The sequence below is a fragment of the Hevea brasiliensis genome, chromosome 12 (genome assembly GCF_030052815.1).
Source record: "Hevea brasiliensis isolate MT/VB/25A 57/8 chromosome 12, ASM3005281v1, whole genome shotgun sequence".
Lineage (NCBI taxonomy): Eukaryota > Viridiplantae > Streptophyta > Magnoliopsida > Malpighiales > Euphorbiaceae > Hevea > Hevea brasiliensis.
The window spans coordinates 80,391,341-80,463,429 of NC_079504.1; positions in this window are offsets into that span (position 1 = coordinate 80,391,341).

Consider the following 72,089-nt stretch of genomic DNA (forward strand, 5'->3'; position numbering starts at 1 on the left):
TGGCATATGAGGTGAAACAGCTGAGAAATAAGCAGATACCTCTGGTCAAAGTGCTATGAAACCATCATTCAAGCCAAGAGTCTGCATGGGAATGCGAAAAGGACATAAGGAGACAGGACCCACAGCTATTCAGAGACTAACACTAGGTAAAAATTTTGGAATGGAATTTTCTTTGAGGGAAGGGAGAATTGAAACACCCTCATACTAAGTAGTTCCATACATCCTACTGTTTCGATGACTAATATCTGTTCGGATAGCTAGAATGTCTGAAACTACATTTAAATCACATAGAGACGTCATAAACAGAAGTAATAAAGATCAAATGAGGTTGAATGAAAATAAGAGTAATGAAGCACAAATAGGTTAAATGAGCTTTGGTCCTGGCGATGAGTGACCTACATGGGAAGTGACCATAAGTTCAGTTACTACCTTAAATTCGTGTGGGACCTTACGGAGTCCTTAATGAAGGATTAAATTAGAAATTATTGGGAAATTGAAAATCAAAGAAATGAAAAAGGAAGAAGTAAAATTAAGGGAATCAAAACCTAAGGACTCATCGGATATTATGGAAAAAGATGGATTATAACCCGATGACGGGCATTTTGGTCAATTCACTTCAAGAGTTGACTTTTGATCTAAATATCAATAAATTTGAGGAAGATTAAAAAATTGAAAAAGAATTAAAAATATGAGTAAGTGTATAGAAAGGAAGAAAAGAAAAATAAAGGGATTAGCATATTAGAATTTTGTAATTATGACATCACCATGACCTCATCATGACACAAATAAAATTATTGTAACACCTCGAACCTCCGAGTTATGAATAGTATCATTTTTTATCCGTGATTAGTACTATTTAAAGACACCTTGAGGGCTAAAAATAAATAGAAAATTAATTGAGATAGACACAATAAAAATTCAAGTGACCCAAAAATATAAGGATTCACTGGGTATATTTAAAAAGAGGGATTATGACCCGATAAGGGGCATTTTGGTCAATTCACCTCAAGAGTTGACTTTTGACCAAAATGTCAATTAAATTAAATGGAGTTAATGAATTGAATTATGAGGTAAAAATTGAAGAAAAATTCAAGTAAAAATATGTAAGGGAAAATTTAAGAAATGAAAACTTAAACTTTCATTTCCATTATGACAAAATTAAAATGAAGGACTTATGGGCTTTTGATAATTAAATTTAATTATTTAATTAAAAGGAAAAATTAAGTGTAAACGTAAAAAAAAAAAGGAGGGAATAAAAATTTAAGTTTAATTTTCTTTATGACACAATTAAAATTTATAATTTTAATAAATTAATTTTGGGGTCAAATATAAATATATATATATATATATATATATATATATATATATATATATAAGAAGACAAATTTCTTCTTCATTTTTATTTTTTCATAAGGTGCCACCACCCACTCCTCTCTCTTCCTCTCTCTCTCTTTTTCTCTTCTTCTTCCACTTCTTCCCCTCATTGATTTCCCCTCCCATGTTTTAATTTCCTTAAATTCCCTTCATAAATTTCATAGCCCACTAAAAGAAAACATCAAAGAGATCTTTGATTGAGAGATTGAAATAACAAGAACAAGATTTGGAAGAGATTGGAAGTGGAAAAAATCATCAAGTGAGGTAAGCTCTCTTTCAGCTTGGTTAACCAAATATGCTTTGAATCAAGTTTGGGTGTGATGAATTTACATGAGAAAGCATGAAATTTCATAAGAAAATGAAAAAAAAAACATGTATGGAATCTAAACTAGGGTTTAGACCAAATTGGAGAAAAATTAGGGTTTGATGTATTTTAGTGAAAACGATGATAAAATCAAGCTTAGTTGAAGTAGTATGCATGATTAGAGTAAAGAAATTGCATGAAATGTGTATAAATTTAATTATCAGAGATAAGAGTTCATGGGAAAATTGGAGCTTTGGTGCTAGAGAGTGAATTTGGAGTGTGTAGTGTTAAATTATTATCATTTGAGGTTTATTTAGTTTGAATTGACATTGGGTTGATGAATGGAGGTAATGAAATGGTAGAATTAGGAAAAATTGCAAACTTTGGTGTTTAAAAGGTTTGGGGTTTGTGTTAGGAAGTGCCATTGATGTGTCAATGCTAAATTATAGTCATTTTGGGTGAATTAAATGTGAATTGAGGTTGGTTAATGGGAATAATTAAAGAAATGAAAATTTAAACCTGGGGCAGAGTTTGTACACTGAGTTCAGTGTGTTTGACAGCCCATAAATTGAGCTACACAGCTCCAATTGGTGTGAAACCAATTGGAAATGAAACTTAAGACATAGGGATAGAATTTTCATGAAGAGACCCAACCTAGACACTGCCCAAAAATTGCCTAAATCTTGGCTTGAACTTGGAGACAGAAATCTGGAACCTGCAGAATTTGACCATATGAACAGTAAAATTTGCATGGCCATAACTCTCTCTAGAAAACTCCGATTTAGGCAATTCTTGAACCGATGGAAACCGAAGACATAGTAGAACATTTCATATGAAGAACATTAGACCAAATTATGGACTTAACTTGATCAAATTGCTAAACGAATTTGGATCGATAAATCTGCCAGAACTGAAACTGCAAGATGAACAGTGATGTAAATAGTAATAGTATTTTGGTCATAACTTGAGCTACACAGCTCCAAATTAGGTGATTCAAAAAGGAAAATAAATTTAAGACCCAGATGAAGAATTTTCATTAGAACACCTCACCAAATTTTGATCAAAACTAGGTAAAAATTAGGTTCAAAGATTGGGGCACCAAGCTGCCCAAAATCAAAATTTTCTAAAATTTGCAAAACTAACTTGGGATGTATTAGACATGCATGTAATGAGTTTTTGGTAGCAAATGAGATTGGTATTGAGGTATTCTATTTGTGTATTTTCAGTAGAAAAAGAAGCTTAAACGGACAAGGAATAGTGAGTAAAGAGAAAGGAGAGCATTGAAGGTTTGTGCAGAACTAACCTTTTTCTTTATTTTAACTTTGTAAATTGATTTGAATGAGTTTGATTTGAAATGAGTTTATTTTGAATGAGATATGGTTTTCCTCTTGCATTTGAGAAATTTGTGTGTTGCCACCCCATTTATGGGTTTTATCATGATTTGAATATGTCATTATTTTGCAAACGTGATTATTGATTTAGAAAATCTTTAAAGTTGTTTTGAAACCACAGTAAGCATGACAGTCCTTTGGAACTCCCCAGTAGTAATGGCTACTTGGGGTTTGATATTTGATATGATTATATCTCCATTAATAATAGTTAATGGGGTAAGACTACATGAGTACTCATTAGCTAGCTAGCCCTTCCCTCATTAATAATGGTTAGTGAGGTTGAGATAGCTTTGTCGTGGTGTACAACACGGCACTGATTGTAAAATTTTGTATTATGGCCTGAACTGTGTGTTGATATTGGCAACACTAATGCTTTGTGAATTGTGATTTATGAAATGTGATTTCTCATTTGAAATGTTATTCCAATAAAAGGCTCTTATGAACTTAGAACTATTGTGATGTTTTCATGCTTAAGAAGGATGTGATTTATTATGCCTTGACAAGTTTTACTTTATTTTAAATTTTAAAGTTATTAGTTGGGCACCACTGAGTGATATACTCAGCGATAGCTTATTTATGCTATCGCAGAAAAGGAAAAGGAGAAGGCTGCTGAGTGAGAGACTTGGAAGTAGCATTTTGGTTTTGATTGTGGGTATATATCATAGGTATACCCATATAATTTCCTTTTGATGTATTTTGTACCTATATGTATGGATGTATGGACATTGAGCAGTTTGTATTTAAAAGCATTGCATTACTATCACATTTTGAGTTTGTAACTATTTTGTATTTTACTTTGAGACTTATAAAAATGTAACTTTTGCAATATTTAGTCTATCATTATTTCCAATGAATGTTTACATAGAATTTTAACTATTCTCATGCAGTTTTCCACAAAAGAATTGATAAGATGAAAAGCTATGATTTGTTTTAAAATCCTTTGTAGCATAACTAATGGGTTATTGGTAGGTGGAGTTTGATAATTCATTAGGTATGCTACGGGAACATGTCATACTTTACTAAGGATAAGGTGTGACATATTTTATTGGTATCAGAGCTTTGGTTTTTATACAAGTTTTGAAATTGCATGTTTGAAAATTTTTGATAAGTACAACTGCTCAACTGCCATTAATTGATACATATAGTGCATTACATCATAAATATGGACCAATGGAGGGAAATCTCCTTGTGTTGGTTGTCCAAGGAATAGAATTCTTTGTGATTCAGTATGGAAGAGGGGGATCACATAGTAGAGTAATCAGTAGCAGCTGATGTATAGGGGGAGGCCCCAGCTCCTCAGAATGCCAATAGGTCAGCTGCACTCGTCCCACCCATGCAGTTTCCTGCTCAGTTCGCTCAGCAGATGGCTGGCAATATACTAGTCCAAGCTTCTGTACAAGCACCTCCAGTGCAACCACCATCCTCAGCTAGACAATATGACAAGTTAATGAAGTATGGGGCAACAGAGTTCAAGGGTACAGTGGACCCATTAGAAGCTGAGCAATGGTTAGAACAGATGGAGATAGTATTCAAGAAACTGCACTGCACTGATGATTTGAAGTTTGAATACTCGGTTTCTCTACTGCATGGAGATACATATGAGTGGTGGAAGACCATTCCTCACAGTTTGGTGGAGCCCCCTGTGTTGACATGGGATGACTTTCTCAGAGAATTTAGACAGAAGTATATTCCTGACACATATGTAGATATGAAGCTACAGGAGTTTCTTAGTTTGAAGCAAGGGAACAGGACTGGAGCTGAGTATGAGAGAGACTTTTCCTGCCTCAGCCACTATGCTAGAAGCCTACTCACTACTAGTAGAGACAAATGCAACTGGTTTGAGGCCGGTTTGAGGTCTAGTTTAAGATTGCAAGTGGTTGGGTTTCGACATGACAACTTCTCTAGGTTGATATCACAGGCCCTTAAATTGGAAAGGATAGAACTGGAAGGGGCATCTAAGAAGGTAACCACTAAAAAAGAGAAGAGCAGTAAGCCTACAGGTCAGAGTCTAAGTAACAATTCGGGTAAGACAAAGAGCTTTGGGGGACCAAGTAACAGAGGATCTAGTAGGGGAAGATTCTCAGGGTAGAGGCCACCTAGATCCGGACAACAGACATCTAAGGGTTCCTTTCCTGCTCCTACCTAAAACCTGTGGCAGGAATCATGAAGGAGTATGTTATAAGGCCATAGGAGCCTATTACAACTGTGGTGAAAGTAGGCATTTTGCTAGAGATTGCACTAGTGCTCGCAGGTCTGGGCTGCCTACCACCACTGAGGGATCTGTTCAAGGTTCTACTTCCAGAGGACAATAGACAGCTAGTAGAGGCTGAGACAGGGGTAGAGGTAACACTTCTAGCAGCTAGGGCACAGCAAGCCAAACAGAGTAGAGTGGTGCATCAGTTAGGGTGTACACCATGCGCCAAATGGAGGAAGCTGAGACATCAGATGTTGTGGCTGGTACTTTCTCCATCTTTGATAGAGATGTATATGTGCTGTTTGACCCTGGTTCTACACATTCTTATGCTAGTGCCAGTATTGCATGTTCTGTTGTCATTCCTTGCTTGAAAATGGACTATGATGTGCTACTGACTAGTCCCTTAGGACAAGAGGTTAGGGTGAACAAATTTTATAAGGATTGTCCTCTGGTGATCCAAGGACATACATTTCTGCCAGACTTAATTGAAATGCCCTTCCGAGAATATGATATCATCTTGGGCATGAATTCGTTAGCCAGGCATCACGCCATGATCAACTGTAGACTGAAGACAGTAAATTTTGGTCTTTTCGAGTATGCAGACATATTGATACACAGGGAGAGGCAGTTATTGCCATCCAACATCATTTCAGCTACACTTGCTAGAAAGATGATTAGAAAGGGATGTGAAGCTTATCTAGCTCATGTGATAGACACCCAGGTGGAGAGTCCAGATCTTAAAGATATTCCTACAGTATGGGATTTTCTGGATGTCTTTTTAGAAGAATTAACGAGATTGCCTCCAAAAAGAGAGGTGCAGTTTGAAATTGAGACTATGCCTGGGGTGGAGCCAATCTCCATCACTCCTTATAGGATGGCACCTATTGAGTTGAAAGAGTTGAAGGTGCAATTATAGGAATTATTAGATAAGGGTTTCATCTGCCCTAGTGTGTCGCCTTGGAGAGCACCAGTATTATTTGTGAAGAAAAAGGATGGTACTCTCCGCCTATGCATAGACTATAGACAGTTGAATAAGGTAAACATAAAGAGTAGATATCCTCTGCCACGGATCAATTATTTATTTGATCAGTTGAAGGATGCAACTGTATTCTCCAAATTAACTTGAGATCGGGCTACTACCAGTTGAGGGTGCAGGAGCAAAGTATTCCTAAAACTGCCTTTAAGACTCGGTATGGCCACTATGAGTTCTTGGTAATGCCATTCGGGTTGACTAATGCTCCAGCTGCTTTTATGGGCCTAATGAACACTATATTCAGGCCATATTTGGACCAGTTTGTTATGGTGTTCATTGATGATATTTTGGTGTACTCAAAGAATGCAGAGGAACACGACAAGAACTTGAAGATAGTATTGCAGACTTTGAGGGAGAAGCTATTGTATGCCAAACTGTCGAAATGTGAGTTTTGGCTAAAGGAGATTATATTTTTGGGGCATATAGTATTTGCAGAGGGTATCCAGGTGGATCCTAGCAAAGTAGAAGTCATTCTTAATTGGAAGCCACCTAGAAATGTCATGGAAGTTCAGAGTTTCCTTGGTTTAGTTGGGTATTACCAAAGGTTTGTGAAGGGATTCTCCATGCTAGCATCTCCACTGACCAAGCTACTTAGGAAGGATGTAAAATTTGGTGGTGATCGATGCCAGGAAAGTTTTGATGAGTTAAAAAGGCGTTAAACTGAAGCTCCAGTCTTAACCTTGCCCACTTTGGGTATGGAGTATACCATATAAAGTGATGCTTCTCATAACAGATTAGGCTGTGTGTTGATGCAAGATAGGAATGTCATTGCCTATGCTTCACGCCAGCTTAAACCGCATGAGAGGAATTATCTTACGCATGACTTGGAGCTGGCAGCCATTGTCTTTGCCTTGAAGAACTGGAAATATTACTTGTATAGGGAGAGATGTTATATATACACAGATCATAAAAGTTTGAAGTACTTGGGCACACAAAAGGAGTTAAATATGAGGCAGAGGCGATGGTTAGAGCTGATAAAAGATTATGACTATTTGATAGACTATCAACCTGGAAAAGCTAATGTTGTAGCTGATGCTTTAAGTTGCAAGACTATGGCTGGTTTGAGGGTTTCTCCATTGTCCATTGTGCATGAGTTAAGGGCATTGCATGCTAATTTGGAGATTAATGAAGATGGGCAGATGGTAGCTACTTGGTAAGTGAAGCCAATGCTGGCAGAACAAATTAAAGTAGTTGCACAGAAGGATGATAAGTACGTGAAGTTGATGGAAGAGGCTCAGGATGACAAAAAACTACAATTATCAGTAAATGATGAGGGCTTGTCGTTATATAAGGGCAGAATGTGCATTCCTGACAATGTTGAACTGAGGCAGACCATTTTAAAGGAAGCACATGATTCACCTTTTGCAATGCACCCTAGTGGAACCAAAATGTACAGAAGTGTGAAAGAGCACTATTGGTGGAGAGGAATGAAGAAAGACATTGCTGAATATGTTACCAAATGCCTAACTTATCATCAAGTAAAGGCAGAACACCAAGTGCCTGCAGGGTTGCTATAGCCATTACCAATTCCTGAGTGGAAATGGGAAAGAATCACTATGGATTTCATGACAGGACTTCCATGTACACAAAAGAATCATGATGCAGTTTGGGTTATTATTGATAGATTGACCAAGTCTGCATACTTTTTGCTAGTGAGGATGGATTACAGCCTGGAAAGATTGGCCAAAATGTACATTGCTGATGTGGTGAGGTTACATGGAGTGCCAGTGTCTATTGTGTCGGACAGAGACGCAAGGTTCACTTCTAGATTCTAGGGTAGTCTCCAAAAAGCCCTAGGAACTAGATTGAACTTCAGTACAACATTCCATCCATAGACAGATGGCCAATCTGAAGGGATCATTCAAATTTTAGAGGATATGCTTCGAGCTTGTGTGATTGAGTTTGAAGGGAGTTGGGACACACACTTGCCTTTAATTGAATTTGCCTACAACAATAGTTATCAGTCAAGCATCAGGATGCCTCCATACAAAGCACTTTATGGCAGAAAGTGTAAAACTCCCTTGTGTTGGGATGAAGTGGGCGAGAGAAAGTTGATTGGCCCAGAATTAGTGCAGCAGACGGAAGAGAAGGTTAAGCTCATTAGAGACAGGCTCAAAGTTGCAACGGATAGACAGAGGTCCTACATTGACCTAGAGAGAAGAGATATTCAGTACAGTGTGGGTGACAAGGTGTTCCTGAAAGTTTCCCTAAGGAAGAGGATCATGAGGTTTGGTAGAAAGGGAAAACTAAGTCCTCACTTCATTGGGCAGTATGAGGTTCTGGAAAGAGTAGGTCCATTGGCAAATAGAATTGCATTGCCTCCAGAGTTGGAAAAGATTCATAATGTCTTCCATGTCTCCATGTTGAGGAGGTAAAGATCAGACCCCTCTCACATTTTGCCCGTAGAGGAGATCGAAGTGAATCCAGACCTGACATATGATGAAGAGCCCATAAAGATCTTCGCATATGAGGTAAAATAGCTGAGGAACAAGCAAATCCCTCTGGTAAAAGTGCTGTGGAACCATCATTCAGGCTAGGAGGCTACATGGGAGCATGAGGAGGACATGAGAACGCAGCACCCACAGTTATTCAGAAAATGAAACCAGGTAAATTTCGAGGATGAAATTTATTTTTGAGGGGAGAATTGTAACACCCCGAACCTCTGAGTTATGAATAGTACCATTTTTGGTCCGTGACTAGTATTATTTAAAAACGCCTTGAAGATAAAAAATAAATAGAAAATTAATTGAGATAGACAAAAAAAAAAAAAATTCAACTGACCTAAAAGTATAAGGATTCACCGGGTATATTTAAAAAGAGGGATTATGACCCGATAAGGGGCATTTTGGTTAATTCACCTCAAGAGTTAACTTTTGACCAAAATGTCAATTAAATTAAATGGAATTAATGAATTGAATTATGAGGTAAAAATTGAAGAAAAATTCAAGTAAAAATATGTAAGGGAAAATTTAAGAAATGAAAACTTAAACTTTTATTTCCATTATGACAAAATTAAAATGAAGGACTTATGGGCTTTTGATAATTAAATTTAATTATTTAATTAAAAGTAAAAACTAAGTGTAAATGTAAAAAAAAAAAAAAAAAAAATTTAAGTTTAATTATCCTTATGACACAATTAAAATTTATAATTTTAATAAACTAATTTTGGGGTCAAATATATATATATATATATATATATATATATATATATATATATATATATATATATATAAGAAGACAAATTTCTTCTTCATTTTTATTTTTTCATAAGGTGCCACCATCCACTCCTCTCTCCTCCTCTCTCTCTCTCTTTTTCTCTTCTTCTTCCACTTCTTCCCCTCGTTGATTTCCCCTCCCAACTTTTAATTCCCTTAAATTTCCTTCATAAATTTCATAGGCCACTAAAAGAAAACATCAAAGAGATCTTTGATTAAGAGATTGAAACAAGAAGAACAAGATTTGGAAGAGATTGAAAGTGGGAAAAATCAGCAAGTGAGGTAAGCTCTCTCTTTCATGCTTGATTAACCAAATATGCTTTGAATCAAGTTTGGGTGTGATGAATTTACATGAGAAAGCATGAAATTTCATAAGAAAATGAAAGCAAACATGTATGGAATCTAAATTAGGGTTTTGGCCAAATTGGAGAAAAATTAGGGTTTGATGTATTTTAGTGAAAATGATGATGAAATCAAGCTTAGTTGAAGTAGTATGCATGATTAGAGTAAAGAAATTGCATGAAATGTGTATAAATTTAATTATCGGAGATTAGAGTTCATAGGAAAATTGGAGCTTTGGTACTAAAGAGTGAATTTGGAGTGTGTAGTGTTAAATTATTATCATTTGAGGTTTATTTAGTTTGAATTGACATTGGGTTGATGAATGGAGGTAATGAAATGGTAGGATTAGGGAAAATTGCAAACTTTGGTGTTTAAAAATTTTAGGGTTTGTTTTAGGAAGTGCCATTGATGTGTCAATGCTAAATTATAGTCATTTTGGGTGAATTAAATGTGAATTGAGGTTGGTTAGTGGGAATAATTAAAGAAATGAAAATTTAAACCTAGGGCAGAATTTGCACACTAAGTTCAGTGTGTTTGGCAGCCCATAAATTGAGCTACACAGCTCTAATTAGTGTGAAACCAATTGGAAATGAAAACATAGGAATAGAATTTTCATGCAGAGACCCAACCTAGAAACTACCCAGAAATTGCCTAAAACTTGGCTTGAACTTGGAGACAGAAATCTGAAACCAGCAGAATTTGACCATATAAACAGTAAACTTTGCATGGCCATAACTCTCTATAGAAAAATCTGATTTAGGTGATTCTTGAACCGATGGAAACCTAAGACATAGTAGAACATTTAATATGCAGAACATTAGAACAAATTATGGACTTAACTTGATCAAATTGCTAAACGAAGTAGGATCGATAAATCTGCCAGAACTGAAACTACAGGATGAATAGTGACGTAAACAGTAACCGTGTTTTGGCCATAACTTGAGCTACACAACTCCGAATTAGGTGATTCGAAAAGGAAAATAAAGTTAAGACCCAGATGAACAATTTTCATGAAGAACACCTCATCAAATTTTGATCAAAACTAGGTAAAAATTAGGTTCAAATATTGGGGCACCAAGCTGCCCAAAACCAAAATTTTCTAAAATTTTCAAAACTAACTTAGGATGCATTAGACATGAATGTAATGAGTTTTTGGTAGCAATTGAGATTGGTATTAAGGTATTCTATTTGTTTATTTTTAGTAGAAAAAGAAGTTGGAACGGACAAGGAATAGTGAGAAAAGAGAAAGGAGAGCATTGAAGGTTTGTGCACAACTAACCTTTTTCTTTGTTTTAACTTTGTAAATTGATTTGAATGAGTGTGATTTGAAATGAGTTTATTTTGAATGAGATATGGTTTTTCTCTTACATTTGAGAAATTTGTGTGTTGCCACCCCTTTTATGGGTTTTATGATGATTTAATTATGTTATTATTTTGCAAACTTGATTATTGATTTAGAAACTCTTGAAAGTTGTTTTGAAACCACAGTTAGCATGATAGTCCCTTCGAAACTCCCCAGTAGTAATGGCTACTTTGGGTTTGATATTTTATAGGATTATATCTCCCATTAATAATGGTTAATGGGGTAAGACTATATGAGTACTCATTAGCTAGCTAGCCCTTCCCTCATTAATAGTGGTTAGTGAGGTTGAGATTGCTTTGTCGTAGTGTACAACACGGCACTGATCGTAAAATTTTATGTCATAGCCTGAACTGTGTGTTGATATTGGCAACACTAATGCTTTGTGAATTGTGATTTATGAAGAGTGATTTGTCATTTGAAATGTTATTCCAATAAAAGGCTCTTATGAACTTAGAACTATTGTGATGTTTTAATGCTTAAGAAGGATGTGATTTATTTTGCCTTGACAAGTTTTACTTTATTTTAAAATTTAAAGTTATTAGTTGTGCACCACTGAGTGATACACTGTAACACCCCTATGTTCGGTAGTGCGTTCTACTGTTCCAATGACCAGTGTTGTCCGGACAGCTAGAATGCCTAGAACTACACTTCGATATGAGTGAGGAGACATAAAATAATGAAATACAAGAAAAGAAACTACAAGAAAAACAAAGGAAAAATAATAGCAAAGAAGTGTAACCAAGTTAAGCGAGTCAAGAACCCTAGCGATGGGTGATCGCATCGGGAAGTCACGGCGTGGACCATTGACTAGCCCTGGACTGCAAGGAACCTTGAAAAAATATTTTTAGGACTTAAAGAGACATCAATTGAAGTATAAATATCATTATAAATATCAAAGAAAAATTAATTAATTAGTACAAAGAAAAGTGAGAAATCGAAAAACGGACAAAACCCGGTGTTACCGAAAAATCGAGAATGCAACCCAAACAGGGGCATTGTGGTCATTTGACACCCCGAGTTGTCTTTTCACCTAAATTTCCATTAAAAATAAATAATGTTACACTTGGAAAATATAATGAAAAATTAATTTAGTGGTACCTAATGTAAATAGCAAAAATAGAGTTTAAATGGAGTAATTATCACTTAAAACTTATTAAATTATTATCCTTGCATGAGTGGAGCACTATGGGATTGAATAACCATTAATTGGGCAGGTGTATCTCCACTAACATCTTCATCTTCTACAATTCACTCACCATGCCGAAATCAAAAGCTTGAGAACCCTCCCATGGCCGCCCAAATGCATGGCTCATTATACCCATTTTCAAGCTAAACTTTGTTTACTTGTCTTCATTAATTTTGATCCCCACCTCACAAGGAAGAAGTAGATACCAAAATCAAGGGAGTTTAGTGAAGATTTAACAAGTCCTAACAATAGGTAAGTGTTTAAATTGATTTAGTTCTTCTGTAAAGTTTGTGGGAAGCTTGAGTTGAATGAATTGATGAAGAAATTTTGAGGTTTTAGTGAATTGTTATTATGTACTAGTTTAGGCAGCCATGGTAATTAAAGAATTTGAATTATTTTCATATGAAATTTATGGGTATTGATGTTGATTAAAGTGAGTAGAAGTTTATTAGGTTAATTGTTAGTGTATGTTAAAGTTGTGCACTTGAATTGGAAATTATATTAAGTTTGAATTCTATGCGTAAATGATTAAATGGACGGCCATGACATTGTACACTAAATGAAATATTATTACATGTATTGTGAAGAATTAATGATGGACTAATGTGAGTTAAAGTTTTGGTAAGTTAACTTCATGTATATGTGATGTTGAACCAAATGGAGAATTGAGCTTGAAAACAATTATGGAGGCTTTACAATGCAGCAGCTTGTTAACTCCTTGAAGGTTGCTGGAATTCATGAAGATGTTTGATGAATTATGGTCCTAAAATTTGCCAAATGTGTATGTAAGTTAGTGGTGAAGTTGTATGTTAGGATGGTGGAGAAGTTATGTGTTATGGTTAGGTGATTAAGTTATTGTAAATGAGTTTGAAAAATTCTGTACTAAATGGTGCACATTGAATGTAATTGTAAGCTGCCAAAATGACCTATAATATGTTGTGAATTATGTTTAGGTTATGGTACAACCAGAATTAGCTTGAATGTTGAGTTTGGTAAGTGTTAAAAGTGATCCTTAATGTGTATGAAGGAAATGCAATAAGGCAGTTTGTGTTTTGGGCCTATAACTTTAAGTGTGTGGCTCCAATTGGTATGAGACCAGTTGGAGGTGAAACTAGGCACAAAATGTGCCAACTTTCATGAAGAAAGCTTGCCAAAATTCTGCTTGCAAGGTAGCTTGAAAAATGACCAAATCCGGATTAAGTGCAAATAAGGCCTGAAAATTGACCATTTGGGCAGCAATTAGTGTTTAGGCCATAGCTCACTCAAAACAGGTCCAATTGACCTGAAGTTTTGACCATGAATAGTTAAGCCATATCTACAAGTCTTATGAAGACACCAAAATCCAGCAATGACCATAAGCAAGTCAAACAGCTTGCACAAGTTCGGGTCCAAAAACTGGCCGAACCAAAATTGACCTAAAATGACATAAAGTGACCAATTTTGATGCATTTTGACTAGCAATAGTAAAATGACCATAACTTGGTCTACAAAACTCAGAATGACCTGAAATTTTGCCCCGCGTGCAATAAGACATAGATCTACAAGTTTGTAGTTTTGACCGAAACCCGAAAACTGAGGAAACTAGGTCGTCCGGGTAGGTCAATCTAGTATGCCGGAATCCAGCAAATTGCAAGAAAATGCAATATACAAGGAAATGAATTTGGTAACATGTACCAACTCTAAAAGACTATTGAATGTGACAAATTAGTAACATTAAAACCTAATTTACCTAGAACGCATTTAGGGTCAACATATTAGGTTGACTAAGCAAATAATAGAATTCAGTGAATTAATTATCGAGCATTATCATTAGAGACAGTTTAAATGAATACTGAAACACTTCAAATTGTGTTTCTGACACACCCTACCCCTCTGTAAGGCATAACATGATTCCGTAGTATACCTAATGAATTACCAACTCCGTCTACTGATAACCCATTAAATACACTACAAGGGATTTTAAAAACTTTTCTTACTTCTTTTACAGTGGTGAGCACTATTTGCAGATATTAAAAACCTTTTTGAATTGTAGTGATAGAACAAACATATTTGAATTATTTGGAATTTCTGTAAAAATTTTGGCAGAGTGCCATCTGTATTTTGGATAAAACAGTTCTTCAGAAAACCTATAAAAAGCACTTCAATATTTTTCTAAATCTCAACTTCAACATATTTCTCAACACAACATATTTATCAACTCAAATCCACAGTGATTTTCAAGGACTAAGATAAAAGTAATATAATACAATTTTTACAAGTCAAAATAACTCATAATTTACTTTACAACTTCAATGTACAATTTTAATTTACAACTGCTCAAAACCAAAAACAATATGTACATATAGCGGTCATACATTACAGTACAAAATGCAAAATGTTGGTATACTCATTATACCCGGTAATCTCTCGCTGGAGGTACTAGCAGCCTAGTCTGCTGCCCTGTCTGTCTGTCTACCTGCGACAGCAATAAAAAGCTATCGCTGAGACAATGTCTCAGTGGTGCACAACATTAACCAAATACAATTTAAATCACAATTCATAAATCATATAAATAGTGGATACTTAAAACCATAGTTAATTTCAAGACAGTAATTGTCAACAAGAATTTAAACTCCATTTCTCAATATCACAATAAATTTTAATAAGTCAGATCATAGTTGAATTCAAAAGACAGTATATATCAATAAGAGTTTAAATTCATTTCACAATCTCACAGTACATATCAATAAATCACACACAGCTTAATCATGTTCCAAAGTTCAATTCGTCCCAAAAGCCGATGGCTAATGAGGTATTCAATTCGTCCCAAAAGTGGATGACTAATGAGGAATAACATAGCTAGCTAGCAAAAATATGAGTACTCATCCAATTCGTCCTCAACAGGCACACACCTCAACACTTCAGCCAGAGAAGGAATTCAATTCGTCCCACTAGACAAGCTAGCAAGGAATACAATCAATATACATGATAGCTGTGATTTCAAACCATTTCTAATACTTTTCAATCAATAAGTATCCATCAATATCATTCAAATAATTTCTCACAGTTTTCAAATCATTTACAATGCTTTTCAAGCAATAAATATCCATTCAAACACATTTCCACAATTTAAAATAATAATGTACAAATAGTCATAATTCATTTCAATTGAAAAATTCAAATGAAATAGTTGTTGTGCACAAACCTCTGATAACTGTCTCCTGGTCTGGACTCAGTGTTTCCTTCCCTTTCCCTGAGTCTTTACTAACTGAGAAACACAATTTGAAGTGTTTCAGTACTAAATTATATTGTCTCTATCGATAATGCTTGATAAGTAATTCACTGAAAGCTATTATTTGTATAATCACCTAATATACCGACCCTTGATGCGTTCTAGGTAAATTAGGTTTTAGTGTCACTAATATGTCACATTCGATAGTGTTTTAGGGTTGGTACACGTTACCAATTTCATTTCCTTGTTTAGTGCATTTTATTGCAACTTGCTGGATTCCGGTATACTAGTTTGACCTAGCCGGACGACCTAGTTCCCTCGGTTTTCAGGTTTTGGTCAAAACTACAAACTTGTAGATCTATGTCTTATGGAACCCGGGGCAAACTTTTAGGTCATTCTGAGTTATGTAGACCAAGTTATGGTCATTTTACTATTGCTGGTCAAATGGCATCAAATTAGGTCATTTTAGGTCAACTTTGGTCAACTTTGGTTCGGCCAGTTTTTGGACCCGAAATTGTGCAAGTTGTTTGACTTGCTTATGTTCATTTCTGGCTTTTGTGTCTTCATAAGACTTGTAGGTATGGGTCTTAACTATTCATGGTTAAAATTTCAGGTCAATTGGACCTGTTTTGAGTGAGTTATGGCCTAAACACTAACTGCTGCCAAATTGGTCAATTTTCAGGTCTCAATTGTACTTAATCCGAATTGGTCATTTTTCATGCTACCTTGCAAGCAGAATTTTGGTATGCTTTCTCAATGAAAGTTGGCACATTTTGTGCCTAGTTTCACCTCCAATTGATCTCATACCAATTGGAGTTACACATTTAAAGTTATGGGCTAAAATGTAGGCTGTCCTTAATTACATTGCTTAAACATCTATTCATTACACATTTACCTTGCTACAAATCCATCTCTCAACCCCATTCTGTTTTGGTACATTACCAAAACCATTTACCGCTTCACAATAATATCATTTTGGGCAAAATACAAACATCCTCAATACACCAAATAAAACTCTAATTCATAAAGTCTAAATACAACCACAAATACACATAAACACTACTCATTATTTCATACAATTTCCACAACTAATTTATATACATATCCATCAATCCTCAATGTCATAATTCTGACAATATCTTCATGAATTCATACATTCATCATGGAGTCTCAAGGCTGCCAAAATGCTCCACCTTGCCAAGGTTTCACATAATTTCCTCAACTTCAATTTCAAATGCACCATTACCATTACATATGGAAATAACTTACTAGGACATTAAATCACCCTACTCAACATGAATCCACATCAAATATATGTAAGAATACTTCATCAAATATAGAACTCCATGGCTGTCCAAAATTGGACATATCAAGAACTCCTCAAACTTGAAAATTTTCTTCACATATCAAACACCCATAACATGTATACAAAGTTTAACAAAGCAATATTCAAAAATACAAACTTACCTATAGTTGGGACTTGTTAAAACTTCACTAAACTTCTTGATTTTGGTATCAAACTCTTCCTTATGATGTGGAGATAAAACTTAATGAAGATAGGTGTGAGAAAAGAAGGCTTGATCATAGGATTGTGAAGGTTTGAAGGTGGGCGGCCATGGGAGTTTTTTGGAGAAATTCATTCGGCCATGGGTGAAGGGTTTGGAGAAAATGAATTTGCAGATTGTTTGATGAACTTACACCTGCCCATTTTGTTCTTACTTTATTCTATAGTGGCCCACTCACTCAATTTAATCATATTATATGTTTAACACCCATTTATTCCACATTAAACCCTTAATTTTTGTTATTTACTTTAGGTACCACCAATTTAATTTTTCATTATATTTTCCAAGTGTAATTGTGACACTCCTTACCCGACTACAGTGTAGCCGAGCAACTTATGCCACTCAGTGTGCCGAGCACTCTATTTTATCTTAATTCATTTTTTATTCTTCCTTTTGAATATAACTTGTGAAATATAATTTTTTTAAGCCATTTATCGAAATTATAATTTATTTGAGGTTTCGAGAATTTTAAAGAAAATCCGGCGGAGTACCAGCTAAAAATGGAGAAAACAGTTCTTCGGAACCTATGAAAAACACTTCCAATATTCATATATTTGTATTCAATTACTCTCAAACTCCAATAATCATCATCTCAACATTTGTCAACCATTCATTTCTCAATTTCAATTCTCAATCATTCATCTCATTTGATAGTCATGTAACAATCACAGATCAATATTCACTTTTCCATTTACAAACACAAATTTGCATTATTTACATGAAAATCAAAATACCTTACATAAGTTTCATTACATATGAGAAAATCAAAATTTATTACAGAATGCCAAAATGACACCTAGTGTCCTACCAATGCACTGTAGAAGTTGAGGTGACACGGACACTATGCAGAACTGTGAACTGCCTTACCGAATCTGTGGTCTACTGGGCCCTCTGTCCAAATCTTCAGTACCTACGCGTTGCAAAAGCGACGCGCTAAGCATAAAGCTTAGTGGTGCAAATAATAAAATAGAAAGAAATAATATGCAAATAAAAATCTTAATTTCTTAGCCATTGTGTTCATAAGAACTGAATTTTTATGATATTAACTTCCTCATGCATTTTATTAATTATTTTCTTCATGATCTTGAGTTTCTTTGTATTCTATCATAATCATTCCTGATATTTAATTTTTGTATTTTCTTTAACAATCAGTTCAATTACAGTTATACTTTTCCATGCCCAAGTAACCTATACTGAACGACTGGACTGGATAACGGGTCGTTGGCACTGGACACCGCGGTGCCTCGGGCCGTCATACCATGGGACGCAGAACGTCAACCATGTATGCAGTCAGTATGGCTAAAAAGCCATGATATCACATAATCGGGCATAAAAGCCATGCATACGGGCATAAAAGCCAGGAATACGGGCATAAAGCCATGAATATAGGCATATAGCCTTTAGCAGTACTGCTAAAACAATACCCTATTGGCATGCCAAACTATCCAAACCAATCACATTAGGCCTACTAGGGCATTTTGCACTTTTAAGTTTCAAAATTTTTGAATTTCTAGTTTTCATGTCACTATTCATTTCATTAGTCAACTAAAATGTTGACTTTTGCATAAACAATAGGTACATTGGTTTTAGTACTCCCAACATACCACATTTTGTATTCAAAACTTGTTGGTTTTGGTCACTTTCTCAAAGCTTAGGTCATTTTGGCAAAATTGCCAATTTTTGGTTTTGGTGTCACTATTCACCTCATTGGTCAACAAAAATATTGACTTTTGGATAGAAAATAGGTGTATTGGTTTTAACACCCCAAACATACCACATTTTGTATTTAAAACTTGTTGATATTGGTTGCCAATACCATTTCTAAGCTTAATGCTAATTGAACAAAATTTTCAGATTTGGTGCTTCATCTTTACTGTTACATTTGTTATTTTTACAGTGGGAATTTGAGGAAATGGTAAACATGAAAGTTGTTCCTTATTTTGTCTAGCTGAATTTCCTTTTTTGAATCACTCCATTTGAAGTTTTGTAGCTCAAGTTATGGCCAAAATAAGTTTCATCGCTCACGTGCAATCGCTCATGCTGCACTTTTGGGTTTTGGCAGATTTTGGTCCAACTTTGGTTAGTAATTTGATCAAGTTAAGTTCATAATTTGGTCTAATTTTCTTCATATGAAATGTTCTACCATACCTTAGGTTTCCATCGGTTCAAGAATCACCTAAATCCAAGTTTTCTAGAGAGAGTTATAGTCCTCCAAACATTACTGCTCAAATGAAAATCTGCAGAGTTGCAGGTTTGATAACTCAACTTTGCCCAATAATTTGAATGGTTTAATGGCATAATTTGGGGTGATGTTCTTCATGAAAGTTGTTTTTCTATATCCTATCTTGTTTCTGTAAAAATTTCAGGTCAATTGACCATATCTACAGTGAGTTATGGCCAAATGAACAGTTACTGTTCATTTAGTCAATTCTGCAGGGGCTGTTGCAGGGTGTCCGGATTGGGGCCAAGTTTTGGTCCTCTTGATTTGGTCTTTTGGGCATGGTTTCTTCAGAAAAAATGTGCCATTATAAGCCTAGTTTCATGTCCAATTGGCCAAACACCAATTGGACTAACACAGCCAAAGTTATGGCTGTGTAATTGGACTGAAATCTCAATCCATTTGCTGCTGTCCTAGGGCAGCTTACACCTTGACTTTGCTATACCATTTTTCAGTCCAAATTGGGGTCAACATACCTCAAATGGTCACTTATTGACCATTAGAGTGTTCTTTAACAGTTTGATAAGCCAAGTCAATTTTTACTTCTCAAAACCCTAATGTCCAATTCAATTTACCCATGAACCTCAATTAGCACACTAGTTCAACATCCATGCATATTCATACCTTAAACACCATTTCTAGCCACTCTAAGTTCATTAAAACAATCAAACTCATCCTTCCTTAGGGCTGCCAAAAATTGAAGATACCCTAACATATATGATTTACTTCAAATTCTTACAATTTCTTGTCTTAAAATGATGCTCTAACAAGGATTAAAGGAGTGAGAGTGAAAGTATAGCACTAACCTCTTTAATGGCAAAATTTTCCAAGATTAAACTTCACTTTCCTTCCCTTTCTAGGCTGCCAAACACTTCCCAAGAGGTAGAGACAAGTTTTTAGTGAAGGGACTTAGGGTTTTATAGTGCAAATTCATGGGAAAATGGAAGTAATTAAAGAAAACTTCCATGGAGGGTTATGGAGGAGAGGATCACGTTTTGAAGAAGAAGATGGCTGCTTGTTTTTGGTCTTCCTTAGTCTTTATTTATCTCTTTTATTAATTAGTCAAATGGTTACTTAATTGTGATTGGTTATGGCTTTTAAATGACATCATCAAGATGTCATAAATTGCTTTTTATTTCATTTTCCTTTTCTTTTATCCACTACTCATTTCCAATTTCATTTTTAGTAATGTTTATTCATATTTTATGTCATATTAATTATTTACTTAACTGGACAAGTCGGCCAAAAATCACCTCTGAAGGCGAAATGACCAAAATGCCCTCCGTTTGGCTTAACGGGTCAAAATTGTCTTTACCGATTGAAAAATTTTTCTAAATATTTTGTTGGCATTCTAATGCCATAGAAACCTCAATGACCCTTCTCTGGAGTCCCAAAAATCCCCGGGTCTAGGGCTCCTCGTTGCGAGAACCGCAACTTCCCTCTGGTTACCCATCGCTTGGGCACCGGCTCATTTGACTTGGTTGTATTTTATTTCTAAAATTTTTACTAAATTTTTCTTATTAATATTTGAGTTAATTATGGTTCCTGACTTTAGTTTAAATATTTTTCCGGACGTTCTAGCTGTCCGGACCGACACCGGTCACCGGAACAGTAGAATGTACGGAGTTGCCACGGGGAGGGTGTTACAGTAATAATATTTATTTTTAATGGACATTTAGGTCAAAAGACACTTCGGGATGTCAAATGACCATAATGCCCCTGTTCGAGTTACATTCCCGATTTTTCGGTAACACCGAGTTTTGTCCGTTTTTCGATTTCTCACTTTTCTTTGTACTAATTATTTAATTTTTCTTTGATATTTCTAATGATATTTATACTTCAATTGATGTCATTTTAAGTCCTAAAAATATTTTCCAGGGTTCCCCGCAGTCCAAGGCCAGTCAACGGTCCATGCCGTAACTTCCTGGTGCGGTCACCCATCGCTAGGGTTCTCGGCTCGCTTAACTTGGTTACATTTCTTTGCTATTATTTTTCCTTTGTTTTTCTTGTGTTTTCTTTTCTTGTATTTCATTATTTTATGTCTCCTCACTCATAATGAAGTGTAGTTCTAGGCATCCTAGCTGTCTGGACAACACTGGTCACCGGAACAGTAGAACGCACTACCGAACTTAGGGGTGTTACAGTTTCTCAGTTAGCAAAGACTCAGGGAAAGGGAAGGAAACACTGAGTCAAGGCCAGGAGATAGTTATCAGAGGTTTGTGCACAACAGCTATTTCTTTTGAATTTTTCAATTGAAATGAATTATGACTATTTGTACATTATTGTTTTAAATTGTGGAAATGTGTTTGAATGGATACTTATTGCTTGAAAAACATTGTAAATGGTTTGAAACTGTGAAAAATTGTTTGAATGATATTGATGGATACTTATTGATTGAAAAGCATTGGAAATGGTTTGAAACCACAGCTATCATGTATATTGATTGTATTCCTCACTAGCTTGTCTAGTGGGATGAATTGAATTCCCTCTCTGGCTGAAGTGTTGAGGTGTGTGCCTGTTGAGGACGAATCGAATGAGTACTCATATTTTTGCTAGCTAGCTATGTTATTCCTCATTAGTCATTGACTTTTGGGACGAATTGAATACCTCTTTAGCCATCAGCTTTTGGGACGAATTGAACTTTGGAACATGATTAAGCTGTAAGTGATTTATTGATATGTAATATGAGATTGTGAAATGGAGTTAAATTCTCATTGACATTCATTATCTTTTGAATTTAATCATGATTTGATTTATTGAAATTATTGTGATATTGAGAAATGGAGTTTAAATTCTTGTTGACATTTACTGTCTTGAATTTAACTATGGTTTTAAGTATCCACTATTTATATAACTTGTGATTTGTGATTTAAAGTTGTATTTGGATAATGTTGTGCACCACTGAGACATTTTCTTAGCGATAGCTTTTCATTGCTATCGCAGGTAGACAGATGGACAGGGCAGCAGACTAGGCTGCTAGAGCATTCAGCGAGAGATCATCGGGTATATTGAGTATACCTCATTTTGCGTTTTGTACTGTAATGTATGTTCACTGTATATATATTTTGTTCTTGGTTTGAGCAGTTGTAAAATAAAATTGTACCTTAAAGTTATAAAATAAATTATGAGTTATTTTGACTTTTAAAATTTGTACTGTATCTCTTTAATCTCAGTCTTTGAAAAATTATTGTGGAATTGAGTTGAGGAAAATATTGTGTTGTTTAACTGTTGGAGTTGAGATTGAGAAATATATTGAAGTGCTTTTTACAGGTTTCCTGAAGAACTGTTTTATACAAAATACAGACGGCACTCTGCAAAAATTTTTACAGAAATTCCTAATAATTCAAATGTGTTAGTTCTATCACTTCAGTTCAAAAACTTTTTAACACCTGTAAATCGTGCTCACCACTGTAAAAAAAAAAGGAAGTAAGAAAAGTTTTAAAATCCCTTGTAGTGTATTTAATGGGTTATCAGTAGACGAAGTTGGTGATTCATTAGGTATACTACGGGATGATGTTATGCTTTACAGAGGGGTAGGGTGCGACATGTTTTAGTGGTATCAGAGCTAGTTTTTAAATTCTGTTTTCACCTGTACTTGAATATTCTTTCTTCATAGTATAACTGCTCAATATCATTGTTTGATACATACAGTATATTACATTATAAATATGCACTAACGGGAGGAAATCTCCTTGTGTTATTTGTTCAGGAGGTCTAAGATCCTCGCATTGACTATGGAAGAGGGTGATCGTTCGGTCGATCAATCTATAGAGGCTGAGGTGCAAGGGGATGCCCCAGCCCTACATTATGTCGATGGTTCAAAGACACGCAGCATCAGCCTCGATCTGTGATTCAACAGATGGCTACAATATTCCAACAAATGGCTGGTAATGTGCCTCCTCAAGTCCCAATACAGACACTAGTGGTAGAACTATAGTCTCCTGCTAGGCAGTATGACAAATTGATGAAATGTGGGGCTACAGAGTTCAAGGGGACAGTAGATCCTCTAGAGGCTAAACAGTGGTTAGAGAGGATGAATCGGGTATTCAAGAAACTACACTGCACAGAGGAGCTCAGATTTGAATACTCAGTATCTTTGCTACAGGGGGATGCTTATCACTAGTGGAAAACCATTCCTCATAGTCTTTTAGAACCTGCAGTGCTAACATGGAATGACTTTCTCAGGGAATTCAGACAAAAATATGTCCCTGATGCTTATGCAGACCAGAAGCTGCAAGAGTTCCTAAGTCTGAAATAGGGGAACAGATCAGTGGCTGAATATGAAATTGAATTTTTTCGCCTATGCCATTATGCAGTAAATCTACTTTCTACCAGCAGGGAGAGATGCAAGAGGTTTGAAACCGGCTTGAAGCCCAGTATTAGATTACAAGTAGTCAGATTCAAACACACTAACTTCTCTGAACTTGTTTCTCAAGCCCTAGAGTTGGAAAGAATTGAGTCTGAAGCTGCTCTTGAGAAAAAGAAATCAGAGAAGACAGAGAAAAAGGGAAAATCAGTAGAACAGAGTTCCAGTGGTCCTACTGGAAAGAGGAAGAGGTGGCAAGAAGTCTGGTAGGGGAAGATATTCAGGACAGAAGCCTCTTCTATCTGGTCAGCAGAGTACCAGAGGTTCCTACCCTCCCCGCCAATGTGAAACTTGTGGAAGAAATCATGGTGGGATATGCTACAAGGCTATTGGAGCCTGTTATAACTGTGGAGGCACAAGACACTTTGCCAAGGACTGCACCAGTAGTCGCAGAGTTGGACCACCTCCTACTACTGCAGAAGGGTCAGTTCAGAGCCCTGTCACCAGAAGTTCACAACCACCTAGCAGAGGTAGAGGCAGGAGTAGAGGTAGCCCAGCAGGCAGCCAAGGCATAGTGAAACATTCAGAGCAAGACAGTGCTCTGGTCAGAGTCTATGCAATGAGACAAAGAGAAGAGGCCGAGACATCTGATGCTGTGGCTGGTACCTTCTCAACTTTTAATCAAGATGTGTTAGTGTTATTTGATCCGGGTTCTACCCATTCTTATGTGAGTGCTAGCATCATTGATTGCATTGTTGTTCCATGTACAAAAATGGACTTTGAGGTGCTAGTAACAAGTCCGCTAGGACAGGAGGTCAGGGTTAATAGAATGTATAGAGATTGTCCTTTGGTGATCCAAGGACACACTTTTCTGTCTGATTTCATTGAAATGCCCTTCAGAGATTATGATATCATCTTGGGCATGGATTGGTTAGCTAGGCATCATGCTGTGATTGACTGTAGGCTGAAGACAGTCACTTTTGGTCTCCCTCAGTATAGTGATGTGGTAATACATGGGGAGAGGTAGTTATTGCCATCAAACATCATCTTGGCTGCACTATCCAGAAAAATGATCAGAAAGGGGTGTAAAGCATACTTGGCACATGTGGTAGACACCCAAGTGGAGAGTCCAGCATTGAAAGACATCCCTACAGTATGTAACTTTCTAGATGTGTTTCCTGATGAATTGCCAGGATTACCTCAGGAAAGAGAAGTGCAGTTTGAAATTAATGTTATGCCTGATGTGGACCCAATCTCCATAACGCCATACAGAATGGCACCAGCAGAGTTGAAGGAGTTGAAGATACAATTATAGGAACTACTTGAAAAGGGCTTCATCTGCCCTAGTGTGTCACCTTGGGAAGCACCAGTATTCTTTGTTAAGAAGAAAGATGGCACTCTTCGCTTGTGTATTGACTACCGGCAGTTGAATAAGGTGACAATAAAGAACAGATACCCATTGCCACGCATTGATGATTTGTTAGACCAATTGAAGGGTGCAGCTGTATTCTCCAAAATTGATCTACGATATGGTTATTATCAGTTGAAGGTGCAAGAGCAGAGTATTCCAAAAACTGCTTTCAGAACTCGGTATGACACTATGAGTTTCTAGTAATGCCATTCGGGTTAACAAATGCTCCAGCTACTTTTATGGATCTGATGAACACTATCTTCAGACCATATCTCAACCAATTTGTGGTGGTGTTTATTGATGACATTTTGATATATTCAAGGAATGCAGAGGAGCATGATAGACATCTGCGGATTGTACTGCAGACTTTAAGGGAGAAACAGCTATATGCCAAATTGTCGAAGTGTGAATTTTGGCTGAAAGAAATCTCCTTTTTGGGACATGTTGTGTCAGCTAAAGGGATCAAGGTAGATTCCAGCAAGGTAGAAGCTATCCTTAATTGGAAACCGCCCAGGAATATCACAGAAATTCGCAGTTTTCTAGGTTTAGCTGGATATTACCGTCGGTTCGTGAAAGGGTTTTCTATGTTATCTTCTCCATTGACTAAGCTGCTTCGGAAAGATGTAAAATTTCAGTGGACTGATAAATGCTAGTAGAGTTTTGATGAGTTGAAGAGGTGTTTGACTGAAGCTCCAGTTCTCACTTTACCTACTCCGGGTAAAGAATACACAGTTTATAGTGATGCTTCTCACAATGGGTTAGGCTGTGTACTGATGTAAGATCGGAATGTTATTACCTATGCAACACGCCAGCTGAAACCGCATGAGAGGAACTACCCAACACATGATCTGGAGCTAGCAGCTATTGTTTTTGCTCTGAAGATCTGGAGACACTATTTGTATGGGGAGAAATGTTACATTTACACAGATCACAAGAGCTTGAAGTACTTGGGTACCCAGAAGGAATTGAATTTGAGGCAGAGGAGATGGTTATAACTGATTAAAGACTATGATTGTTTAATAGACTATGAGCCAGGGAAAGCAAATGTGGTGGCTTGTAACACCCCTAAGTTTGGTAGTGCGTTCTACTGTTCCGGTGACCAGTGTTGTCCGGACAGCTAGGATGCCTAGAACTACACTTCAATATGAGTGAGGAGACATAAAATAATGAAATACAAGAAAAAAAAATACAAGAAAAACAAAGGAAAAATAATAGCAAAGAAATGTAACCAAGTTAAGCGGCGAGAACCCTAGCGATGGGTGACTGCAGGAAGTCAAGGCGTGGACTTGACTATTACGGATGCGGAACCTGAAAAATATTTTTAGGACTTAAATAGACCCTTATTGAAGTATAAATATCATTAGAAATATCAAAGAAAAATTAAATTATTAGTACAAAGAAAAGTGAGAAATCGAAAAATGGACAAAACCCGGTGTTACCGAAAAATCGGGAATGCAATCCGAACAGGGGCATTATGGTCATTTGACATCCCGAATTGTCTTTTGACGTAAATGTCCATTAAAAATAAATAATATTACACTTAGAAAATAAAATGAAGAATTAATTTGGTGGTACCTAATACAAATAGCCAAAAGTGGAGTGAAAAAGGTGTAAATAACACATTTAACTTATTATATGATTTAATAAGTGTGAGTGGGCCACTAAAGGAATAAACTAAGTTAAATGGGGCATGTGTACACCTAATATGTAATATGCAAATTCATTTCTTCAAATTTCCTCAACCATGCTGATTTGAGAAGAAAGAAGAACTCCATTGCCGTTTCACTTTCACTTGGAGCTTGATCCATCCCCCCATTTCATCTCCAATCACTTAGATTGCTTCATTAAAGATTGTCTACACATCATAAGGAAGAACTTGATACCAAAATCAAGAAGTTTAATCAAGGTTTAGCAAGTTCCAACCATAGGTAAGTTTACATTTTTGAATATTGCTTTGTTAAACTTTGTGTACATGTTATGGGTGTTGGATTTGTGAAGAAAATTTTCAAGTTTGAGGAGTTATTGATATGTCCATTTTGGATAGCCATGGAGTTATATATTTAATGATTTATTATTACATATATTTGATGTAAATTCATGTTGAGTAGAGGGATTTAATATCCTAGTAAGTTATTTCCATGAAAATGTGGTGATTGTGCACTTAAATTGGAGATTGACGAATTGTGGGACACTTTGGCATTGTAGAACATTTCGGCAGCCTTGGGACACTTTGATAAATGTATGAGTTCATGAAGGTATTGGCAGAATATTGACATTGAGGATTGATGGATATGTATATAGGTTGGTTGTGTAAAGTGTATGTAAGAATGAGTAATGTTTAGGTGTATATGTGATTGTACTTAGACTTTGTAAATTTGAGTTTATTTGGTGTATTGAGGATGTGTGTAATCTGCCCAAAGTGACTTTAAAGTGAAGTGGTATATGGTTTTGGTAATGTACCAAAACAGAATTGGTAAGGGAAGTGGACATATAGTAAGGTGAATGTGTCATTGATGTATGTTTAAGCAAGGTAATTAAGGGCAGCATGCATTTTAACCTATAACTTTAAATGTGTAACTTCAATTGGTATGAGACCAATTGGAGGTGAAACTAGGCACAAAATGTGCCAACTTTCATTGAGAAAGCATACCAAAATTCTGCTTGCAAGGTGACATGAAAAATGACCAATTCGGAATAAGTGCAATTGAAACCTGAAAACTGACCAATTTGGCAGCAGTTAGTGTTTAGGCCATAACTCACTCAAAACAGGTCCAATTGACCTGAAATTTTAACCATGAATAGTTAAGACCCATACCTACAAGTCTTATGAAGACACAAAAGCGCAGAAATGACCATAAGCAAGTCAAACAGCTTGCACAAATTCGGGTCCAAAAACTAGCCGAACCAAAGTTGACCAAATTGACCTAAAATGACCTAATTTGATGCCATTTGACCAGCAATAGTAAAATGACCATAACTTGGTCTACATAACTCAGAATGACCTGAAATTTTGCCCCGCGTGCAATAAGACATAGATCTACAAGTTTGTAGTTTTGACCGAAGCCTGAAAACTGAGGGAACTAGGTAGTCCGACTAGGTCAAACTAGTATCCCGGAATCCAGCAAGTTGCATTAAAATACACTAAACAAGGAAATGAGTTTGGTAAAACGTACCAACCCTAAAACCCTATCGAATGTGACATATTAATGACACAAAAACCTAATTTACCTAAAATGCATCGAAGGTCGGTATATTAGGTGATTAAGCAAATAATAGCCTTCAGTGAATTACTTATCGAACATTATCGTTAGAGACAATTTAATTTAGTACTGAAACACTTCAAATTGTGTTTCTCAGTTACCAAAGACTCAGCAAAAGGGAAGGAAACACTGAGTCTAGACCAGGAGACAGTCATCAGAGGTTTGTGCACAACTAGTTTTCAACTGATTTTGCTCTGAATAATATTTCATATAATTAATTGTATGTTATTGTTTTAGATTGTGTTTATGCACAACTAGTTTTCAACTGATTTTACTCTGAATAATATTTCATATGATTAATTGTATGTTATTGTTTTAAATTGTGTTTGTGCACAACTAGTTTTCAACCGATTTTACTCTGAATAATATTTCATATGATTAATTGTATGTTATTGTTTTAAATTGTGTTTGTGCACAACTAGTTTTCAACTAATTTTGCTCTGAATAATATTTCATATGATTAATTGTATGTTATTGTTTTAGATTGTGTTTGTGCACAACAACTATTTCTTTTGAATTTTTCAATTGAAATAAATTATGACTATTTGAATATTATTGTTTTCAATTATGGAAATGTGTTTGAATGGATACTTATTTCTTGAAAAGCATTGTAAATATTTTGAAATTGTGAAAATTGTTTGAATGATATTGATGGATACTTATTGCTTGAAAAGCATTGTAAATGGTTTGAAACTGTGGAAAGATTGTTTTAGTGTGATTTGTGAAAATTGAAGTTAATTATGAATTGTGTTGCCATTTTGTGAATGAAATTATGACTTTGGAAATTTATTGGATTCTCACGAATCATTTGAATAAAATGTTTGGAATTGATTTTGTGTTCACACTTAGCATGACAGTATCACATCATTCCTTCTCCATTTATGGGGTTGTGATCGTTTATTTTCCTTCTCCAATTATGGGGTTGTGATCGTTTATTTTTCTCCCTCTCTGGTTTACCAGTTGAGGTGATCGGATGAGTACTCATTATATAGCTAGCTCCCTTCCTCATTGATTTCGATTAGTGGGGTTGTGATTGCTTTGTCGTGGTGTACAACGCGGCATTGATCGGAAATTTGTGTCATGGCTTAAGTTGTGAATGAATTGGCAACACTGTATTCTTAAATTATTCGACTAAATTGCGTTGTTATGCAATTTGATAATTTGTGAAATGAAGTTTAAATTCTTATTGACATTTACTGTCTTTTGAATTTAACTATGTTTTGATTACTGAGATTTATCGTGATACTGTGTTAAATTCCTTATGACAGTATTGTCTTGAATTTAACTATGGTTTTTAAATATCCACTATTTATTTGAATTATGAATTGTGATTTAAATTTGTATTTGGTTAGTGTTGTGCACCACTGAGACATTGTCTCAGCGATAGCTTTTTATTGCTATCGCAGGTAGACAGACAGACAGGGCAGCAGACTAGGCTGCTATTACCTCCAGCGAGAGATTTTTGGTTATAACGAGTATACCACATTTTGTATTTTGTGCGGTAATATATGATCACTGTATGTACATATTGTTTTTGTTTTGAGCAGTTGTAAATTAAAATTGTACATTGACATTGTGAAGTAAATTATGAGTTATTTTGGCTTGTAAAAATTGTATTATATTTCTTTTATCTCAGTCTTTGAAAAATCACTGCAGATTTGAGTTGAGAAATATGTTGTGTTGAGAAAAATGTTGGATTTGATATTTGGAAAATATATTGAAGTGCTTTTTACAGGTTTTCTGAAGAACTGTTTTATCCAAATTACAGATGGCACTCTGCCAAAATTTTTACAGAAATTCCAAATAAGTCAAATGTGTCAGTTCTATCACTTCAGTTAAAAAAAAGTTTTTAACACCTGTAAATAGTGCTCACCACTATAAAAGAAGTAAGAAAAGTTTTTAAAATCCCTTGTAGTGTATTTAATGGGTTATCGATGACGGAGTTGGTAATTCATTAGGTATACTATGGGATCATGTTATGCCTTACAGAAGGGTAGGGTGTGACATGTTTTAGTGGTATCAGAGCAAAGTTTTTAAATTCTATTTTCACCTGTTACTTGAATATTCTTTCTTCATAGTACAACTGCTCAATATCATTGTTTGATACATACAGTACATTACATTATAAATATGCACTAACGGGAGGAAATCTCCTTGTGTTATTGGTTCAGGAGATCTAAAATCCTCGAATTAACTATGGAAGAGGGTGATCGTTCAGTCGATCAATCTATTGAGGCTGAGGTGCAAGGGGATGCCCTGTGCCTACATAATGTCAAGTGGTTCACCGCACCACTGCATCTGCATTTCTGCTCGATTCGCTCGTGAGATGGTGCAATGTTTCAACAAATGGTGGTAATATACCTACTCAAGTCCCAATACATACACGATGGTACAACCACAGTCTCCTACTAGGCAGTATGACAAATTGATGAAGTATGGGGCTACAGAGTTTAAGGGGACAGTAGATCCTCTAGAAGCTGAACAATTGTTAGAGAGGATGGATAGGGTGTTCAAGAAGCTACATTGTACAGAGGAGCTCAGATTTGAATACTCAGTGTCCTTACTACAGGGGGATGTTTATGACTGGTGGAAAACCATTCCCCACAGTCTAGTAGAACCTGCAGTGCTAACATGGAATGACTTTCTCAGGGAATTCAGACAGAAATATGTCCCTGATGCTTATGTAGACCGTGGTTACAAGAATTCCTAAGTCCAAACAGGGAACAGATCAGTGGCTGAGTATGAAAGAGAATTTTCCCGCCTGAGCCATTATGCAGTAAGTTTACTTGCTACCAGCAGGGAGGGATGCAAGAGGTTTGAAACCGGCTTGAAGCCCAGTATCAGACTATAAGTAGTCGGCTTCAAACACACTAACTTCTCTGAACTTATTTCTTAAGCTCTAGAGTTAGAAAGAATTGAGTCTGAAGCTGTTCCTAAGAAAAAGAAATCAGAGAAGACAGAGAAAGAGGGAAAATCAGTAGAACAGAGTTCCAGTGGTCCTACTGGAAAGAGGAGGAACTATGAGGGACACAGTAGAGGTGGCAAGAAGTCTGGTAGGGGAAGACATTCAGGACAGAAACCTCCTCTATCTGGTCAGCAGAGTACCGGAGGTTCCTACCATTCCCACCAATGTGAAAATTATGGAAGATATCATGGTGGGATATGCTATAAGGCTATTGGAGCCTGTTATAACTATGGAGGCACAGGACACTTTGCCAAGGACTGCACCAGTAGTCGTAGAGTTGGACCACCTCCTACTACTGCAGAAGGGTCAGTTTAGAGCCCTGTCACTAGAAGTTCACAACCACCCAGCAGAGGTAGAGGCAGGGGTAGAGGTTACCCAGCAGGCAGCCAAGGTACAATGAAAAATTCAGAGCAAGACAAAGGTCTCGGCCGTAGTCTATGCAATGAGACAGAGGGAAGAGGCCGAGACATCTGATGTTGTGGCTGGTACCTTCTCAACTTTTAACCAAGATGTGTTTGTGTTATTTGATCCAGGTTCTACCCATTCTTATGTGAGTGCTAGCATCATTGATTGCATTGCTATTCCATGTACAAAAGTGGACTTTGAGGTCCTAGTAACAAGTCCGCTAGGACAGGAGGTCAGGGAAATAAATTTTGATGCATTAGTGATTAGTCCTTTAGGATAGGGATTGTGATAATAAGTGAAATTAGTTTTGGAAGAGTTTATCGGCGAAAAGTATTTCCTGACGCACCATAAATTATAAAGCTAATTGGCGAGCCTATTTAATGTAAAGCAAGAGGACGTAAAAGTAAGTTACAGTAATAGAATTGCTCTAGATGAAGGCAGAGATGTTACTGTTAGTAATTGTTAATGGATATTGTAATCAGAATAAGTTCGGATATCAGTGAATTCGAAAAGGATAAAGGATAGGATAGTTTGATCTATTGGGATGTATTGTAGTAACTATGCAATGTTCTTGATTGTTTATACTGTAAACTGCGGATTATAGTACTAACTTGAGATTATTGTATAGAGCTACGTACTACCTGATAGTACACCTAGATGAAGATAGTTGCCAACGGCATCTGTTTTTGTATAGTTATGCCAAGACATAATTTAATTGTTAGAAATAAGTTTGAAAATCCTACTTAGGGATCTAATACTCAAAAGTTAGAATATCGAAAGGTTATAGTTCGGTATAAAAGAAAGTAAGTTATAAAATATTGACAGATAAAAAGAGTTATGGAAGTAGAGATTTGAATAGTTGATTCATATATAACAAAGAAATATTACGAATGTGAGGAAGACTATGGACTATAATGGTCAGAGGACCAATGACTGATGAATGATTCTAACATGACCTTAAGGGTCATTCAAGAAGCAACGTGAACCGAAATATTAGACAGCATAATAGTAAGAGGAGATTAGTGTTATCCAAACAAATTAAACATTGTATTAGATTATTAAAAGTCTTATACAAATTTGAGAAAAAAAAGATTATACGATCATATACAAAGGAGAAAATAAACATATAACTATTGTAAGATGGCTATTGGGTAAAATTTCATGGACGAAATTTATTTAAGGGAGGGAGAATTGTAACACCCCTAAGTTCGGTAGTGCATTCTACTGTTCCTGTGACCAGTGTTGTCCGGACAGCTAGGAGGCTTAGAACTACACTTCAATATGAGTGAGGAGACATAAAATAATGAAATACAAGAAAAGAAAATACAAGAAAAACAAAGGAAAAATAATAGCAAAGAAATGTAACCAAGTTAAGCAAGCCGAGAACCCTAGCGATGGGTGACCGCACCGGGAAGTCACGGCGTGGACCGTTGACTAGCCCTGGACTGCGGGGAACCCTAGAAAATATTTTTAGGACTTAAATAGACCCTTATTGAAGTATAAATATCATTAGAAATATCAAAGGGAAATTAAATTATTAGTACAAAGAAAAGTGAGAAATCGAAAAATGGACAAAACCCGGTGTTACTGAAAAATAGGAAATGCAACCTGAACAGGGGCATTATGGTCATTTGACATCCCGAATTGTCTTTTGACCTAAATGTCCATTAAAAATAAATAATATTACACTTAGAAAATAAAATGAAGAATTAATTTGGTGGTACCTAATACAAATAGCCAAAAGTGGAGTGAAAAATGTGTAAATAACACATTTAACTTATTATATGATTTAATAAGTGTGAGTGGGCCACTAAAGGAATAAACTAAGTTAAATGGGGCATGTGTACACCTAATATTCAATCTAAAAATTCATTTCTTCAAAGTTCCTCAACCATGCTGATTTGAGAAGAAAGAAGAACTCCATTGCCGTTTCACTTGGAGCTTGATCCATCCCTCCATTTCATCTCCAATCACTTAGATTGCTTCATTAAAGATTGTCTACACATCATAAGGAAGAACTTGATACCAAAATCAAGAAGTTTAATCAAGGTTTAGCAAGTTCCAACCATAGGTAAGTTTACATTTTTGAATATTGCTTTGTTAAACTTTGTGTACATGTTATGGGTGTTGGATTTGTGAAGAAAATTTTCAAGTTTGAGGAGTTATTGATATGTCCATTTTGGACAGCCATGGAGTTATGTATTTAATGATTTATTATTACATATATTTGATGTAAATTCATGTTGAGTAGAGGGATTTAATATCCTAGTAAGTTATTTCCATGAAAATGTGGTGATTGTGCACTTAAATTGGAGATTGACGAATTGTGGGACACTTTGGCATTGTAGAACATTTCGGCAGCCTTGGGACACTTCGATAAATGTATGAGTTTCTGAAGGTATTGGCAGAATATTGACATTGAGGATTGATGGATATGTATATAGGTTGGTTGTGTAAAGTGTATGTAAGAATGAGTAATGTTTAGGTGTATATGTGATTGTACTTAGACTTTGTAAATTTGAGTTTATTTGGTGTATTGAGGATGTGTGTAATCTGCCCAAAGTGACTTTAAAGTGAAGTGGTATATGGTTTTGGTAATGTACCAAAACAGAATTGGTAAGGGAAGTGGACATATAGTAAGGTGAATGTGTCATTGATGTATGTTTAAGCAAGGTAATTAAGGGCAGCATGCATTTTAACCTATAACTTTAAATGTGTAACTTCAATTGGTATGAGACAAATTGGAGGTGAAACTAGGCACAAAATGTGCCAACTTTTATTGAGAAAGCATACCAAAATTCTGCTTGCAAGGTGACATGAAAAATGACCAATTCGGATTAAGTGCAATTGAAACCTGAAAACTGACCAATTTGGCAGCAGTTAGTGTTTAGGCCATAACTCACTCAAAACAGGTCCAATTGACCTGAAATTTTAACCATGAATAGTTAAGACCCATACCTACAAGTCTTATGAAGACACAAAAGCCCAAAAATGACCATAAGCAAGTCAAACAGCTTGCACAAGTTCGGGTCCAAAAACTGGCCGAACCAAAGTTGACCAAATTGACCTAAAATGACCTAATTTGATGCCATTTGACCAGCAATAGTAAAAGGACCATAACTTGGTCTGCATAACTCAGAATGACTTGAAATTTTGGCCCACGTGCAATAAGACATAGATCTACAAGTTTTTAGTTTTGACCAAAACCCGAAAACCGAGGGAACTAGGTCGTCCGACTAGGTCAAACTAGTATCCCGGAATCCAGCAAGTTGCATTAAAATGCACTAAACAAGGAAATGAGTTTGGTAAAACGTACCAACCCTAAAACCCTATCGAATGTGACATATTAATGACACAAAAACCTAATTTACCTAAAACGCATCGAAGGTCGGTATATTAGGTGATTAAGCAAATAATAGCCTTCAGTGAATTACTTATCGAACATTATCGTTAGAGACAATTTAATTTAGTACTGAAACACTTCAAATTGTGTTTCTCGATTGCAAAGACTCAGGAAAAGGGAAGGAAACACGAGTCCGACTGAGAGATCATCGAGAGGTTTGTGCACAACTAGTTTTCAACTGATTTTGCTCTGAATAATATTTCATATGATTAATTGTATGTTATTGTTTTAGATTGTGTTTGTGCACAGCTAGTTTTCAACTGATTTTGCTCTGAATAATATTTCATATGATTAATTGTATGTTATTGTTTTAGATTGTGTTTGTGCACAACTAGTTTTCAACTAATATTTCATATGATTAATTGTATGTTATTGTTTTAAATTGTGTTTGTGCACAACTAGTTTTCAACTGATTTTACTCTGAATAATATTTCATATGATTAATTGTATGTTATTGTTTTAAATTGTGTTTGTGCACAACTACTTTTCAACTGATTTTGCTCTGAATAATATTTCATATGATTAATTGTATGTTATTGTTTTAGATTGTATTTGTGCACAACAACTATTTCTTTTGAATTTTTCAATTGAAATAAATTATGACTATTTTAATATTATTGTTTTCAATTATGGAAATGTGTTTGAATGGATACTTATTTCTTGAAAAGCATTGTAAATAGTTTGAAATTGTGAAAATTGTTTGAATGATATTGATGGATACTTATTGCTTGAAAAGCATTGTAAATGGTTTGAAACTGTGGAAAGATTGTTTTAGTGTGATTTGTGAAAATTGAAGTTAATTATGAATTGTGTTGCCATTTTGTGAATGAAATTATAACTTTGGAAATTTATTGGATTCTCATGAATCATTTGAATAAAATTTTTGGAATTGATTTTGTGTTCACACTTGGCATGACAGTGTCACATCATTCCTTCTCCATTTATGGGGTTGTGATCGTTTATTTTCCTTCTCCAATTATGGGGTTGTGATCGTTTATTTTTCTCCCTCTCTGGTTTACTAGTTGAGGTGATCGGATGAGTACTCATTATATAGCTAGCTCCCTTCCTCATTGATTTCGATTAGTGGGATTGTGATTGCTTTGTCATGGTGTACAACGCGGCATTGATCGGAAATTTGTGTCATGGCTTAAGTTGTGAATGAATTGGCAACACCGTATTCTTAAATTATTCGACTGAATTGTGTTGTTATGCGATTTGATAATTTGTGAAATGAAGTTTAAATTCTTATTGACATTTACTGCCTTTTGAATTTAACTATGTTTTGATTACTGAGATTTATTGTGATATTGTGTTAAATTCCTTATGACAGTATTGTCTTGAATTTAACTATGGTTTTTAAATATCCACTATTTATTTGAATTATGAATTGTGATTTAAATTTGTATTTGGTTAATGTTGTGCACCACTGAGACATTGTCTCAGCGATAGCTTTATTCTTTGTCGCGGTAGGCAGACAGACAGACAATGAGACTAGGCTGCTATTACCTCCAGCGAGAGATTTCAGGTATAACGAGTATACCACATTTTGTATTTTGTGCGGTAATGTATGATCACTGTATGTACATATTGTTTTTGTTTTGAGCAGTTGTAAATTAAAATTGTACATTCACATTGTGAAGTAAATTATGAGTTATTTTGGCTTGTAAAAATTGTATTATATTTCTTTTATCTCAGTCTTTGAAAAATCACTGCAGATTTGAGTTGAGAAATATGTTGTGTTGAGAAAAATGTTGGATTTGAGATTTGGAAAATATATTGAAGTGCTTTTTACAGGTTTTCTAAAGAACTATTTTATTCAAATTACAGATGGCACTCTGCCAAAATATTTACAGAAATTCCAAATAAGTCAAATGTGTCAGTTCTATCACTTCAGTTAAAAAAAGTTTTTAACACCTGTAAATAGTGCTCACCACTATAAAAGAAGTAAGAAAAGTTTTTAAAATCCCTTGTAGTGTATTTAATGGGTTATCAGTAGACGGAGTTGGTAATTCATTAGGTATACTACGAGATCATGTTATGCCTTACAGAGGGGTAGGGTGTGACATGGCTGACTCCTTAAGTCGCAAGACTATGGCAAGTCTCAGAGTTTCTCCTTTGTAGCACAACATGCCAGTTTAGAGATTTATGATGAGGGACAGACAGTAGTTGCATGGCATGTACAGCCAGTGTTGATTGATCAGATTAGAATGGCTGCTCAAAATGATGATAAATATCAGAAGCTACCGAAAGAAGTCCAGCAGGGCAAGAAACCTGAATTTTCTGTGAAAGATGATGGTTTATTGCTACATCAGAGCAGAATGTGCGTTCCTAATGATGCTGAATTGAGACAAATCATTATGAAGGAAGCACATGAGTCTCCTTTTGCTATGCACCCTGGTGGAACTAAAATGTACAGAGAAGTGAAAGAGCATTCTTGGTGGATGGGTATGAAGAGGGATATAGCTGAGTTTATTTCCAAATGCCTAACTTGTCAGCAAGTAAAGGCAGAACATCAAGTTCCAGCTGGTTTGTTACATCCTTTGTCAGTGCCAGAGTGGAAATGGGAACGAATAACTATGGATTTTGTTACAGGACTTCCAAGGACACAGAATAATCATGATGCAGTATGGGTTATAGTTGACAGATTGACCAAGTCTGCTCACTTTTTGCCAGTTCGGATGGACTATAGCCAGGAAAGATTGGCCAGATTGTACATATATGAGATTGTAAAATTGCATGGAGTGCTAGTATCAATTGTGTCTGACAAAGATCCTAGGTTCACTTTTAGATTCTGGGGTAGTCTTTAGAGAGCCTTGGGAACTAGTTTGAACTTCAGCACAGCATTCCACCCCTAGATAGATGGCCAGTCTGAAAGGGTAATTTAGATATTGGAGGATATGCTACGGGCTTGTGTGATTGAGTTTGAAGGTAGTTGGGATACACACTTGCCTTTGATTGAGTTTGCTTATAACAACAGCTACCAATCAAGCATTGGGATGCCTCAATATGAAGCTTTGTATGGCAGAAAGTGCAGAACTCCCTTATGTTGGGATGAAGTAGGTGAAAGGAAGATGATTGGGCCAGAAATTGTTTAGCAGATAGAGGAAAAGATCATATTGATCAGAGATAGACTCAAGGCTGCATCAGACCGTCAGAAGTCCTATGTTGATCTGAAGAGAAGAGATATTGAATATGTAGTGGGTGATAAAGTATTCCTCAAAGTTTCTCCTTGGAAGAGGATTATGAGATTTGGCAGAAAGGAGAAACTGAGTCCTCGTTTCATCGGACCATATGAGGTTCTGGAAAGAGTGGGTCATTTGGCATATCGGTTGGCATTACCTCCGGAGTTAGCAAGGATACACAGTGTCTTCCATGTGTCCATGTTAAGGACGTACAGATCTGACCCATCTCATGTACTATCAGTTGAAGAGATTGAGGTAAATCCAAACCTCTCATATGAGGAAGAACCCATAGAAATTCTAGCATATGGGTTGAAGCAGCTGAAGAACAAATAGATACACCTGGTTAAAGTGCTGTGGAACCATCATTCAGGCCAGGAAGCTACTTTGGAATGTGAAGAGGATATGAGGAGACAGCAGCCACAGCAGTTTAGAGACTAATGCCAGGTAAAATTTCGAGAATTGTAACACCCCTATGTTCGGTAGTGCGTTCTACTGTTCTAATGACCAATGTTGTCCGGACAGCTAGAATGCCTAGAACTACACTTTGACATGAGTGAGGAGACATAAAATAATGAAATACAAGAAAAGAAAATACAAGAAAAACAAAGAAAAAATAATAGTAAAGAAGTGTAACCAAGTTAAGCGAGCCGAGAACCCTAGCAATGGGTGACCGCACCGGGAAGTCACGGCGTGGACCGTTGACTAGCCCTGGACTGCGGGGAACCCTGAAAAAATATTTTTAGGACTTAAAGAGACATCAATTGAAGTATAAATATTATTAAAAATATCAAAGAAAAATTAATTAATTAGTACAAAGAAAAGTGAGAAATCAAAAAATGGATAAAACCCGGTGTTACCGAAAAATCAGGAATGCAACCCGAATAGGGGCACTGTGGTCATTTGACACCCTGAGTTGTCTTTTGACCTAAATGTCCATTAAAAATAATTAACGTTACACTTGGAAAATATAATTAAAAATTAATTGAGTGGTACCTAATGTAAATAGCAAAAATGGAGTGTAAATGGTGTAATTATCACTTAAAACTTATTAAATTATTATCCTAGCATGAGTGGAGCACTATGGGATTGAATAACCATTAATTGGGCAGGTGTATCTCCACTAACATCTTCATCTTCTACAATTCACTCACCATGCCGAAATCAAAAGCTTGAGAACCCTCCCATGGCCGCCCAAATGCATGGCTCATTATACCCATTTTCAAGCTAAACTTTGTTTACTTGTCTTCATTAATTTTGATCCCCACCTCACAAGGAATAAGTAGATACCAAAATCAAGGGATTTTAGTGAAAATTTAACATGTCCTAACAATAGGTAAGTGTTTAAATTGATTTAGTTCTTATGTAAAGTTTGTGGGAAGCTTGAGTTGAATGAATTGATGAAGAAATTTTGAGGTTTTGGTGAATTGTTATTATGTACTAGTTTAGGAAGCCATGGTAATTAAAGAATTTGAATTATTTTCACATGAAATTTATGGGTATTAATGTTGATTAAAGAGAGTAGAAGTTTAGTAGGTTAATTGTTAGTGTATGTTAAAGTTGTGCACTTGAATTGGAAATTATATTAAGTTTGAATTCTATGCGTAAATGATTAAATGGACAGCCATGAAATTGTACACTAAATGAAATATTATTACATGTATTGTGAAGAATTAATGATGGACTAATGTGAGTTAAAGTGTTGGTAAGTTAACTTCATGTATATGTGATGTTGAACCAAATAGAGAATTGAGCTTGAAAATAATTATGGAGACTTTACAATGCTGTAGCTTGTTAACTCCTTGAAGGATGCTGGAATTCATGAAGATGTTTGATGAATTGTGGTCCTAAAATTTGCCAAATGTGTATGTAAGTTAGTGGTGAAGTTGTATGTTAGGATCGTGGAGAAGTTATGTGTTATGGTTAGGTGATTAAGTTGTTGTAAATGAGTTTGAAAAATTCTATACTAAATGGTGCACATTGAATGTAATTGTAAGCTGCCAAAATGACCTACAATATGTTGTGAATTATGTTTAGGTTATGGTACAACCAGAATTAGCTTGAATGTTGAGTTTGGTAAGTGTTAAAAGTGATCCTTAATGTGTATGAAGGAAATGCAATAAGGCAGTTTGTGTTTTGGGCCTAGAACTTTAAGGGTGTGGCTCCAATTGGTATGAGACCAATTGGACGTGAAACTAGGCACAAAATGTGCCAACTTTCATGAAGAAAGCTTGCCAAAATTCTGCTTGCAAGGTAGCTTGAAAAATGACCAAATCCGGATTAAGTACAAATAAGGCCTGAAAATTGACCATTTGGGCAATAGTTAGTTTTTAGGCCATAACTCACTCAAAACAGGTCCAATTGACCTGAAAGTTTGACCATGAATAGTTAAGACCCATATCTACAAGTCTTATGAAGACACCAAAACCCAGAAATGACCATAAGCAAGTCAAACAGTTTGCACAAGTTCGGATCCAAAAATTGGCCGAACCAAAATTGACCTAAAATGACCTAAAGTGACCAATTTTGATGCATTTTAACTTGGTCTACATAACTCAGAATGACCTAAAGTTTTGCCCCGCGTGCAATAAGACATAGATCTACAAGTTTGTGGTTTTGAACGAAACCCAAAAATCGAGGGAACTAGGTCGTTCGGTTAGGTCAAACTAGTATCCCGTAATCCAGCAAATTGCAAGAAAATGCAATATATAAGGAATGAATTTGGTAACATGTACCAACCCTAAAAGACTATTGAATGTGACAAATTAGTACCATTAAAACCTAATTTACCTAGAACGCATTTAGGGTCAACATATTAGGTTGACTAAGCCAATAATAGAATTCAGTGAATTAATTATCGAGCATTATCATTAGAGACAGTTTAAATGAATACTGAAACACTTCAAATTGTGTTTCTCAGTTAGCAAAGACTCAGGGAAAGGGAAGGAAACACTGAGTCAAGGCTAGGAGACAATTATCAGAGGTTTGTGCACAATAGCTATTTCTTTTGAATTTTTCAATTGAAATGAATTATGACTATTTGTATATTATTGTTTTAAATTATGGAAATGTGTTTGAATGGATACTTATTGCTTGAAAAACATTGTAAATGGTTTGAAACTGTGAAAAATTGTTTGAATGATATTGATGGATACTTATTGATTGAAAAGCATTGGAAATAGTTTGAAACCACAACTATCATGTATGTTGATTGTATTCCTCACTAGCTTCTCTAGTGGGATGAATTGAATTCCCTCTCTGGCTCAAGTGTTGAGGTGTGTGCCTATTGAGGACGAATCAAATGAGTACTCATATTTTTGCTAGCTAGCTATGTTATTCCTCATTAGTCATCGACTTTTGGGATGAATTGAATACTTCATTAGTCATCGGCTTTTAGGATGAATTGAACTTTGGAACATGATTAAGCTGTATGTGATTTATTGATATGTATTATGAGATTGTGAAATGGAGTTAAATTCTCATTGACATTCACTGTCTTTTGAACTTAATCATGATTTGATTTATTGAAATTATTGTGATATTGCGAAATAGAGTTTAAATTCTTGTTGACATTTACTGTCTTGAATTTAATTATGGTTTTAAGTATCCACTATTTATATAACTTGTGATTTGTGATTTAAAGTTGTATTTGGTTAATGTTGTGCACCACTGAGACATTGTCTCAGCGATAGCTTTTCATTGCTGTCGCAGGTAGACAGACGGACAGGGCAGCAGACTAGGCTGCTAGAGCATTCAGCGAGAGATCATCGGGTATATTGAGTATACCTCATTTTGCATTTTGTACTGTAATGTATGTTCACTATATGTATATTTTGTTCTTAGTTTGAGCAGTTGTAAAATAAAATTGTATCTTAAAGTTGTAAAATAAATTATGAGTTATTTTGACTTTTAAAATTTGTACTCTATCTCTTTAATCTCAGTCTTTGAAAAATTAATGTGGAATTGAGTTGAGGAAAATATTGTGTTGTTTAACTGTTGGAGTTGAGATTGAGAAATATATTGAAGTGCTTTTTACAAGTTTCCTTAAGAACTATTTTGTACAAAATACAGACGGTACTCTGCCAAAATTTTTACAGAAATTCCTAATAATTCAAATGTGTTAGTTCTATCACTTCAGTTCAAAAACTTTTTAACACCTGTAAATATTGCTCACCACTGTAAAAAAAAAAAAGAAAGTAAGAAAAGTTTTAAAATCCCTTGTAGTGTATTTAATGGGTTATCAGTAGACGAAGTTGGTAATTCATTAGGTATACTACGGGATCATGTTATGCGTTACAGAGGGGTAGGGCGTGACATATAATCAGCGATAGCTTATTTATGCTGTCGCAGGAAAGGGAAAAGAGAAGGCTGCTGAGTGAGAGACTTGGAAGCAGCATTTTGGTTTTGATTGTGGGTATATATCGTAGGTATACCCTTGTAATTTCCTTTTGTTGTATTTTGTACCTATATGTATGGATGTACGGACATTGAGCAGTTTGTATTTAAAAGCATTGCATTGCTATCACATTTTGAGTTTGTAACCATTTTGTATTTTACTTTGAGACTTATGAAAATGTAACTTTTGCAATATTTAGTCTATCATTATTTCCAATGAATTTTTACATGGAATTTTAACTATTCTCATGCAGTTTTCCGCAAAAGAATTGATAAGATAAAAAGCTATGATTTGTTTTAAAATCCTTTATAGCATAACTAATGGGTTATCGGTAGGTGGAGTTTGATAATTTATTAGGTATGCTATGGGAACATGTCATGCCTTACTAGGGATAAGGTGTGACAATTATAATTTAAATTAATTAATTTTGGGATAATTATATAAGAGACAAAAGAATTAAAAAGTGAAATAAAAATTATCTTTTTCCTTTTTGATGGTCGGCCACCCTCTCTCTCTTATTCCCTCATTTACTTTCTCCATTATCATCCAACCAAGCTTTTGAAACCTTAATTTTCCCCTATAAATTCCATAGTTTATCATTAGAAGACCTCTAATTAACCCTAGATTGGAAGCTTGGGAGAAAGAAAAATCAAAAAAATTGAAGGGAATAGAAGATTGAAATTCATCAATTGAGGTAAGTGCACTTCAAGCCATTCTACATATTCAATCCTTGAATTTAAGTTCAATTACGAGAATTTGACATGGGAAATCATGAAAACCATGCATGAAATGAGGAAAAGAAATTTTGGCTAGCTTGGTAGGGTTAGGGTTTTGATGTGTTTTGATTGGATTGCTCATGAATTATAGCTTAATTGAGGTTGTATATGTGATTGGCATATTAATATTGCATAGAATTTGCATGATTTGGAAGATGGAAAAGTTAGGGTTTGTTGAAAATTATGGTTTTGTGATATGTTATTCAATGGATGTTTATAAGGCCAAATCTTGGTCATTTGGTGTGTTTTGGTTGTGAATTGATATTGTTTTGGTGTGGGAAGTGATGAATTGGATAGGGTGCTAATGTCTTTGGAATTCGGACACTTGAGTCCAAAGACATTTAAAAGCCTATAAGTTGAGCTACACAACTCTAATTGGTGTGAAACCAATTGAAAATGAAACCTAAGACAAAATGCTAGAATTTTCAGGGGGACACCCTGCTTAGAAAATGACTATAAGTTACTCTAATTAAGGCTTGAACTTGAGATACCAATTCTGGACCTAGAAAAAATGACCAAATGACTAGTACTTATTAAATTAGGCATAACTCACTCTAGAAAACTTCAATTCAGGTGATTCTTAACCAATGGAAACTTGAGACATAGGAGAAGAATTCTTATGAGGACTATAGAGCCAAATTATGACACTAACCTGATCAAATGGCTAGACAAAATTAGATCAGTAAATCTGTCTTAGTGCTAGACTGAACCTAGAAATTTTGAAGGATTAGGCATTCGACCAATTTTTGAAAAATTGCCATAACTTGGGCTACAGAACTGAAAATGTAGTAATTCCTAAGCCAAAATTCTCATAAGACATAGAACTAAAGACTTTATGTTTTGACTAGAACCCAGTTCATAGGGCAAGGTAGGGGAATTATTGGGATAAGTTAGGAATCCCAAATCCGAAATTCCTGCACCTTAGCTAATTGGCCTTGTGACCTATGAATGGTTATCATACCATAACTTCCTCAAAAAACTCCAATTGAAGTGATTCAAAATGATTTAGAAACCTAAGACAAATACCTAAAACATTGTTTTAGCAACTAGGGCCAAATTATGAGCTTAAGATGCCCAAATATAGAATGCAAATTTAGGATACAAATTTAGAAAACCTGGAATTTCAGGATATGGCACTTGAAATAGTGTTTAGTAATTTGGTCATAACTTGAGATCCAGAACTCCAAATTGAGTGATTCAAAAAGAAAAATAAAACTAAGACATATGAGAATAACTTTCATTAAGATTACCCTCCCAAATTATGACTAGAACTAGGTAGAAATGGGGTTCCAAAGTTAGGGTCTAGAATTGCCCCGAACCCAGAATACATTAAAATTTTAAAATTTACGTAGGGATGCATTAGGCATTTATTTGATTAGCTATTAGAGATAATTGAGATGAGTATTGAGACACTTTAACTGTGTGTTTTCAGTAAAAAAAAAAAGGCCTCGAAAGGGAAGGAGAAGTAAATCAAGAAAAATGAAATCCATTGAGGTTTGTGCACAACTAATCTTCTTTCTTTGTTTTTAACTTTGAAATTTATTGGAATGAAATTATTATGAATGAATTATGATTTCTTTTTTGCATTTCAGAACTTTAATTTGTGAAATCAATTTGTAAATATGGAAAGGCGGATGTAACACCCTCACTGTAGCAACTCCGTACATTCTACTGTTCCGGTGACCAGTGTCGGTCCGGACAGCTAGAACATCCAGAAAAATATTTAAACTAAAGTAAAGAACCATAATTAACTCAAATATTAATAAGAAAAATTTAGTAAAAATTTTAGAAATAAAATACAATTAAGTCAAATGAGCCGGTGCCCAAGCGATGGGTAACCAGAGGTAAGTTGCGGTTCTCGCAACGAGGAGCCCTAAACCCGGGGAAAAATTCATAAAATAATTTTTGGGACTCCAGAGAAGGGTCATTGAGGTTCCTATGGCATTAGAATGCCAAGAAAATATTTATAAAAATTTTTCAATCGGTACAAACAATTTTGACCCGTTAAGCCAAACGGAGGGCATTTTGGTCATTTCGCCTTCAGAGGTGATTTTTGGCCGACTTGTCCAGTTAAGTAAATAATTAATATGACATAAAATATGAATAAACATTACTAGAAATTAAATTGAAATTGAGTAGTGAAGAAAAGAAAAGAAAAATCAAAGAAAAGCTCATTTATGACATCTTGATGATGTCATTTATAAATTATGACCAATCACAATTAAGCCATCATTTGACTAACTAATAAAGAGACTAAATGAAGACCAAATAACCAAAAATTACAGCAGCCATTCTTCTTCTTCTTCACCAAAACGTGACTTCTCCCCATCTCCCTCCATTGATGCACTCACCCAAGCTCCAAAACCTAGCCAATTACACCATAAAACCCCTATATGCCTTCATAAAACTTGGTCCTCACACCTAGAGCAAGCTTTGGACAGAAAAAAGAAAGGAAGAAAGTGAAGTTTTGAAGTCTTAGAAGTGGCTCCATTCAAGGTTAGTGCACATATGTATTTAAAACACATTAATTCCATGTTAGAGATGTGTAATAGGTAAGAAATTGTGGAATAAATGAACCAAACCCATGTGTATGAATGCCATGAATTTCGGCAGCCATATTGAAGGAATAGAAATGAGGGTTTTGTTGGACTTAGAGTGGATTAGAAATGATGTTTAAGATACATATACACAAGGATAATAAATTGGTATGCTAACTAAGGCATCTTGTAGAAAACATAAGGTGAAGCTAGGGTTTTGGGGGAGTGAAAATTGATTTGGCTTATGAATTGTTAGATCACATTTTAATGGTCAATTAGTGAACATTTTAGGTAAGTTGACCATATTATGGACTGAAAAATAGGATTGCAAAGTGAAGTTGTAGGCTGCCCTAGGACAGCAGTAGAGGGACTGAAAATTCAGTCCACTTGCACTGCCATAACTTGGGCTGTGTTGGTCCAATTGGTGTTTGGCCAATTGGACATGAAACTAGGCTTATAATGGCACATTTTTGTTGAAGAAACCATGCCCAAAAGACCAAAGCAAGAGGACCAAAACTTGGCCCCAATCCGGATACCACACAGCCCTGAGAAATGACCAAATGAGCGATAACTGTTCATTTGGCCATAACTCACTGTAGATATGGTCAATTGACCTGAAATGTTTACAGCAACAAGATAAGATATAGACAAACAACTTTCATGAAGGACACAAATATAAATTATGCCATTAACCTAATCAAATCATTGAGCAAAGTGAAGTTTACTATACTGAGATTTCTATAATTTTCATTAAAGCAGTAATGTTTGGATGGCTATAACTCCCTCTAGAAAACTCAGATTTAGGCGATTCTTGAACCGATGAAAACCTAAGGCATAGTAGAACATTTCATATGAAGAAAGTTAGGCCAAATTATGAACTTAACTTGATCAAATTACTGACCAAAGTTGGACCAAAATCTGCCAAAACCCAAAAGTGCAGCATGAGCGATTGCGTGAGCAGTAAACTTATTTTGGCCATAACTTGAGCTACAAAACTCCAAATGGAGTGATTCAAAAAAAGAAATTCAACTAGACAAAATAAGGAACAACTTTCATGTTTACTATTTCCTCAAATTCCCACTGTAGAAATATCAAATGGAACAATAAAGATGAAGCACCAAATCTGAAAATTTTGTTCAATTAGCATTAAGCTTAGAAATGGTATTGGCAACCAATACCAACAAGTTTTAAATACAAAATGTGGTATGTTTGGGGTGTTAAAACCAATACACTTATTTTCTATCCAAAAGTCAACATTTTTGTTGACCAATGAGGTGAATAGTGACACCAAAACCAAAAATTGGCAATTTTGCCAAAATGACCTAAGCTTTGAGAAAGTGACCAAAACTAACAAGTTTTGAAATACAAAATGTGGTATGTTTGAGGTGTTAAGACCAATACACCTATTTTCTATCCAAAAGTCAACATTTTTATTGACCAATGAGGTGAATAGTGACACTAAAACCAAAAATTGGCAATTTTGCCAAAATGACCTAAGCTTTGAGAAAGTGACCAAAACCAACAAGTTTTGAATACAAAATGTGGTATGTTGGGAGTACTAAAACCAATGTACCTATTGTTTATGCAAAAGTCAACATTTTAGTTGACTAATGAAATGAATAGTGACATGAAAACTTGAAATTCAAAAATTGTGAAACTTAAAAGTGCAAAATGCCCTAGTAGGCCTAATGTGATTGGTTTGGATAGGTTGGCATGCCAATAGGGTATTGTTTTAGCAGTACTGTGAAAGGCTTTATGCCTGTATTCATGGCTTTATGCCCGTATTCATGGCTTTTATGCCCGTATTCATGGCTTTTATGCCAATTATGTGATATCATTGCTTTTAGCCATACCGATTTATACGTGGTTGGCGTTCTGCGTCCCATGGTATGATGGCGAGGCACGCGGTGTCGGTGCCAATTACCCGTTATCGATCCGATCGTCCAAGTATAGGTTACTTGGGCATGGAAAAGTATAAGCGTGATTGAACTGATTATTAAAGGAAATACGAAAATTAAGTATCAGGAATGATTACCAAAAATACAAAGAAGCTCAAGATCATGAAGAAAATAATTAACGAAATGCATGAAGAAGTTAATATCATAAAACATGATTAGCCCTCGACTAAACAATAAGTTAGTAATTATTCATTTCTTATGAACACAATAGCAAGGAAATTATTATTTTTATTTGCATATTATATTTTCTTGTATTATTGGCACCACTAAGCTTTATGCTTAGCTCGTCGCTTTGCAACGCGTGAGGTGCGAAAGATTTGGACAGAGGGCCCAGTAGACCACAGATTCGGTAAGGCAGTTCACAGTTCTGCATAGTGTCCGTGTCACCTCGTCACCTGCAGTGCATTGGTAGGACACTAGGTGTCATTTTGATATTTTGTAACTAAATTTTTATCTTCTCATATGTATTTGGATCTATGTAACATATTTTGATGTTCATGTAAATAATGAAAATTGTATTTGTGAATGGAAGAGTGAATGTCTATTTATGACTTGTACATGATTAACAAATGAGATGAATGATTGAGAAATGAATGTGAACTGAAAAATATTGAGATTTTGATAAATGGAGTTGAGATGAATGAATAAGAATATAGGAAGTGTTTTTCACAGGTTCCGAAGAACGGTTTTCTCCATTTTTAGCCGGTACCTTGCCGGATTTTCTATAAAATTTTCGGAACCTCAAATAAATTACAATTTCAACAAATGAATTATATTTCACAAGTTATTTTCAAAACTATGATAAAAATGAATTAAGATAAAATAGAGTGCTCGGCACACTGAGTGGCATAACTTGCTCGGCTACACTGTAGTCGGGTAAGGGGTGTCACATTTAGTGGTATCAGAGCACGGTTTAGGCGTTTCTGGACCTAGATAGATTGCATATCATGCATTGCATTCATAAGAGTCGAGGTGACACTATTGCAGATCTGTATTTCCTGTTTATTTTAGGTTAAGGTATGGAATAAGAGAATGAAGAGACATTGAGATAGCGAATGGAAATAAGAAGGAGACTATATTTAAGATGAAAAAGGATGAGTACATAACTGTTTGAGGATAGGATTGAGACTAAGGAGAAAGTGAAGTGGGATAACACGGAAAGGTGAAGAAATAAAGAGGTAGTAGCTCCTCGGCTATTTACACTGGGTAAATTTCGAGGACGAAATTTAAATTAGAGGGGAAGAATTGTAACACCCTCACTGTAGCAACTCCGTACAGTCTACTGTTCCGGTGACCGGTGTCGGTCCGGACAGCTAGAACGTCCGAAAAAATATTTAAACTAAAGTAAAGAACCATAATTAACTCAAATATTAATAAGAAAAATTTAGTAAAAATTTTAGAAATAAAATACAATTAAGTCAAATGAGCCAGTGCCCAAGCGATGGGTAACTGTGAGGTAAGTTGCGGTTCTATAACGAGGAGCCCTAGACACAGGAAAAATTCATAAAATAATTATTGGGACTCCAGAGAAGGGTCATTGAGGTTCCTATGGCATTAGAATGCCAAGAAAATATTTAGAAAAATTTTTCAATCGGTACAGACAATTTTGACCCGTTAAGCCAAACGGAGGGCATTTTGGTCATTTCGCCTTCAGAGGTGATTTTTGGCCGACTTGTCCAGTTAAGTAAATAATTAATATGACATAAAATATGAATAAATATTACTAGAAATTAAATTGAAATTGAGTAGTGAAGAAAAGAAAAGAAAAATCAAAGAAAAGCTCATTTATGACATCTTGATGATGTCATTTATAAATTATGACCAATCACAATTAAGCCATCATTTGACTAACTAAAAAAGAGACAAAATGAAGACCAAATAACCAAAAATTACAGCAGCCATTCTTCTTCTTCGTCACCAAAACGTGACTTCTCCCCATCTCCCTCCATTGATGCACTCACCCAAGCTCCAAAACCTAGCCAATTACACCATAAAACCCCTATATGCCATCATAAAACTTGGTCCTCACGCCTAGAGCAAGCTTTGGACAGAAAAAAGAAAGGAAGAAAGTGAAGTTTTGAAGTCTTAGAAGTGGCTCCATTCAAGGTTAGTGCACATATGTATTTAAAACACATTAATTCCATGTTAGAGATGTGTAATAGGTAAGAAATTGTGGAATAAATGAACCAAACCCATGTGTATGAATGCCATGAATTTCGGCAGCCATATTGAAGGAATAGAAATGAGGGTTTTGTTGGACTTAGAGTGGATTAGAAATGATGTTTAAGATACATATACACAAGGATAATAAATTGGTATGCTAACTAAGGCATCTTGTAGAAAACATAAGGTGAAGCTAGGGTTTTGGGGGAGTGAAAATTGATTTGGCTTATGAAATTGTTAGAGCACATTTTAATGGTCAATTAGTGACCATTTTAGGTAAGTTGACCATATTATGGACTGAAAACTAGGATTGCAAAGTGAAGTTGTAGGCTGCCCTAGGGGCTGATAGAGGGAAAAATTCAGTCCACTTGCACTGCCATAACTTGGGCTGTGTTGGTCCAATTGGTGTTTGGCCAATTGGACATGAAACTAGGCTTATAATGGCACATTTTTGATGAAGAAACCATGCCCCAAAAGACCAAAGCAAGAGGACCAAAACTTGGCCCCAATCCGGATACCACACCAAAGCGACCTGCAGAAATGACCAAATGAATAGTAACTGTTCATTTGGCCATAACTCACAGTAGATATGGTCAATTGACCTAAAATTTTTACAGAAACAAGATAAGATATAGACAAACAACTTTCATGAAGGACACAAATCTAAATTATGCCATTAACCTAATCAAATCATTGAGCAAAGTGAAGTTTACTGTACTGAGATTTCCAGAATTTTCATTTGAGCAGTAATGTTTGGATGGCTATAACTCCCTCTAGAAAACTCAGATTTAGGCAATTCTTGAACCGATGAAAACCTAAGGCATAGTAGAACATTTCATATGAAGAAAGTTAGGCCAAATTATGAACTTAACTTGATCAAACTACTGACCAAAGTTGGACCAAAATCTGCCAAAACCCAAAAGTGCATCATGAATAGTGCACGTGAACAGTAAACTTATTTTGGCCATAACTTGAGCTACAAAACTCCAAATGGAGTGATTCAAAAAAAGAAATTCAACTAGACAAAATAAGGAACAACTTTCATGTTTACTATTTCCTCAAATTCCCACTGTAGAAATATTAAATGGAACAATAAAAATGAAGCACCAAATCTGAAAATTTTGTTCAATTAGCATTAAGCTTAGAAATGGTATTGGCAACCAATACCAACAAGTTTTAAATACAAAATGTGGTATGTTTGGGGTGTTAAAACCAATACACCTATTTTCTATCCAAAAGTCAACATTTTTGTTGACCAATGAGTTGAATAGTGACACCAAAACCAAAAATTGGCAATTTTGCCAAAATGACCTAAGCTTTGAGAAAGTGACCAAAACTAACAAGTTTTGAAATACAAAATGTGGTATGTTTGAGGTGTTAAGACCAATACACCTATTTTCTATTCAAAAGTCAACATTTTTATTGACCAATGAGGTGAATAGTGACACTAAAACCAAAAATTGGCAATTTTGCCAAAATGACCTAAGCTTTGAGAAAGTGACCAAAACCAACAAGTTTTGAATACAAAATGTGGTATGTTGGGAGTACTAAAACCAATGTACCTATTATTTATGCAAAAGTCAACATTTTAGTTGACTAATGAAATAAATAGTGACATGAAAACTTGAAATTCAAAAATTGTGAAACTTAAAAGTGCAAAATGCCCTAGTAGGCCTAATGTGATTGGTTTGGATAGGTTGGCATGCCAATAGGGTATTGTTTTAGCAGTACTGCGAAAGGCTTTATGCCTGTATTCATGGCTTTATGCCCGTATTCATGGCTTTTATGCCCGTATTCATGGCTTTTATGCCCGTATTCATGGCTTTTATGCCAATTATGTGATATCATGGCTTTTTAGCCATACTGACTGCATACATGGTTGATGTTCTGCGTCCCATAGTATGACGGCCCGAGGCACCGCGGTGTCCAGTGCCAACGACCCGTTATCCAGTCCAGTCGTCCAGTATAGGTTACTTGGGCATGGAAAAGTATAACTGTGATTGAACTGATTATTAAAGGAAATACGAAAATTAAGTATCAGGAATGATTACAAAAATACAAAGAAGCTCAAGATCATGAAGAAAATAATTAACGAAATGCATGAAGAAGTTAATATCATAAAACATGATTAGCCCTCGACTAAACAATAAGTTAGTAATTATTCATTTCTTATGAACACAATAGCAAGGAAATTATTATTTTTATTTGCATATTATATTTTCTTGTATTATTGGCACCACTAAGCTTTATGCTTAGCGCGTCGCTTTTGCAACGCTGTAGTGCCGAAGATTTGGACAGAGGGCCCAGTAGACCACAGTTCGGTAAGGCGGTTCCTGATTCGCATATTGTCCGTGTCACCTCGTCACTGCATTGGTAGGACACTAGGTGTCATTTTGATATTTTGTAACTAAATTTTTATCTTCTCATATGTATTTGGATCTATGTAACATATTTTGATGTTCATGTAAATAATAAAAATTGTATTTGTGAATGGAAGAGTGAATGTCTATTTATGACTTGTACATAATTAACAAATGAGATGAATGATTGAGAAATGAATGTGAACTGAAAAATATTGAGATTTTGATAAATGGAGTTGAGATGAATGAATAAGAATATAGGAAGTGTTTTTCACGAGTTAGAAGAGCAGTTTTCTCCATTTTTAGCCGGTACCTTGCCGGATTTTCTATAAAATTTTCGGAACCTCAAATAAATTACAATTTCAATAAATGAATTATATTTCACAAGTTATTTTCAAAACTATGATAAAAATGAATTAAGATAAAATAGAGTGCTCGGCACACTGAGTGGCATAACTTGCTCGGCTACACTGTAGTCGGGTAAGGGGTGTCACAGCGGATGTTGGCCCTTTTACATCACTGTACCACGGGGGTTGTCCGATTTTGAATGCTTTTAGAAGTGTTTTGAGAAATTATGTGTTGCCAACCCTATAAGAGAAATTTGATGATTGAAATATGATTATTTGATTTACAATGTGGTTCTTTAAGTGGAAATTATTTAAAATTATTTTGAAATCACAATTAGCATGGTAATGTGATTGTGTTCCTCATTAGCTTGCCTAGTGAGATGATATTTGATGTGATCTCCTCCACTTGTGGAGTTGAGTTTCCCTTTCTGGCTTGTCAGTTGAGGTTGAATCAGATGAGTACTCATATAGCTAGCTAGCCTTTGTGTCCTCGTTTAGCCTCGGTTATTAGGGTGAGATGGCTTTGTCGTGGTGTACAACACGGCATTGATTGAAATTTTGTGTCATGACTCTAACTATGTGAATTGTTGACAACACCATTAAATTGTGAATATTTTGGATGAAATGTGATTGAAATGAATGATTTACAATTATTGAAATTTGTGATTTCAGTTTCATGAATTGTGGTAAATTTGAATATATTTCAAATTCCTTGTTATGATTTGATAAAATAAGTCTTACATTGTGTTATAAAATTTAGTTGTGCACCACTGAGTGATATACTCAGGGATAGCTTATTTATGCTATCGCAGGTAAGGAGAAAGATACAATAGCAGAGCGAGCTACTTATAGTTATATTTTGGGAGCTGTTTTGGATTATCCTTAGGTATAATAGGTATACCCACTATAAATTCATTTTGATGTAAATTAGTCTGTATGTATATAAAAGACAAATGAGCAGTTGTATAAATGAAATTGTAATAATATTTTGATATCTTTTGGTTTGTAACTTTGTATAAGAACATTTATTTGATTTGTATATGAGATAAGCACATTTGCTTGGTATTGGTTGAATGAAATGAGATGATTTGAGTTCGATTGAGTTCAAATTGTGTATGATATATTTTTATAAATTAATTTTTCAATAGGTTTGAAGAATTGTTTTTACATAGTTTTAGTCATCACCACACAAATTTTCTGTAAAATTTAAAATGCTCAAAAATTTCTAAATAAATTTGATGGCTTGTACTAAAATTAAAGACACAAAAATAACCTTTTTATCACCATGTTAGACTTTAAAATGTAATGGAATTGTTTAAAATCCCTTGTAGCATATTGAATGGGTTATTGGTAGGTAAAGTTCGATAATTCATTTAGTATACTACAAGATCATGTTATACCTTACAGAGGGGTAAGCTGTGACAAAAATAGAAAGAAAGAACCCAGATGGAGAATCGTAACCTTGAAACTTCAGCTGGAACTTCCTCTAAAAGCTTTGCAGATTTATTTCTCCTCTCTCCTTTCACAATGATAATGTGCTCTCTTAAAAGTAAAAAGGTTCATCCCCCTTGAAACCTTATTGTATTTATATCTAGTATAAGACTTTTGATTCAAAGTCCTAAAAGCTTTAGAAGTCCTCCCAGGATAAGTGAGAAGGAAGAAAGGTCGAGTTAGAATTCCTGTCTGGAGTCATTACATGGCCTATGTAATTTCTCTCCTTTGCATGGATCTAGGCTGTGTGATGGTCTGCTCTTCTTACTCCTTTGATTTCCTTTGTACATAATGTTACACAGGTCTTTACCAACTACATAAGTCATGCACCTCAATGGTTTATATTACCATTCTATATGGGCCGTATAATGTAATTACATGCCTAGTGTAATTTCTTTTGCTTCCAAAATTTGACTTTTGGCATTCAAATTTCTTCCAGACGCATCCTTGGTTCTCGTGATTCATTAACACACCTGATATAATATAAAAATCAAAGGACTAGATTGGATTAATTGGTTTTCCAAAATATAATTAAAAATTTAAGTAGGTTATACTAACCTTGGCTTATGGATTCTACTAACTTAGTACTAGACATCTATTAAACCCTTGGACTTTAGACCCTATATCTGGCTTTCTTATCTACAAAGAAAGGGATTTGGAGGCTCTTAATTATTAACTTAAACAAATTAAACTAAGTTGGGATTGCTATATAAAGCATGTTCGGTAGCTAAAGTTTGAATGTTTGGTAACCAATGTTATCATGCATTGTGTATGTAACTGTTCATTGTTTTGGTGGCTGAACATTCATGTTTAGGCTATCAAACCTATGATTTCCTAGAATTCAATTCACAATCTTTAATTGAGGATTTAACTCCCAAATCTCAACATCATGTCATAAGATTCTCATTCTAGGTTCATTCTCCACGTTAGGTTGTAAACAACTAGAATATTTCTTTATTTACTTAAATCTTTAGATATGTACCCAAATTATATAACTTTAATACTAATCCTAACCATCCTCAACCAAAACCTAAACCAACTTTTTTTACAAATACTAACCCAAAAATCTCAAATAAATTGAGATGGAAGAGATTGAGACTTACCTAACTTGAAGTGACAAACTTTCCCTTTATGGTTAGGTGATCTTGCACCTTGATATGGCAGACTTTTATCATTTTAATTGGCTTGTCTAACACCTTAATAGTGGATTTATGCCTTTAGTGGTGTTTCGATGCCTAGAAGTCTTGTCAATGCCTTTCCAAGTAGACATGTACTTTAGATGGATTTATCTATGCCACTTAGGTGGACTTATGTCTTATATGGCTTTATTTATCTCTTTATGGAAGACTTGTGCCTTGGATGGCTTTATCTATGCCTTTAAGGAAGACTTGTGCCTTGGATGGCTTACCAATGCCTTTTCTAGGTGACTTATTAATGCCTCTTTGGGCAAACTTATGCCTTGGATGGCTTGTTGACGCCTCTTAGGCAGACGTATGTCTTAAGTGGCTCATTGACGACTCTTTAGGCAAACTTATGCCTTGAATGTCTTTTTCTATGCTACTTGGAGAGACTTGTGTCGCAGATGGCTTTGTTGCTCTTGGCTCTTTGGTGGGCACTGTGTACCTTAGAGATTGTTTGGAAAAATAACGCTTATGCAAACATCATTGAAAATAATAAATAATGTAATACATCGAGTGTATATTTCATATTTCAAGTAAGTCTTTAATCTCAACTAAAACTAAAGGCCTTCAATAAAGACTTAGGGTAACACTTGATAATTTTGTTGAAATATTTATGCATGCATATGGATATAAATAAATTTAATTTCAATGAAAAGGTAAAGCCTGTAACTTTATTCAAGATCAAGGGAGATATCAAAGCAGAGAAATTTAGAGGAATAAACTGTAAAATGAGTCAGTATAACTCCCTCCCTCCCCACCCTCCCCAACTAGTTATTTATCATTGATGATAATATTGGATAAAGTAATTTAATCTAATTAAATTTGTATAAGAAAAATGCTAAATGGCCCACCTTGAGGTTTTCTCACCTCTATCCCACTGCATTTTTCCATTATTTTTTTTTTTTTTAAGATTTGGGTTCATATTTAGGTGTTTCGATTTAGGGTTTTAAGATTAGGGTTAGAGTTTAGGGCTTAGGTTTTATATATATGTGTGTGTTTTGTGTGTGTTTAAGCGAGACAAGTAGTTAGTGTTTAAGGCGGGCCATGTAGCATTACTATTTGTATAATTGCCTTTAATAAATTCTAGGAGTTAATTCCTAAAATTAATACTGAATAAAATATTTTAAATTATGTACTAGTTAGCCTAAAATTAAAACTATAATTTAGTTGCCCTAAAGATAGAATATCCATAAATTTTATTTTAGGTCATTGAGCAATGTCAAAGGCAATATGAATAATGGGTAATGGGAAATTTGTGATTGTTTTGTTAGATCACGTGTAAGTGCTTCCATGGCACCTTGGTAATTTGTCCAAAGCCAAATGTCATTCTAATTAAATATGACATGTGGCACATCTTGTAAAACAAGCAAGTTTCTTGCATTTTCTCTTCATAAAAGCTTGATGGAAGTGTTGTAAATTTTGAAAAAATAGGCATGCCATCAATTGGAGGCATATCTTATAATTAAGAGCAAAGGAAGAGCTATATATTATAGGAACGAAGGATTGTGACTCTGTCTTCCATCAACAAAAAGGTATCTTTGTAAATAATAAAATCAAGCCTTTCTTTTTGAATGAAGAGGTGGCATATTTTTAAATCTGGGTGGTAGCCTTTTAGTAATTTTTAGCCAAGATCAAGGGCTCTTTTATAATAAATTATGATGAAAATTGAGGCTTCATCTTTCATCAAATTAAACAGTGGTGTCTTTTTCCTTGCGCTAACTTCATATGTAGACACTACAGGTGATTCTCCTCAGCACGGTGAGGAACTGAACTGTAACACCCTCCCCGTAGCAACTCCGTACAGTCTACTGTTCCGGTGATCGGTGTCGGTCCGGACAGCTAGAACGTCCGGAAAAATATTTAAACTAAAGTCAGGAACCATAATTAACTCAAATATTAATAAGAAAAATTTAGTAAAAATTTTAGAAATAAAATACAACTAAGTCAAATGAACCGGTGACCAAGCGATGGGTAACCCAGAGGGAAGTTGCGGTTCTCGCAACGAGGAGCCCTAGACTCGGGGAAAAATTATAAAATAATATTTGGGACTCCAGAGAAGGGTTATTGAGGTTCCCATGGCATTAGAATGCCAAGAAAATACCTAGAAAAATTTTTCAATCGGTACAGACAATTTTGACTCGTTAAGCCAAACGGAGGGCATTTTGGTCATTTCGCCTTCAGAGGTGATTTTTGGCCGACTTGTCCAGTTAAGTAAATAATTAATATGACATAAAATATGAAGAAACATCACTAAAAATTAAATTGAAATTGAGTAGTGATGAAAAGAAAAGAAAAATCAAAATAAAGCAATTTGTGACATCACATGATGTCACTCACTTACTCCCAACCAATCACAAGTTAACAAGCTTTCTTAAATCACTTAAAAGAGACAAATGGACCTAAAAATTCTGCTCTTCTTCTTCTTCTTCTTCCTCCAATACGTGACCTCTTCCATAGCTAAGCATATTCAAGCTTTTCAAAGCTTGATTCACCCATTTCTACCCAACAAAATCATAACCTAGCTTCACAAAAAATTAACCTAGCAACTTGAGCAACCTCTAGGCAGCCAAAAGAGGAAGAAAGAAAGGAGTTTGGGTGGCTGGAAATTCTGCCCCATTCAAGGTTAGTGCACATATACACCTAAAGCTCTTTATTTCTATGTTAAAGACTTGAAATAAGTAAGGATTTGTAATTAAAATGAATAAAAAATGTGTATGTATGCCATCAATTTTGGCTGCCCCTAAGTAAGGAACAAGATTGAGTGTTTTGATGGGCTTGGAGTGCACTAGGGATTATGTTTAAAGTAAGTAAATATGAGTATAATGGATTAGTTAGTTAATTAAAGCATGTTGTGAAAATTCATATGGGAATTAGGGTTTTGAGAAGTGAAAATTTGACTTGGCTTAGGAAATTGTTATAGAACATTTTAATGGTCAATTAGTGACCATTTTAGGTAAGTTGACCATAATTTGGACTGAAAAATAGCATGGCCAAGTGAATGTGTAGGCTGCCTAAGGACAGCAGCAGAGTGACTGAAATTTCAGTCCACTTGGACTGCCATATCTTGGGCTGTGTTGGTCCAATTGGTGTTTGGCCAATTGGACATGAAACTAGGCTTGTAATGGCACATTTTTGCTGAAGAAACCATGCCCAAAAGACCAAAGCAAGAGGACCAAAAGTTGGCCCCAATCCGGATACCCTGCAACCAGCACCTGCAGAAATGACCAAATGAACAGTAACTGTTCATTTGGCCATAACTCACTGTAGAATGGTCAAATTGACCTGAAATTTTTACAGCAACAAGATAGGATATAGACAAACAACTTTCATGAAGAACATCACCCCAAATTATGCCATTAACCCATTCAAATTATTGGGCAAAGTTGAGTTATCAAACCTGCAACTCTGCAGATTTTCATTTGAGCAGTAATGTTTGGAGGACTATAACTCTCTCTAGAAAACTCGGATTTAGGCGATTCTTGAACCGATGGAAACCTAAGGTATGGTAGAACATTTCATAAGAAGAAAGTTAGACCAAATTATGAACTTAACTTGATCAAATTACTGACCAAAGTTGGACCAAAAATCTGCCAGACCCAAAATCTCAGCATGAACAGTGCACGTGAACAGTAAACTTATTTTGGCCATAACTTGAGCTACAAAACTCCAAATGGAGTGATTCAAAAAAAGAAATTCAACTAGACAAAATAAGGAACAAATTTCATGTTTACCATTTCCTCAAATTCCTACTGCAATAGTGCCCAATGGAATAGTAAAGTTGAGTTAGCAAAATTGAAAATTTTGCTTCTCTTGGTTTAAGCTTAGAAATGGTATTAATGCTTAATGCCAACAAGTTTTAAATGAAAAAATGTGGTATGTTTGAAGTGCCAAAGTCAATGTACATATTTTCTATGCAAAAGTCAACATTTTTGTTGACCAATGAGGTGAATAGTGTCACCAAAACCAAAAATTGGCAATTTTGCCAAAATGACCTAAGCTTTGAGAAAGTGACCAAAACCAACAAGTTTTGAATACAAAATGTGGTATGTTGGGAGTATTAAAACCAATGTACCTATTGTTTATGCAAAAGTCAACATTTTAGTTGACTAATGAAATGAATAGTGACACCAAAACTTGAAATTCGAAATTTGAAATTAGAAATGCATCTAGGGGACTTTAAATTGCAATTGGCAATTAATACTAGCAAATGTAAAACTCAAAATGTGTGATCTTGGTGTAATAAGAATTAATATATCCATTAAGTATAAAAAGGTCAACATTTTGGTTGACTAGTAAGGTGAATAGTAATCAAAATGATTAGTAAATTAAGATGAAGACCTAGAACCAATTCTAAGCTTAAATGCTTAGAATTGTATGACAAATATGGACTATGCATCCTAGTCAAAATTGTTAAAAAGAAATTTAGGCCATAAATTTGAAATCCATGAAATATTCATGGATTACTTGAAACATGAAAAATAAGTCACATAATTGATGTGAATAGATAGTTAGGGCATATATGCCCATCACAAATGGAATTCATAAAATATTAGTAACTCAACTTGAAATATAAAATTTGTAATTACATAAGTAGACTCTTGAATGTATAAATGAGAAAGGAAAAATGTTTTGAATACAATGGTACATGTGAACCATTGTTTAGAATTGGGATCAATATGAATAACATAATGAATGAATAAATGAACCATATTAATGTATGAATGAGACATTAGTTCTCATTATTGTAGAGAGGAGAAATATTTTGAGTACAATGGTATATGAATACCATTATTGTGAATTGTGATCAATAGGAATGATGTAAGGAATGTATGAATATTATGATCAATGTACAAATTATGAAATTTATCGTGAAATAATAAAGACATAAAACACAACATATTAATATTTGATGATATTATATGCCCTTGTATTGCCTAGACATGTGTGTCAGATTGGATAGTTTGGCATGCCAATAGGGTATTGTTTTAGCGATGCTGGAAAGGCTTTATGCCTGTATTCATGGCTTTATGCCCGTATTCATGGCTTTTATGCCCGTATTCATGGCTTTTATGCCTGATTATGTGATATCATGGCTTTTTAGCCATACTGACTGCATACATGGTTGACGCTCAAGGCGTCCCATGGTATGACGCCCGAGGCACGCGGTGTCGGTGCCAACGACCGTTATCCGCTTTAGTCACTGTCGAGGTCACTTGGGCAGTGTAATTTATTGAAATAAATTAAGACTATTAGTAATTAAAAACATTAGAGATCAAATAAATGAGTTAATAAGACTTCAAAAGAATTAGTTACAATTATGAAATGATCCAAACCACATAAAAATTGTTAAGTAAAATGATAAGAGAGTTGCAAAAATAGGTATAACTTAACTAAATATTTTAAATGTACCTTCTATTGCCATATGAATATAAATTGAGTATTTTTATTAATTTTGTATATCGTACATTATCACCGTGAATTTGAATTAAACGCTTAAAGCGAAACAAATGAGAACAAAAGATAATTAACATTAGACACATTGTATTAAATTAAATTGATTCTTAAGCATTCAAATTATGCTCGTTTCTTTCTTTATTTGTATATATTATTTCTTGTTATATTATTGCACCACTAAGCAGAAATGCTTAGCGCGATGGAATTGCTTCCTCAGTAATCAAGGTAAAACCAGAGTATCGATCGAGATTTTTGGAGTCCAGATCTGCGAAGTGTCAGAAGAGTTCAAGATTGTCACCTCCTCAGCAATGCATGTAGATAGGGCTCATTTTATAAATGTTATGTATATTGTTCATTCCTAGCACATTGTAAATTATTTATATATCTTGTACAAAATAAACTCATGTAATTAACCTATGAATTATGGAAGCTATTCAAAGTAAGTATTTTAGTATGTGAATTGAATTTGGGTTATAATGAGATTATACTTGTGAATATTGACATATTGAAAATCTAATGAGATTTCTGAGAAATCTGATAATCTTGTATTGAGATACATTATGTTTGAAAATTTTTGAGACTATTAAGTTTGAGAAATTGAGTATATATTGAAATTGTCTTTGGCAGGTTCAGAAGAACTGTTAGTCCAAATTATAGCCGACACTTTGTCGGATTATCGTTAAAATTTTTGAAATTTCCAATTTAGTTAGATTTTGATAAAAGTAAAAATAGCCTAAATCTTCAATAAAGTTTTTGAATAAATAAATCAAGAACTGTAATGAAATCAGATAAAATAGAGTGCTCTGGCACACTGAGTGGCATAACTTGCTCGGCTACACTGTAGTCGGGTAAGGGGTGTCACATGAACTAGCGTGAGCTTCTAAAGCACGTCCAAGACAACTTTTATGACCTTAAGACCATGAGCACACTAGTTTCTCATTTTAAATATTTTATTTGATAACCGTGGCTCTTTAAGTTAATTTAGGTTGGAAAAACAAGCAAGTAATTAAAATAGGTTACCTTATAATTCTCCTAGGAATTTACTGAAGGATAATAAAAATTTTCTTGGCTGGGTTATTGCAAACCACAAGCCATCCATTTTGACCAGTCTTGATCTTTCTCAAGCAATGGTTTCTTCTTCCATTTAAATTGAAACTATGAAAAGTATAAGGAAAAGACAAGGTCTTTTATGTTAAATTCGCACAAATGGTGCTACTAATGTTGTTCACAGATTCTTCCTATGGATCTGGACCTACAAAAGAAGAGAGAGAGAACACTGGGTGGGTTAGCTCAGGCAAATTCTCTAATGCTTAATTTAGTAATTGGAACTTAGTAGAGTATAAAATTGACTCTTTTGCCATCAGTTATTGTCCAGAACTTAAATCAAAGTCATTGCTATCATCTATAGTTATTACGAAGGAGATAAGGAAACACTGCTTCTACCTTTTACTCTTGCCTACCTTGCAATCCAACACCTTTAAAATTTGGAATCTCTCAACTAGGAGGGGCTTATACACCTTAAGGAGTTAGGCATCTTAGGTTGCAATCATCTCCAGTCCACCCCTAGAATTCAAGCATGTCACACCTTATCCCTGGTATGGCATGACATGTTCCCGTAGCATACCTAATGAATTACCAAACTCCACCTGCCGATAACCCATTAGTTATACTACAAAGGATTTTAAAACAAATCATAGCTTTTTATCTTATCAATTCTTTTTCGAAAAACTGCATGAGAATAGTTAAAATTCCATGTAAACATTCATTGGAAATAATGATAGACTAAATATTGCAAAAGTTACATTTTCATAAGTCTCAAAATAAAATACAAATAGTTACAAACTCAAAATACTTTAGTAATGCAATACTTTTTAATACAAACTACTCAATATCCGTACATCCATACGTATAGGTACAAAATACATCAAAAGGAAATTAGAGAGGTATACCTATGATATATACCCACAATCAAAACCAAAATGCTGTTTTCAAGTCTCTCACTCAGTAGCCTTCTTTTTTCCCTTTCCCGTGTGACAAAGATAAAAGCTATCACGAGTATATCACTCAGTGGTTCACAACTAATAACTTTAAAATTTAAAATAAAGTAAAACTTGTCTAGGCATAATAAATCACATCCTTCTTAAGCATGAAAACATCACAATAGTTCTAAGTTCACAAGAGCCATTTATTGGAATAACATTTCAAATGAGAAATCACACTTCATAAATCATAATTCAAAAAGCATTAGTGTTGCCAACATCAACACACAGTTTAGGCCATGACACAAAATTTCACGATCAGTGCTGTGTTGTACACCACGACAAAGCAATCTCGACCTCACTAACCATTATTAATGAGGGAAGGGCTAGCTAGCTAATGAGTACTCATGTAGTCTTAACCCACTAATCGTTATTAATGGGAGACATAATCATATCAAATATTAAACCCCAAGTAGTCGTTACTACTGGGGAGTTCCGAAGGGACTGTCATGCTAATTGTGTTTTCAAAACAACTTTCAAGAGTTTCTAAATCAATAATCACGTTCGCAAAACAATAACATATTCAAATCATCATAAAACCCATAAAAGGGGTGGCAACACACAAATTTCTCAAATGCAAGAGAAAAATCATATCTCATTCAAAATAAACTCATTTCAAATCAAACTCATTCAAACAAACTCATTCAAATCAATTTACAAAGTTAAAACAAAGAAAAAGGTTAGTTGTGCACAAACCTTCAATAATTCTCCTTCCTTATTACCTACTTCTCCTTGTCCGTTCCAACTTCTTTTTCTATTGAAAATACACAAATAGAATACCTCAATATCAATCTCAATTGCTACCAAAAACTCATTACATGCATGTCTAATGCATTCTAAGTTAGCTTTGAAAATTTTAGAATATTTTGGTTTTGGGATAGCTTGGTGCCCCAATCTTTGAACCCAATTTTTACCTGGTTTCGATCATAATTTGGTGAGATGTTCTTCATAAAACTTATTCATTTAGGTCTTAACTTTATTTCCCTTTTTGAATCGCCTAATTCGGAGCTGTGTAGCTCAAGTTATGACTAAAACATGGTTACTGTTCACGTCACTGTTCATCCTGCAGATTTAGTTATGGCAGATTTATCGATCCAAATTCGTTCAGCAATTTGATCAAGTTAGGTCCATAATTTGGTCTAATGTTCTTCATACGAAATGTTCTACTATATCTTAGGTTTCCATTGGTTCAAGAATTGCCTAAATCGGAGTTTTCTAGAGAGAGTTATGGCCAAGTAAAATTTACTATTTATAAGGAAAATCTGCAGATTTCTAGATTTTTACAGATTCGGTGATTCAATTTTGCTCAGCAATTTGATTGGGTTAAGTCCATAATTTGGCCTCAAGTTCTTCATATTAAATGTTATACTATGTCTTAGGTTTCCATCGGTCTATGAATCGCCTAAATCAGAGTTTTATAGAGAGAGTTATGGCCATACAAATTTTACTGTTCATATGGTCAAATTCTGCAAGTTCCAGAATTTTATCTCCCATTTCAAGGCTCATTTTAGGTAGCTTAAGGTCATTTTCATGGTAGGATATCTTCACGAAAATTCTAGCCCTATGTCTTAAGTTTCATTTCCAATTGGTTTCACACCAATTGGAATTGTGTAGCTCAAGTTATGGGCATCCAAAAATTCTACCCTAAGTTCAATTTTTCATTTCTTTAATTACTTCCATTGACAAACCTCAATTCACATTTAATTCACCCAAAATGACTATAATTTAGTATTGACACATCAATGGCACTTCCTAGCACAAACCCCACAATTTTCAAATACCAAAGTTTGTAATTTTCCCTAATCCTACCATTTCATTACTTCCATTCATCAGCCCAATGTCAATTCAAACTAAATAAACCTCAAATGATCATAATTTAATACTATACACACCAATTTCACTCTCTAGCACCAAAACCCAATTTTCCCATGAACTCTAATCTTTCATAATTCAATTTATGCAATCCCATGAAATCTTACTACTCCCAATCATGCATACTGCCTCAATTTAACTTAGATTTATCATCAATTTAACTAAAATACATCAAAACCCTAATTTTCCCTAAGTTGGCCAAAACCCTAGTTTAGGTTCCATGCATGTTTTCTTTCAATTTCTCATGAAATTTCATCATAAGTTAACTTCATTCAAGGCTTATACAACTAATCTAACATGAAAAGAAACTTACCTCAAGTAATTTCTTTCTAACTTCAATTTTTCTTCCAATTTCTTTTGCTCTACTTGCTCCAATGCCTCAATCAAAGTTCTCTTTAATCTTTTCTTTTAGTGGGTTATGGGATTTATGAAGGGAATTAAAACTTGGGAAGGGAAATCAATGAGGGAAAGAAGTGGAAGAAGAAGAGAAAAAGAGAGAGGAGAGGGTGGTGGCACCCTGTGAAAAAAAAATGAAGAAGACATTTGTCTTCATATATATATATATATATATATATCCCCAAAATTAGTTTATTAAAATTATAAATTTTAATTATGTCATAAGGATAATTAAGCTTAAATTTTTATTCCCTTTTTTTTATATTTACACTTAATTTTTTCTTTTAATTAAATAATTAAATTTAATTATCAAAAGCCCATAAGTCCTTCATTTTAATTTTGTCATAATGGAAATGACAGTTTAAGTTTTCATTTTTTAAATTTTCCTTTACATATTTTTACTTGAATTTTTCTTCAATTTTTACCTCATAATTCAATTCATTAATTTCATTTAATTTAATTAACATTTTGGTCAAAAGTCAACTCTTGAGGTGAATTGACCAAAATACCCCTCGTCGAGTTATAATCCTTCTTTTTATAATACCCGATGAGTTCATAGATTTTTTTATTCACTTGAATTTTTATTATGTCTATCTCAATTAATTTTCCATTTATTTTTGGACCAAAAATAGTACTAGTCATGGACCAAAAATGCTACTATTCATAAATCGGAGGTTCGGGGTGTTACAAAGTAAGTGCTCTTTCCCTCCCTAATGAAATTGAAAATAGTTCATTGTCTAAAACTCAAATTCAAAGTCAATGCAACTAGCAATGGCATTAATTACGAAGAAGAAAAGGAAATGGTACTGCTGTTGACCTCTGCCTTCATTTATCTTAAAATCCAAAGTCTTTAAAATCTGAAATCTCTTAACTACAAGGGGCTCATACAGCTAAGAAAGTTAATCATCCGCTATTGGCCTAGCCTTTGGTCCATGCCCGAATGCATGTAAGTGCTTCCCCATTTCTAAAAGGAGGTTTGCTCTCTCATTTACAATCATTCTGTATCGATGGCTGCCAAGAAGCCATTGTTGGGCTCATGAAATGCAATTTTTGAATGCTGCCAGAGAATGAAATGGAATCCATACCAGAAGAGACGATGTTGCCTTTATCTCACACCAATCTGTAAATCAAGAATTTTGACAATCTCTATCATTTAGTGCTTCACTACCTCACCTCTCAAAAAAATTAATTATTGAAGACTGCCTTATTCTCTGGTGCATAGAAAAAAAGAGTTTGTCCTCTTTCCTTCTTGAAATTAAAATATATGGTTGTACACTGCTAAGTCAACATTGTAAATGAATGGTAAGGGAAGATTGGCCCAATATCTCTCATATTCATTCCATATATACTAGTACAACAAGATTAGGCATTATTAGTTGAAACTTAAATTTGAAATTTCATTTAATTTTATGGTAAATAGTGTATCTGGATTTTAATTTAATCACAACAATTTTAACATTATTTTCACTTAAAAGAACAAAAGAAAAAAGGTAACCAAGCCTTGTTTATATCTTGTTATCATGCATATCATTTTTCTTTTTTGTTCTTTATCATTATTTTCATTTCTTTTCATATTTTAATTTATATCTTAAATAAGTTTTAAGGTTGTAAGTTTTAAATTTCACCTTAATTCATTTTCCCTTCTAAGTGTCAGATTGTATATGATTGGATAATCAATTTTTTGTTATTCATTTTCCTTACAGGAAAGCCAACAGAATTTGTAATAAAGGAAATTTCTCATGACTCGATGAACTTTTTCAAAGTTATTCATTGCAAATACCTTGAAGTTGCTCATATTATTAGGCATTAGTAACTACCATGTTGTTGTTTCTAACTAGTAACTATCATAATGTCAAACCATAATTTTGCTACAGGTTCCTCATGAGAAAGATAGTCGTAATTAGTTATCATTTTAATAAAGTTTGAGTGATGCTATTCATAGATTTTTCTTATGGGTTTAGACCTATAAAATAAAAGAGAGAACGCTAGGTGGGTTAGCTTAGGCAATCACTCTGATACTTAAGTCAGTAATTAGAACTAAGCAGAGTATGAATTTGACTAGAGAGAACAATGTACTTAGCTATGGAGGCTTAAGCCCCATATATAGTCATTGGGTAGATTCTTGTTTGGATGAGGAGTGTCATCATATTAGATTCCTATTTTGGAGGAAGTCCAATTAGAGTGGATTCAAAATCCCTAATAAGGTGGGATGCTTATCCTTAGTGGATACTTTTTGCATTTTAGAGTGCTACTATATCATTAATACCTCTCTTAAGTACAAATATTTAGGTTTGGTGTCAAATGGTGTGTTAGATGACAAAGTTCTAACTATGTGATATAGCCTTTTGAGATTTTTTGAGTGAACCATCACTTTAAATATTTTTTTTATCGTACTATCACTTTAATGGGTGGTAGATTATTGCCTTTAAAATAATGGAGTGGCAGGCTATCACTATAATAATCTTCAAATGATAAACTTTCACCTTTATGGTTAGAAGATCTTGCAGCTTGATATGGTAGACTTTTGTCATGTTTTGGTGGCTTTTCGATGCCTTTATGGGAGGACTTGATGCCTTGGATAGCTTATCAATACCTCTTCAGAAGGACTTATGCCTCGATGGCTTGTTGATGCCTCTTTAGGTGGACTTGTGCCTTAGATGGCTTGTCTATTTTATTTGGATGACTTATAGATACATTTTTTAGTAGATTTATGGCTTATTGATGCCTTTTTAAGTGGGCTTATGGAGATAGCTTATCGATGCCTCTTTGGGTGGACGTATGCCTTAAGTGGCTTGTCAACACCTTTTTAGGCGGACTTATGCTTTGGATGGCTTGTAGATGCATCTTTGAGTAGATATATGCCTTAAGTGGCTTATCAATGCCTCTTTGAGCAAACTTATGCCTTAAATGGCTTTGTCTATGCCACTTAGGTGAACTTATGCCTTAGATGGCTTTGTGTACATTACTTAGGTAGACTTATGCGGGGACATGTGGCATGAGGTAAAAGATCATCTATTAGAATTACATAAAGTGCACCAGGTAATGCTTAGAAAATATGGTGGAGTCGCATCGATCTCACTTAAGCACCACCTCTTTAGACAATATTTCCTAGACATGCATTTTATATAATCTTAATAGAATCAAGTCTACTGGTAAGTATTGTCTTCCCATAACACTATCATGGCATTAAGGATTTATGCCACAAAAGCATAGATAGACAAGAGTGGCCACCCGGGTAATAACTGGAAAATATTCATTGCTTCTTTTGAGGAACATCTTATTGAGGCATCAATTTCTGAAAAGACAATCGAAGGGACTTGATTGATGCATTCAATTTTCTAACAAGGTCATGGATGGCAACTTACTCCTTATAGAGGTTCTACAGCCATCATTATCATAGCCCAATGTCTAGGATCGAGATAGTGCATACGTAAGGAGAAGGTGTTAGGCACCCCACACACCTAGTTTAACCTCATTAATTCAAGTGCCAGTTGATATTGTCAAATTGTATAGACATTTAAGGACAACATTTTTTGCATGTTCATTCATATTTAGCTAGTTTAGTACATAGTTTTAAGAACTTTTAATTTGATTTTGTAAAACCTATTAATCCAACCTAATCCCTTGATTTTTATATTATATCAAATGTTTTGATGTGATCCTAGAGCCAAGTATGAGTTTGTAGAAGGTTTGAAGGTCAAAAAGTGAAAAACAGGAAGCTGGAAGCATTGTGCCATGCGTGTAAATGCATTATACGGCCCGAGCAAAAAAACATTGCAAAAAGCCAATTACACGGCCTGTGTAATCAACCCCATGCAATTGCCTAGACCCGTGCAATTTTCTGGACAAAAGAAAACTAAAAGAACAAAGCTATAAAATATTATATGGCCTACCCTGTGCAACATTGTACTGGCCATCTAATGACTTTAGACAGGAATTCTAACTCAACTTTTCTTCCTTCTCACTCAATCTGGGAGGAGTTCTAAGGCTTTTAGAACTCTGAAACAAGGGCTTTTACATCAGATATAAATATAATAAATTAGGATTTGAGGAAGGAGGAGCCAATTTACATTCAAGAGAGCACATAACCTTTGAGAGAGGCGAAAGGAGAAATAGATCTACAAGATAGCTAAAAGGGATTTTTAGTAGAAGTTCCAAAAGTCCAAGGCTTTAACTATTTTTTCACATGTCTTCTCTTTTATTTTATAAACTTGATTGTAAAACTCACTATATGTGAGTAGTTTTTTTATTCTAGAGTTAAAGATGTGGCACTTTCAGTTCAGTTATGGATTTGGTTTGATTTTATTTAATAAATTGGGTTTTTTGTTCTTTAATTCAATTTCTTGTGCTCTTAATGCATGCTTTGTTTAACCGTCACTTAGTATTGATTTTAGATATTAATTAAAGGACTGAAAGGTAAAGATTAATATTTGATAAAAGGATTTTAAACTTAGGGTCTTGATCTAGAGATTGGCTGAAATTCTATGTAGATCTAATAATTAATCAAAGAATTTAATGGGTTTTAATTGATTTAATCACAACAAAAGTAGGGTTTGAGTTTATTAAAATGCAACTTAAGTGCCTTGAGAAAGGACTTAAGATAACTTAGGATTAATTTCCTTCAAAGTAATAACTTCCCATTTATTGAATGAATTGGATTAGGTCTATAATTGATTGAAGTATGAACCGCTAACTCTGGAATACTTTTATTAATTGATATTCAAGTTTAGTTAATTGCTTTATATTTTGTTGCATTTAATTAGATTTAATTACTACTTCCCTATAATTTGATCGTTTAGATAGTTATAATTGCATACTCACTCATCACTTTATTACTTGCTAACGATCCATGCACCTATGGGATATTGCACAATAAGTTTTTGGCGCCATTATTGGGGACCAGTGCTTTGATATTGAATGATAAGCAATTTGATTAATTTAGACATTTTATTTTATTTTGTTTTAATTCTTATACCTCACTTGGCTTGTTTGATCAGCTTGTTTGATCACTTTTCCAGAATTTCTATTTAATTTATGACCAGAGGTAAACTAAAAGAGGAATTGCTTAAATTAGATTCAGAAATAGACAAAACTTTAAAGCCATTAAAAAAAGGAAGAAGCAACAAGAGGCTGAATCTTCAAAAATGGCAAATCAAGACACTAAGCCTTTGAAAGACTATGGTGCACCTAACATTGAAGGATTTTAACCAAGTGTGATACAACCTACAATGGCTGCTAACAACTTAGAATTAAAATCAGCATGGCTTTAGATGATTCAACAAAGCCAGTTTGGGGTTCTCCATTAGAAGATCCACATTTCCACCTCTAATGCTTCCTTGCTTTATATGATAGATAAAAGATGAATGGAGTTTCTGAAGATGCCATTCACTTGAAAGCATTTCCATTCTCTCTTAGGGATGAAGGAGCGAAAGCATGTTGATTGTTCATTAGAGCATTGAATTTCAAAAATTTTCTTCTAGGGTTACATGGATCATACCACATCTCTTATATGTCTAATTAATTTCAATGCTTAATTGCATATTAAAACACTTTTAATATGTATTAGGATCTATCTTTGCCATTCAAGATTGTGAATTAACAAATTAATTCATTTAAACCTTAGTTTAAAAAATGAGTTAGAGCACTAATCTCTTTGATGCACTATGGATGTGATTGGCACCTTTAGGAAGCACCTAAGACCTTAAGTGTTGTCCCTTTAGCTTGTCCACACTAAGATCACCAATGGACAGCCTCCAATTTACTTCTCAAGCCTTTTCCAACTAATTATAAATTGGGTTCTTACCTTTAAAGAGGTTGTATGTGTGTATAGGACACTAGAAACAATTTCCAGCAATTTTAATTCAAAGGGATTGGATTGATTCTCTTTAAATTGATGAGAAAAGATGAAAAAAGGAGAGGGAGAAAGAGATGCTGCCACCTTGAGGAAGAAAGAGTGATGTTTTTTTATTTTTCATTCTTTTTCCTTTTATTTAATTAGGTCATTAAGTCACTTAAACCCTATGCCACATGTAACTATCACATTGCATCTTATTTTTAATTGACTCAATCACATTAAGCCAAGTGTCAAAGCTAGACTTAATCTTGACTTTGATTATCTTAAATGATAGGAAAACAAATGGCAAGCTAATATGGTGCCATGTGTCACCATCTCATGGTGCCACATGTCACCATGTGAAATGACCAAATTCCCTTATGTTGTAATTTTGAGTTCTCAATCCAAAATCATTATTTATCCTCTTTTAATCAATTTATATCAAATATAAATTAATTAATCTTCATTAATTAATTTCTCACAATTAAATTTATATTTAAACACTTTCAATATAAATTTAACTTATACTATACATCCAATAACCTAGATTTAGTTTCAAGCCATGTTAGGGACTTTGTAATCTTATTGTAAACCAAACCTATTTAATTAATCAATTAAACTCTTTAATTAATCAATTAAATCACATTTTACTTGGTGATTATCTTGTGTATGTGTATGACTCACTAGGCTCATCACTAATTGGCAATGAGATATGATATTAACTCTTAATATCATAAGAACTCTTTCTTACCATAAATGATTTCTTTAAATCATTTTAGGCATCTCATAGACCATGGTTGACACCTAGCATAGCGTGCCATGGCTACCCAATCAGTAATAAGGAATACCTTAAATGAACCTTTAATTATATGTTACCATGCACTAGAATCTCTCTGTTACAAAATCCCAATTCGAGCTAGAGTCATGGTTTATGTCAAACCCCATTTGCTATGAATATTGT